The sequence below is a fragment of the Buteo buteo genome, chromosome 1 (genome assembly GCF_964188355.1).
Source record: "Buteo buteo chromosome 1, bButBut1.hap1.1, whole genome shotgun sequence".
Classification (NCBI taxonomy): Eukaryota; Metazoa; Chordata; class Aves; order Accipitriformes; family Accipitridae; genus Buteo; species Buteo buteo.
Window position 1 is genome coordinate 11649384 of NC_134171.1, and position 72089 is coordinate 11721472.

The 72089-nt window shown below is 43.1% G+C and overlaps 2 protein-coding genes across 2 annotated transcripts in view; both read right to left on the reverse strand.

The window, feature by feature from the left end:
- Positions 1–11668: 11668 nt before the first annotated feature.
- On the reverse strand, positions 11669–47627 carry CPZ (carboxypeptidase Z). Its single transcript, XM_075022441.1, has 11 exons — positions 47375–47627; positions 35266–35289; positions 33642–34016; positions 32642–32854; positions 30333–30529; positions 29217–29378; positions 22229–22387; positions 18116–18251; positions 16891–17030; positions 14112–14211; positions 11669–12335 (listed from the first exon to the last, which is right to left on the reverse strand). Exons 1-11 carry the CDS (start codon positions 47460–47462, stop codon positions 11980–11982), a joined length of 1950 nt encoding a protein of 649 aa, XP_074878542.1. The 5' UTR covers positions 47463–47627; the 3' UTR covers positions 11669–11979.
- A 19342-nt stretch (positions 47628–66969) lies between these two features.
- Positions 66970–72089, reverse strand: part of GPR78 (G protein-coupled receptor 78) — a 5410-nt gene continuing 290 nt past the window's right edge. Inside the window, exons 1-3 of the mRNA XM_075040791.1 lie at positions 71712–72089; positions 71134–71247; positions 66970–67207 (exon numbers count right to left, since the gene is read on the reverse strand). The exon at positions 71712–72089 is cut by the window's right edge and continues 290 nt beyond it. Of these exons, the coding sequence (XP_074896892.1) occupies positions 66970–67207; positions 71134–71247; positions 71712–72089 (730 nt within the window). The remainder of the gene's footprint in view (positions 67208–71133; positions 71248–71711) is intronic.

The window sequence follows — 72089 nt, forward strand, 5'->3', positions numbered from 1 at the left end:
ATATAATGTTCTGTCATTATGTCTTTTTTTATTGAAAACATATTTATAAAAAAGCATAAGAAATATCAAGTAGCTTACCTAGAATGGCTTAGTGGTCAGAAAATCATCCAGTTAGAAGAAAAACATGAGACTGAAGCACTTTTTATGGAGGGAAGAGCTAAAGATGTAGCAGCTATACTATAAACACTAGGCTATTGAAGGCTCTGCCTTCTCTAGCTGGGTTTTAAATGCAATTTGACACAGCCACTGAGTTTTTCGGATGAGCAACATGAGTGCTGACTGGACCAAGACTTTCAGGGAAGGTAGTCAGAGGAAAATCCAGTTTGTGAATCCCAGCAGAGACCAAAATAGGAGTTGTACCCCTGAGCATGCCAAGACTGATGCTTTTGAGCAAGCCAACAAATAGACATTTAAGTGAGCATTATTAACATCAGAAGCAAAGTAACCTGCATACTTTGGTACAGTGTATCGGTGTAGCTGAGCAAGGGTCCTGAGATTTTAAAATTTGGACTTGTCCAATTCCTATGCCTAAAATGAAATGGCCTTCAGGTCAGAAATGGGTTTCACATGTCCTCTACACAAATAAGACAAAAGTTTTCTTAGTGATTTCAACTGACTGCAGTGATTTATTTGCTAGAGACAGAATGGTCTGCATTCAGTTTTTTTAAGTAAGTTTCTCCTTTCTCCATTCCTTTCTTAACATTAGTGAAAAAATAGAAATTTTGTCAAAACAAACTTCTAATTTCCCAGTTACCTACTGGAGGGCAGAAGAAGCATTGCCTTGAGCATTGCATTAGCCACACAACAGTGTTGTTTTAGCTGCCATGTCTCTCTGTTTTGTTTGCTTCCTGGTAGCCCTAACCACTAAGTCTTGCTGCTGCTTTAACCTGCTCAGATCTCACCTTTAATTTCATTAGTAAATCTGTTACTGAAGGCTTGCACCTTGTGAGCTGCCTAAGTAAGTTTGGTATTTTACATTAATAAAAGCAGCAGAACTAACTAAATCACTTGTACAGTGCTAATTTTTGGCAGAAAACTCACATATTCATATTTTGGCCACATCAATGTTTCATTAAATTTAGCTGATAAAAAATTAATGAAGAAAAATGCCTTAGGTTTTGTGACCCACCTGCTTTTGAAACCTTTATCATTTGACTTAAAAGTAGGCATATTTATCGAGTCTTCAAAAATCAGAACTAACTTAAATAAAGGCAATATTACTTTTTTATTCCTAATGGCTGAAATATCTTTTTGATAGCAATACAAATAATACAAAATAATAAGTAATATATTATGTAACTTATAAGCCATTATTTTTTATATATGCATTATATAAAAATATGCTTCTGTGATGTGCGCAAGCATGTGTGTGTGTATAAATTAAGAAATGTTCCAGATGAGCATTCTAATTTTTGGACCTCTGGTTTGTGCCATTTTAATTTAATAAATATAAAATCTAACTTTTCCTTTAGAGGATTGTCCGTGTGAGTAAGAAAAAGAGTAAAACACGTTGTGGGTTAATAAAAGCTCATGGCATTACTCAAAGCCTAAGGAGGACTTGTATCATGGCCACAGGGATGAAGAGACACCTAGGGACCTGCCTCAGCACTATCCCAGCCCTGGCAGCAGGACATGATGCCATCTCAGAGCTGAGCCCTGGCAAGAGTCTGTTTTATTTCTTCAGTTGAGCACAGAAACAACCACCGTACTTTAGTCTGCTCTCCCCAAAGCGCTGGTAACATACCAGCTCAGTTTAAGCATCTCTGCTTGAGGAACGTAGCCGAGGCTGTGTTCGGAAGCACTTTGCGGCACTGGAATTGTGAACCGAATGCAGCCACATCACACAACCTTTGTCTGCCTAACTCAGGCCCTGCCTAAAGTTGCTAATGTCCAGAAAAGACTCCTTTAAAGGCAAAGGCTCCTTGGCCATGGCTTGTCCCACCTGTCTGGGAGGATTAGCTGCCAGCCTCGGGGAGCACCGCACAGAGGTGACCACTGGTCTGATCCAGACCAGCCTTTCCCTCTACTGCTCTGACTGTCTGTATTGGTTTTATGTGGCAAGGTTTTGGTAGCGGGGGGGGTTACAGGGGTGGCTTCTGTAAGAAGCTGCTGGAAGCTTCCCCTGTGTTCGAGAGAGAGCGAGCCCATACCAGTTGGCTCTGAGACGGACCCGCCGCCGGCCAAGGCCGAGCCAATCAATGATAGTGGTAACGCCTCTGTGGTAACATTTTTAAGAAGGAAAAAAAGTTGGGAGAGTGAGAAACAGCCACTGGAGAGAGGAGTGAGAACATGTAAGAGAAACAAGCCTGCGGACACCAAGGTCAGTGAAGAAGGAGGGGGAGGAGATGCTCCAGGCGCCGGAGCAGAGATTCCCCTGCAGCCCGTGGTGAAGACCCTGGTGAGGCAGGCTGTCCCCCTGCAGTCCAGGGAGGTCCACGGTGGAGCAGATCTCCACCTGCAGCCCGTGGAGGACCCCATGCTGGAGCAGGTGGGTTCCTGAAGGAGGCTGTGACCCCCTGGGAACCCTGCGCTGGAGCAGGTTCCTGGCAGGACCTGCGGATCTGCGGAGAGAGGAGCCCGTGGAGCAGGTTTTCTGGCAGGACTTGTGACCCCGTGGGGGACCCGCGCTGGAGCAGTCTGCTCCTGAAGGACTGCACACCGTGGAAAGGACCCATGCTGGAGCAGTTCGTGAAGAGCTGCAGCCCGTGGGAATGGCCCACGTTGGAGAAGTTCGTGGAGGACTGACCCCGTGGGTGGGACCCCACGCTGGAGCGGGGGAAGAGTGTGATCAGCCCTCACCCTGAGGAGGTGAAGCGGCAGAAAATAACGTGTGATGACCGTAAACCCCATCCCTGTCCCCCTTGTGCCGCTGGGGGGGCTTGGTGGAGAAAATCCGGGAGTGAAGTTGTGCCCGGGAAGAAGGGAGGGGTGGTGGGAAGGTGTTCTGAGATTTCGTTTTATTTCTCATTACCTTACTCTGGCTGATTTGTAATAAATTGAGCTAATTTTCCCTAAGCTGAGTCTGTTTTGCCCGTGACGGTAATTAGTGAATGATCTCTCCTGTCTTTATCTCGACCCGCAAGTTTTTGTTATATTTTTCTCTCCCCTGTCCAGCTGAGGATGGGGGAGTGATAGAACGGCTTTGGTGGGCACCTGGCGTTCAGCCAGGGTCAACCCATCACACTGTCTTAGTGGTGAGTATGACTTCCAGTTAGTCCAGCAAGAGTTTTCTTGTGTCTGCCATCATATCATTGCAGAAGTGTATTTTCTCTTTTTCCCCCAGGGAAATAGCTCTGCTAGCCTTTGGGCTAGTTCCTTCATTCCCCTTGGGTGGCAGCTGTGCCAGCTGAAGTCCTCACCACCCTCCTGCCCTGTTCACACCACCCTACCACCCAAAAGGTCACTATGAACCTCGGCTACTGATTCCCTCCCCCAGCTTCTTACGGTCAAAATGAGGCAGCCTGGATAACAAGTCTGTGCCGACTTGGTTCTTGTAAGAAAGGCTGATCAAAAGGGATGATAAAAACCAACCTTAACTATGTCTGGTAATCCTTACCAGTAGATGGATTTACTTCATACTAACTCCTGTGTGGTCCAGTTTCTTAATTTCTCCTTGGAGTTTGTAGTATATTTATGATTGAATTGGGTATCACTTTCTCTGGGCTGCACAGGAGATAAAGTATTCTCCAAAGGTTGAGTAGCAGTCATACCATCCAGCCCTCCAAAACACAAGCTATTGTTTTTAGAAGTCATCTTCTCCCTGGATTGTATTAATGCATAAAAATGTGTTGCCTGTATCCCTTTCTTTGTACATGTATGTGATCTAACTCTCAGAGATTTACTCCTTCTATAGGATAAAGGTAGTTTGGTTATTTAGTAGATTTATGGACTATTTTATAACTACCTTTGTGACTGACATTAAGGTTGACTGAGACATCCAAGGTATGACTTAATAATGTTCATTTGAATAGTGGGTTATATGGTTCAAATATATACTTAGCTGAAACATTATTACAGACATAAAATGCTACTTAATATCAGTGTAAGAGCTATGCTGTCTGACTTTTGGTTTAGCTATCAGTACGTTGCTTTCTGCAATATATTACTGCATACTTGCCTGTGATTTTTATCTATGAAACTTTATTTTCTGATGACAAATGTTATCTTTATTCCTGTTGAAGATGAATAAAGCAGTGAATTCTGAAGTCATTTTTTATTAATCTAACTTACATTGGTTTCACCAGTCTACTCATCGTTAATCATGTATTATTGCTATCATCTGCATTAGCTGTTACATGTGTAGCTTTAATATAAATTCTCATTTTAAAATGGATCTCTGCTATTGCACCTAAACTAATACCACTGTGCAGCTGAGGACAGCAGGCTACAGTAAGCTGTGGATGTACCTGAATGAAGAATAAGCACAGGGCTGTTTCAGCTAGCCTACTTGTCACTGATAGTCAAGCAAAAGTTAATGGAAATACATGCTAGAAGAACTGCCATTGGTTTCCATGTGGCTGAAGAAGCCAAGAAGCCATAAGACCCAATCCTCACTCTATCATCACCTCCATGCACAATTTTAAACAATCACTTAGCTTTTTCAGCAGCCAGTTTACTGAAAGGACCACCAGCAACTCATTAGGTGACATCTCAGGCCTGCTTATGCAGTTTCACAACCAAACGTTGTCCTCATCATTACAACATTGTTTTATTTAAGGCCCTGATGCTTAGAGGAATTCAAAACTCATGTTAAATACCTGCTCACAATATAGAGGGCATGTCACTCAGTGCAAAATTCATTGGGACATGCAGACACTATATGGTGGGTTAACCTTGGCTTGCTGCCAGGTGCCCACCATGCCACTCTCTTGCTCCCCCTCCTCAGCAAGGCCAGGAAAGAAAAATAAGGTTAAAAAGTTTGTGGGTCGAGATAAGGACATCAATTACTGTCATAGGCAAAACAGACTTGACTTGGGGAAGATTAATTTATTGACATTGAAAGTAGAGTAGGATAGTGAGAAGAAAAACCAAACTAGAAACGCCTTCCCCCCACTCTCCTTCTTCCCAGGCTCAGCTTTAACCCTGACTCTTTTATCTCCCCCCTTGAGCAGCACAAGGGGATGGGGAATGGGGTTGTGGTCACTCCATAACACTTCATCTCTGGTGCTCCTCCTCACACTGTTCCATTGCTCCAGCGTGGGTCCCTTCCCGGGGCTGCAGTCCTTCAGGCACACACTGCTCCAGCGTGGGTCCCCCACAGGGTCACAAATCCTGCCAGAAAACCTGCTTCAGCGTGGGCTCCTCTCTCCACAGGTCCTGCCAGGAGCCTGCTCCAGCGCGGGCTTCCCACGGGGTCACAGCCTCCTTTGGGCATCCACCTGCTCTGGCGTGGGGTCCTCCCCGGTCCGCAAGTGGAGATCTGCTCCCCCGTGGACCTCCCTGGGCTGCAGGGGGACAGCCTGCCTCACCATGGTCTTCCTCACAGGCTGCAGGGGAATCTCTGCTCCAGCGCCTGGAGCATCTCCTCCCCTCCTTCTGCACTGACCTGGGGGTCTGCAGGGCTGTTTCTCTTACATGTTCTCCCTCAACTCTCTCACAGCTGCTGCGCAATTTTTACCCTTTCTTAAATATGCTATCACGGAGGCACCACCAGCATTCTTTTATTGCAATCCATCAGGAATAGCATTAAGATTAGGGAAGAGAGCTGCAGATGAGAAGCAGGGGCAGGAGCGCTCCCCTGCAGAGCTGAACTACCCATCTTTGAAGTCAATGGCATGAAGGAGGCCCCTGAGCGTGGGGCAGCCATTGCCCTGCATGGGTAATGAGGCGCAGAGCCTGGCTTATCTGCCCGGGCTTAGCAGCAGAAGGAAACAACAGGCAAAACTAATGTGGGATGTTCGCACGATGCGATGTGGAACGGTGGTGATGGTTGCCCTGCTAGAGAGCGGGCCGTGCTGTGTGTGCCAAGCAGCAAAGCTCAAATAGCTATGGCACATCACTGGCTGTAAGTTAGGAAACACAAAGCCTTTAAAGGCAGGCAGAGATTTTGAGCCTTTACTTATTGAATTTCTGGGCCAAAAGTTACAGTTATGTTCTTAAAGTTTCTTGTAGATTTACCTCTTAAACGGTTCAAGGTGTAATTTCTAATTATTGAAACACTGCTGGTATTTTTACACATGTAGCTGTAGGATAAATGGTGGTACCCAGCACATATTGCATAGCATGTATCACATTGAATAGCCTGAGGCTGCTCAGTGATTTTTTAATGAGAAATTAACAGCTTTTGCATTATGGCAGGAAAAAACTTTCCTTAAAGCAGTAAAACAAATCAAATACTGTAATGTAAGACTTTTATCCAATTATTCAAAATAACAATTACTAATGAGGTAGAAAAGAAGAACAAGCTTGTTTTTCACACACTAAATCACAGTTCCTAAAAGGGAAAGAATAGAAATTAGAAAGAACTTCCTCAAAAATGCAACTGGGTGCAAGAGGTATAATGAAGTTTCCATCCTGCAGGAAACTGATATTTCAGAATTGTGCTTCTGTGTGAAACATGAAAAGCTAAATAACCTGACTTCATCAGAAAGGAATTTTCCACTGCCTCTTTCTTGTCAATTTCACTGAAATACTATTTTTTTAAACAAAAAAAGTCCTAAAAATGCTTAATCCCATCCAGCACAGAGCAATGCCAGTACAAATTGCATGAAAATAAAGAATACATATCTTGTTGCAGAAAGAGAAAACTGAAAGGGATGCATGTGCATTACATTACCAAGTGCACAAAAATATTTAGAATCCACTTTGAAAGAAGAAAATTAAAAACAATATCGGCATCCACTATCACTATTCTTTTGACTCTATTGTTACAAGGTGATATAACCCCTCAGAGAAATATTTAACTTCTAAGTGTCTTCTCCAATCATTTAAAATAATCCCTGATAACAAAAATTAGTTACAGATGTATATTGATGATTTGTTGTTGTTTTCGTTCTTGCCTCCTTTTGAAGTTAGGACCTCTAAACTGAAATTATAGATGTTTTTCAAAGATATATATGTAAATTTCTAAAAATATTTAAAAACAGCTACATCCCTTTCCATAATCCACTTCCACATAGATGCTGCAGTAGCAAGCACCTGCCAAAAATTCCTATATTTATAAAATCATTTATTTGCCAGTTCAGTGATATGACCACACCTTGCCAGCTGGCCTTATGCGCTATTAACATTTCTGAAGAGGATAGGAAAGTGGTGTTACGCTTCCAAGCTCTGCCCATAAAGGCAGTCTGGGTCAGTCGCTGTATTCCAGTGGGATGCTTACTGACGGTGTGCTGCAGAGGTGCTCAGCCTCTTCCCTTACACCCCCGTGGTCACACTGACACTAGTGCTGCTGTACTAGTGTGACATGGTGGGCCCCGGGAACCAGAAGGAGCTGCCAAACTAGGGGGAAACCCCCCATTCATCACAAGCTCATTTAAGCAGACCTGGAGCCAGAAACAACGTGGCCACCAAAAAGCCCCTACAGAGAAGCCCTTCTTCTGGCGTGTCCTGCGTGTGATGGGTGGCTGGAAGCAGCACACCTCCTCCCAGCGGTCTGGATGCCCCGTCAAGGAAGCCGACGTGAAGCCCTTTGGCAGCACGACTTGAGACTACACGACGTCAGAAGAGACAAGTGTCAAACAGGATCTCTCCCCCGACATGCCGTGAAGACAAAGACAACAGGGGAAGTATACTACAACCTCCCCATCCACTCCTTTTACACTGTGGTAGCTTCAAAAGACAGATCGGACACAGTGAAGAAAGACAGAGTTGAGAGTACCTCTGACAGGAGCTTTGTAAAAAGGTGTATCAGCTTCGGCTCACATTTCCATCCAAGCCACCCAAACGGCTCCGTTCCCTGTTGTCCCTCGTCTCCTGAAAGCTGAATCTTCAGTGCTTCGCTGCTGCGGGGGGGGATGCCCGCCCATCACAGAGATCCCCAAGTCTGTCTGCAGGCATCACCACAGAGTCTTGTCTCACTTTGACGGTGGCTTTCGTAACCGCTAAAGACATCTCTGGCTTGTTTTTAAACTGCAGTGCAATACTGGAGTGATGGACACAAAGAAATGGCACTGGCTTGGCAAACTCTGCTCAACAGCTGGTTCGCAGGACTTCTGAACAGACTGCAATATTGTTTTGGAGTGCTTCCCTTTAGCTGCTAAACTGACGCACGAAAAGGAGAAGAACTGTATAAACACTATGAAAAATGGTAGCAGGAAGAGCTTCTATTAATCAGTGATTTTGACACTTAAAGTTTTGTTTCAGGCAGTTAGCTTAAGACACCTTTCTCTTCTTTTCTATCTTTAGGAAAATAAAGATGCTCCTTCCTATATGTGTGTGGCCCAAGACTGGAACATCATTTTGTTACAAGAGACAAAGATGTCAACAGCTGCAAACTTTTCTGCCTTTGCCTATTATTGTTAGTTTTGATCTAAAAATTTTTCATGAATGGAACAAACAGTCCCAAATCTTTGGTATAATTCATGCACACAGCTTGCAATTTGTCTCCTGATACTTTTCGTATGTGTTCTTGACTTTTTTCTGCCATATGAGTGAAAGAGAAACTGCACGTATGACATAAGCGGACCTTTGTCTTTGCTCTTTATGCTTCTAATGTTGTTAGTTAGATTTGCATGCTTTGACTTGTTGGGAAGATTCATTGCTGGCAGAGCGATGAGGTCTGGACAGTTGGCAGGTCAGAATGTTTATTAATGTGATTGCTTTGTGCAGAAAAAGTTTGGCTCCATGGTAGAGAAGATCCCCTCTGAAACGAATGTGGAGACTAGGAAATTAATTATTAAGGAGGATGTTACAAAAACATACATCAATACTGTTCAATATGTGGTTGGAAGGTAATTGAAAAAAATTATGTAGACTCTGACTTAAAAGGAGAGGGAGTCTCATGAACACACACTATAATTCCTGACAGCACCGTCTGGCTGCTGAACCTTTCACGCTCCAGTGTAGCACTGGAAAAAGGCCAAGCCCTGTCTGTAAGGCATGGTTTAAGCACGATGGAGACTGCCAGGGAACTTCGGTTGGTTTTCACTTCTTTCCTATGTTACTTGTACTTCAGCTGTAGGAGGGTGTGTTTCACTGAAGCATTTCAATCCCTCTTCCTATTCAGAAAGTATTTAATATGCTCCTAAATTTACATTCCATTAAACTCAGCACATGAGCATGTTAGAGAGGTGCATGAGAGAGATGATCACTTTCTTCATTTCCATGTATTAATGACAGAGCTGCCTACAGCTGCTTAAATTTCACCACCACGTACAATCCTTTTAACCATATTATAGTTGTGGGGTGGGTTGTTTTGGGGTTTTGTTGTTTGTTCATTTTTTTTTTTAAAAAAACCACCTATCTGATATTTAACACACATTTCTTGATTGAAATAAATATTGAAGAAGATTTATGTAATCCAGTCCAGATACAAATTCAAGCCAATACTTTGTCTCCCAGATAAATGTAGAACTGAATCTATATTAATCTCAAATAAAAAAGAAAAGTGATACTAAATTTGGTTGTGTTGTTATTTGGCAGGTTTTGACCAATTCTTTCTTTCTTTCTTTCTTTCTTTCTTTCTTTCTTTCTTTCTTTCTTTCTTTCTTTCTTTTTCTTAACCTCAAAGCACCAATAAGGATGTCCTAAATCTAATCTAAACTCAAATGGATTTTTGAGATCCACCCAGGGAATTCTGGCAGTCTTTCAGACCTCCAAGGAACTGAAAACTGAAGATTTTATCTTACGAAAAAATGAAGTAGTTCCAGAAGACTGAGACGTACCTTTTCCCAAGAGCCTTATAGTTGTTTCAATGCACTTTAATACATCCCAACTCTATAGGCTGTTGCATGTGAACTAGCAGAAGTGCGATCTGAACTTTCTGTCTGCTGGACACCTCTTTTTGTGGATGAGGCAGAGGGACATGAGGTGGCTACTTTTGCTCTATCATACCTATTTCACTTTAGTGGTATGGTAGTATAGAATACTAGTTTTTCAAATTTTCTCAAACATAACGCATCTTTACAATCTTGCCAGAAAATCATCTTTCCCAAGTCTTGAGTGCCATCTGCTATTTCAGCTCAGGACTCCAGGAAAGAAGTGAATTTTCTGCACTGTCATTCTGTTTTGCATTTCAATGGGCTTGGATTTACTGCGATTACTTGAAAAAAATTCTAAATAGCCCTTGGAGAATCTAGGAAATACTTATAGAAAGCATTTTTCTAAGTGTGCAAGATATTATGTGCATAAAAAGGGCAGCTAATAGCCATCAGTTTGGCATATTGTTCTGATTTTCTTAGCTTTACCACTGTTTTCACAGGGTGGCGGCTTTGAAAAAAAATGACCACAGAAGACAGTAGTAATACTTATTACTGGAAATAAAGTCTGGAGGTGTATCTCTTGCTCGCTTATCTTTGGCATATTTAGGATTCAGAGTTTCTTTAACTTGGCAAGCCTGGGCAAGGAACACTTATCCATGTGCATGCAGTACATTCACTCCCATATAATTACCTTTTGTTAATGCTATGAAATTGTTTTCTTTCATTTTCATATAGTCTCCAGACCTGCAGACATTCAAGCACATGAATAACAGACTCCTAACTTAAATCAGATTACAACTAGGAATAAGGTACTTAGGCATGTGCGGCATCTGGTTGCAGAATTAAGATCATTCATCTCTGGGGTCTTGCGCAATTATTGTGTGAGATATATGCATACGGACTATTGGATTTGTGCAATGTGGGCTTCTTTACCTAAGATGAGCAAAAAAGTTTTTAGAAATCAAAGGGTAATCCAGACAGCTAACCCAGCAGCTCCTGCAGTAAGTACATCAGCTCCAAACAATCACCCTATTCACACACTCTGGCATTTAGATGAGGGAACACTGTGACTATATAGAGTTCATTAACCAGTTCAAGCCAAAAGGAAGTGTGGGCCTATGTGTTTCATCAAAATTAAGGATATTTTTCAGATCACCCTAAAAAAAATTATATCTGATGTCTGAGAGAGGACAGCATCTTGCAAGACTGCTATTCACCTAGCTTCACCCAACTTGAAAAGAAGTTTGTGATTTCTTTAGTGTCTACGAGTTTCATTAACAAGGACATTGACTCAAAACAGTACATGATGTTAACAACCTTGGTGTAATATGTCACATTTTAACCTAAATTCCACACAAATTATCTCATGTATTTTTCTACGTCACAGGACGTGTGTATTTCCAACAGTAAAAGTATTTTTCAGTATTTTGCTGAAATAGATTAAAAATCTATTTGCTTAAGAGAATAAAACCTGTTCAAATTATGTTAACATTTAAACATCATAAAGATTGGTTATTTAGACTCCCTGGAGCAGGAAAAATATGTTATTATTGACACCAACCTGCCTATGAGCATCTCATCCTGCTGAACATGTTACTTGTTCAGATGCAGATTTATTTCCAAATTCGTAATTCTTACTGATTTCTTAATGATTAGAAGAGCTAATGAACTGAACTTAATACGCTAAAATAATGTAAAAAGAGGAAAGAAAAGAGTTTTCCGAATGTTTCTGAAAGTTATTTTTAGTATATAGTCATTAATGTGTTAAGACATGTACAAAAATGCACTAAAGGAGCAGGAATATTTTCCTGCAGGTACTTAGAACCTAATAAATAATGAATGTGGTGGTTAACTACGTGGGCAGAGGTACAGAGCATTACCAAGAAAAAAAACTGCATAAAACCTGGCCTTTGAACGGGTGCGCACCATTGTTTTTAATATATAAAAACACTTGAACATACTCAGCTGCGCGTGAAGAGAAAACAAAAGTAGCGAGCGAGCTTGAATTAACGTTATATTTTCAAACGAAACAGATTTAAATATCGCCAAGAGCCGTGAGAGCGTCTGGAGTGGGGTGGAAGGGCAGCAGAGCGAGGCGAGCGGAGCGCCGTGACGCCCTTCAGTGCTGCTTGAGCAGCCACAGAGGTTTGTGCAGGTCTAGAGAGCTGAAGTAGGACCACCACCAAGGCTTCTCCCTGCCCGGCGGCGACCCACCTCGAGCCTCCGGCTGCCCGTGTTGGGCGTGAGGGTCAAAAAGTTCCAGCGGGTCGTACGGGTCGTAGGGGTCTTCCATCGAGCGGCGGAGGAGCTTGTTGGGCCAAGCCTCGACAGGTCGCAAGACAAAGTCGACTCGCCCGGCCCGTTTCATCTTGGCAGGAAGGGTGACCCTCTTCATCACCCGGCTGTATCCCGCCGCTTGGGCGCTGATGATGTATGTCCCTGGAGGCAGGAGTCGCCAGTAGTCTCCATCAGCAGCTTAGGTAAGGTAAAGGCACAGCAAAACCGAGCTTAGTTTTTAGCCTTGCATCCTTTACAGCTACATACTCGCATACGCGTGCGTGCACGAGCGTTTAGGGGGCAGGCTTTGAAGGGTTCTCAGGTGTTGATTTGGGTTTTGGAAAAAGTTCAGGTGCAAACTCTTGAATGACAAAAAGGGGCTCCACCTGCGAAAATCTGGCCTTTGGGAGCTAATGGAGTAAAATTCACATACAAAATGTCAGTAACTGCTGCGCCTGTATCACAGGGAAGGGAAGCTTTCCTTCACGCTGCTTTCCCAGGGGTACAAGGAATAACTCCAAAGAAATCAAATGAATTTAAAACTATGTGAAACTTAAGAAAGTGAAAGCAGAATCCAGGCAGCAATATATATATATATATATATAGCATGTCTAAGGAGCTAAGAAATCCCTGCTTTTATTATATTACATTCAATTACTTTGCAGACATTATAGCACATAAGACTGTGGAGTTGGAGCTGCAGCTGGTATAAATTGCCATTAGTGTAAAATGGGTGTAAATTTCCTCCAGCTGAAGGTTAGAGCCTGCAGGCAAAAGCAGGGAGTTTTAAAACCGAATATGTATTCTTCATTTTATATTTCCTTTATTTTGAATGGTAAATTTCTTAGCTCAGTTAATGTTGCTTTAATGCTATTTTCTCATGGAATTTCTCAGTCTTTTTTAACACTGAAATTAAAAGGCTTTTTAATCATATGACATTCTTAACCCCACCTAACTCAAGAACAAATATTCCTTTTTCCTTCAATGTAAACACATTTTTTATTTAATTCTTAATTCTTTAAAGGTCTACTGCCAATGGAAAGCCATTGTCTGGGAAGAAGTTTGAAAATGACCCTAATTCATGCCAGAGTCTCCCACCAGCCTCAAGAATCTGCATCATCTCCACTATTGTATCCCCTCTAATGTTAGGTTTTTTTAAAGCTGGAAAGCATCCACTACATTATAAACCATTCTGACTTGCCGAATTGATTCAACAACTATCATTAGAGCAAAATGTTACCATTCATGTCTTCTATTTTGCACTCCTATGGCCTACCCTGTTCTAACTGAAATCAATAATAAAATGAGAGCATTGATTTCAGTGGGAGCCTAAAAGCTCAGAACTTTATGACTGTGAAAATTAGCAGTTGCGTATGCCCCGATACATGTTTACCAGCTGGCGACAGGTATAAAGTGAACATAATTCAACGTTCTAGTTCATTGCATTTGATATAACTGTAGTCCAAAAATTGCATATTTTTATGCTTTTCCACATGAACAAAAAAGATTGCAGGTCCTTCAATCACTGCAGTTTTTCCAGTTGTTAAAGTCAGTGTGGATCCTACTCTAATTTCTACACCTTATGCTCACAATATTTCAACTAACTTATTCTACCAGGGCTCTGCACCTTCACGTGCTGAGTTACAGCCCTTGAGCAGGGCTATTGCCATATTCCCCCAAACATGAAACTAAGGTGGATTTCTGAATCTCATTGAAGACACATTGGATTTGATGGGCAGCAGACAGTTCCAGGCAGAAGTTTCAACGGCAAGGACTAAGTCATCCCAGAGACATGACAGACTCAACAGCCAGTTTGACATGTCTTCTCTCTTTTTATACTAGAAACAAACCCACAGCTAAGCCTTCAGTTCTCCATTAAGGTGCCATTGCTATCAAATACGACAAGATTTTTGCAGGTTAAGCTCTCAGTGCTTTCATCCTGCCCCAGGAAAAAGCTCAAACTAAAAACATTACCTGTGGTGACATCATGCTGGATGCCCCTGACTGAAATACGAGCATTTTTTATTGGGTTGCCAAACTTATCAGACACAATTCCTTTTATCCCTCGGTGAACCTGACAAAACAAAGCAAAGTTAGATGGGAGTCATTTATTACAGTACCACCTACTCATCTTCCAGAAAAACCCCGGTAGAAAGGAAAAAACTTTCAAGATGTTCAACCCATTATAGAGGCTCTTGGGCAGTAATGCCCCTTCAGCTCACATCCTCTATTTTGGGAGCTCCAAGGGGGCTGAGGGAAAGGGATAACTGAACAAGAGCTTTTTTGGGCTAGGTATGTGGCTCTGCATTGAGCGACCCTTCTCTGCACAGATCACTGGCACCTCATGGTCTGACCACAATATTTAAAGACTGTTTCTGAATGTCTGCCCTAGACCCAGAATGAAAAAGAAATGAAAAGTTAAGGCTTTAAAAAACATCTGATGCTCTATACACAATAAGAAGGCATTACTTTAGCTACTTGGGACTCATCATCGCTCTGCTGCCTACACTTCAGTACATGTCAGAATGTCATGATAGCAGTGTGTGCAATACCTTTCTTCCCTTCTCTACAAGCACAGAACCGAGCTGCTAGAGCTGATGAGAAATGTGCTTGGTGACAAACTAAAGAGCGATGTGAATTCTGTCATACAGGGAGGTGTACAAAGGGCTCACTATATTTGAAGTTCAATAAAACAAACCAAAACAGGAAAAAATCCAAGTATTTAAACAGTAAACCTCTTAAGGTTCTTTTTTTTGCAACGTCCTGAAATGAAAACTTTTTCTATGGGAAACTCTATATGACCTTTTTAAATGAAAAGTAATTTCATTTCAACTTTTTCCCTGAACTGCTATAATCAACTTGAGCTGTTCTTTACTTCACTTCCCCCCCAACTCCTTTCTCTTCCTCTCATTTTTCCCTCCCCATTATCCTTTGTCACAAAAGAAGAACTGAAAAAAGAACAAAGCATCAAAATAATGGAAAAAATATATTTGCTTTTTTGTTGGAATATAGAGATGTTTAAAAATAAACATTAAAATATCCAACTTTACAGTAACTCTTAATATGAAGCTGGAAAAAAAAGTCTAGCCTAGTGACAATAGTTTTTTATTTAAGGTGAGGCTGTGTTGTCACTGTTCTTGTTAAACAGCCGTTCTGTACTGAGTGGAGCTATTCACTGGAGAGTTTAGGAGCAATTCAGTATAAGGGCTTGAAAACTGTCCCTTAAGAACTATTATGATGAAGCACTGCAATTTGCTTTTCAGCATGGACTTGAGGATTTATCATATGGATAGTGGGTAAATCTGGTCAGAATACTCATCTCAGACCCAAATTTAATTTACAGTGTACGCGTACTCAAAGTAGTATGACCTCATCCAACTTCAATAATAATTTTGCAATTACAACATGACAGGATAAAAATGACAAAATTGAAATTTCTTTAGCAATATTGATTTGTTTTGATTTAGTAAATATACTATTTTTCATTTTGCCTCAAGTCTGTGTCACATAAGTTTGGGAGAGTGTTTTGATATCACTTTTGTCAGGGAGAAGAGATTGGTGTTTATGAAAATGAATTCTACTTCTGCGTGTTAAACCAAGTAGATTTGTACACACACCAAACAGCCTGGTATATATCAGAATAAGAAAAGTTTGAATTGGTTATGGCAGACTTAATCCTTATCGGTAGTAATTCAGTCATCCTTATCTACAAAGTTGTTTTGCTTACTGTCCTGCATTTACTCAAAAAGCTTTTCCGGCATAGACTTCTACAGTATCTCACACTATAAAAATCTTTACATCTTGAAGACTTCAGTTGCAATATATATGGATTTAACCCAGCTCCATTTGGATTCACTAAAACTCATTTTCATCAGACAGCTGTAAAATGAAATGAGTTTGGTGGTCTGTACTGTAGACTTTATTGAATGATAATACTTACCACAAGTAGCAAGAGGTTGCTTAGAAAGGCCATAAAAACACTCCTAACAAATTTAAATTACTGCGTACTCTATCAAAATAAGGCATGACAGAAAGCTAATCTACTAATGGCTGAGAGAAAGATGAGCAACTTCTGTTTCTGTATTCACTTACTTATTGTCAATGAGGTATTTGTTTTTGTTTAGCTTAAACTTATTATTAAAAATGACTTTTAAATGGCATGTTTTAATGCTCACAGACATACGGTTGTTCCTTTAGAAGATCAGGCTTCAGATATTTTTTACTTACTTTCATAAAGAAATCAAGCTGAAAAGTGTGGAAAAGGCATTTCTAGCAAGATACTTAGAACCTCCCCATTTTAGTTGAATCTAAATCTCCTGTTGCCGTGCAGTAGGGTTTGGGCCAAAACCATGGAATATGGAAAGGAAAGAGTTCCAGGAAGCTCTCTGGAAAGCAGATCTTGGTTTATTCTTCAAGAGAAAGGTTGATTCATATTTTTCTGAATATGTGGGTTTTCTCTAGCATTAAATTTTGGACACTTGATTTATAATGTTGCATAAAGTATTTACAATCCTCTTTCTCACTGTTTTCAAGGCCTTTACAGTCCTCAATCTTCATCCTTCCTGCAATATAGGCAAAGGATTATCTGTGTGTCCTGCTAGACAAACCAAGGCACCGGGACTCCTGATGGAGTGTGATGTTTGATTCGGTGCTATCTCAATAACTAACCAGGGAAACCGTAAAGAAATGAAGATTGACAAAGAATGAAAAAGAAAAACTGTAAACCCAAAGGTCTGTAAAAGCAGAGCCGTACCATTTCCATGTAATTCAGAAGGGCATCTCTGTTTTCATGCCAGATTGTAAACAGTTCCTCCTCCAAAGGAAACTTTTCGCATCCTACCTCCACGGTGACTTCAAAGCAATTTGTGTGAAGGTAATTAAAATCTGCCATACCTATAAGTTTAAAAAGAAAAAGGAGAGATCAGGAACAAGCCATGTAACCCTTAACTGGAGCTTTGCTGTTGCAGTCAGCTGAATGCGGTCCCTGTGGGTGTGGATTAATATATTGTAAAGAGTGTGCATGGCCAATATATAAAAAGTATTCAACAAATTCAGAATTCTACAACTCGCTTCAACTACAAATTAACTAATGACAATGGCGCTTCTTTCAGTAGAAAAAGCATAATTTAAAATTATTATTCACCTGACCAAGAAGTAGCAATAGCGAGATAAGCATTGGTTAATCATGGTAATTGGATAATCGGCTGTATCAGAGGTGATTGCCAAGGGTCACCAGCAAAGAGATGACCTTTTGCCATTACTATGTTCAAAACTGTTTCTGTACAAAAGACGTTGGATATAATTTTCAGAAGAATGTAAGCCGAAGATATTTAAACCTAATTCTCACTCATGCCCCAAAGCTTTCTAAATGCCTGTTTTCAACATAATTATTTGGGGATCCAGCTGAGTCCTACTTGAAAACACAATTGAAGCACTGCTGAAAATTTATGAATACTGATATTTCATGATGCCAGTACTTCAGGAATCCTGAAGAAAACTAAATACTATTATTGGGGAAATCAAATTAGCAACCTAAGCACAAATGAATGGGATGTTTGTCACAGTTGTTTTCCTTGAAAAAGAGTTTATGTAAACAGATTGAAAAAGCAGCACTTGCATAGTCTGCAAGATGGATTCAAATTCAAGCCGCTAAGGAATGAGAGCATAGCATTAAGCATGTATTTCTACATTTCAGATTTGAAAACTAGAATGATATTATATGCAATAATAAATTTGACCCTTGTATAACTTGCTAACTTTCCTCAGGTCATATCAGGGTTGAATACATCCCACGGTATCTGAATTTAAATGTTACCAACATACATTTTGCTACTTAAATCCCATACAAGTTACATTTTGCAGGGGTCTGGCCTGAAAGCAAACTGAAATGAATAAAATTATTTCTTTCAAACCCTTGTGTCTCATAAAGGTCATATAGAGGTTTTACCTCACTTGATATGATGGTAAAGTGGTTTTACCTCCAGTGAAGCTGTACCACTCAGCACCATTTATAATACCTCCGCGTTTCACAAAATTTCCGCCACAACGAAGTTCCGATCGGTCCGAGATGACTGGATGTGCATCTGCATAGGCTTTAGCCAGCATTTTAAACATCTGTAACAAAAGGGTTTGAAATACATTTTCTTTTACCAACAGTAAACGCTGTCATTGTTGCTAGTAACTATTGCTGTTGCAAGCCCAGATGATGAGCCACCCTCTGTCCTCGAGGGTGATGGAGTGTGTGAACCTCTGTGAAAGGATATTCTGCCAGGAAGTTTTCACTTGCTGCCTTCTCCAGGGTCCTTCTCTGCAATCCAATACATTTAGCCAGAGACAACATTAAATACCAGTGGATTTTGTGATACTTGGCTTCAACCTATCATCTGGGGCAGGGGTAGAGGGCATGTTTGGTTGTCCTTCAAGTCCCAGGTTTTAAAGCTGAAATTAGGTCTCTCCATTATGTTTTAGCTCTTTCTATTTTTACCCCTTCAAAAATACCTACACCAGCCTCAGCCCAACCAGATCTTCGCATTGGCTGCTGCTGTTTAAAATAGACAGTGTCAATTTGCTTTGCACTTATCACTCACAGAGGACAACCTGCCAGTTTGATCTCAATGACAGTTGCTTCTTTGCGGGGCAGAAACCAGTCCTAAAAAGCGAAGGATAGAATGTGGTGATGGAGGATGTCACCACTGATTTCCTAAGAGTGTTGATACTGAAGAAGAGCAGAGGAGTCACCACCCAGAAAGGAAAAATGACAGGTACATGTAGTGAAGACAGAAGAAACAGCAGTGATCTGTAGAAACTATTTCTTTGAATCAGGTTCCTATCATTTTTCTCCAATGTTTATTCAAACTTTGTACAGAAATCCCCCCTCTCCTTTTTGTTTATTTGAACCTCATCTACAAAAGCTATAAATTCAGATTTCAACATTGAAATGACAGCAATTATCAGATGCTACTAGATCCTAATACTCAGCATCATGAGTTTCATTGCATATTGCTTAAGATAATATGTGCAAGAACTTGGGTGGCTAAAATCCTATTTTTAGAAGTGATCCTAAACTTCATCTTTGATATTGTCATAAAGGATAAAGACCAAAATGATTAAGCACACAACTTTGATCTAATATTTACGGATGTTTCTAATAATCACAAAGCTGAGCCAATTATGGGATCAGGTAGGTAACCAAGTGTATGTGTAAAGACAATTTACCAAAATACTTCTGATGACCAGACACTGAAAATCCTGACTTAATACAAAATGCTTTTGCATGTCGTTTGAGTTTGTATGTGTCTAAGTCTCCTTCGGACAATTAAGTCTCCTTCAAAGTTCTGCTGCAAAGAAATGGGTGTTAATTAATTATGTTAAGGAGAACTTTTACTGCCAATAGTTTGGGGCCGGGCCTAATATCTTTAAGTTCTACAGGAATTTGGGTCCCAGTTCTGAAACTTCTGTGGAAGATATTTGCTAAAAGTTTAGAAAGTGCCTATGTGACTTAGGAGTATGTTCCTCACCTTTCCCAAAGACATCTGCAGACATTTTATTTCCAGTGACCAAGTCTTTCCTCTCTTGTTTCACACAAAAAGGCATAAGGTTTTTGCCTGGCCACTAGTGCAAGTGAAAGAAGATGGGTGGTAGTGAGAAGAGAAAGTGAGAAATCCAAATTCAAGTGACCTTGATTTAAAAAAAAAAAAAGTAAAGCCCTTTATTAAAAAAAGCTGAAATGTGCTCAGATACCAATACACTTATTATCACTTCGCAGCTAATGTATGACTAGTCATGGACCTCAAAAAAGCTTTGACATTTAGGAGTAATAAAGTGGAACAAAAAGGGGAAAAAACCCAGAGGAATCCTTGATGCTTCATTTGGTAAAATGTGGTTGGTTCTGTTACCCTGGCCAGCTCTTTTACCCCACCGACTGCCACAGGTTGGCTTTTTTAGGGGGACAGAAGGGAGTATTTCCATTCACCAAAGGGAATGCATTTGACTTGGTGTGCACCTTTCTGCTCCACTGAGCGCAGACATCAATGCAGCTTCTTGTGTAACACGAAACAAGAGCCTGCTAAAAACATCCATCTCCGCAAAAGCCGAAAAATGGGAAAGTTCTGGATTAGGTGGGCTGAACCAGATGCAGGATAGTGAGTGTAAGGACATGGTCCAGCTTTGAGACTCCTTGATCTCAGCAGGTACCAGCCCAGGCTGTGATGGGGGCTAAAGAGGCTTGAAATCCGCAGCGTCTTGGAGCAGGTGCCAAGAGGATCCTCGTGCTACCACACATACACCACGGGGGACACAGGGAGGTGGCAGCACCCAGATGCATTTTCAAACAGGGACTTTTTTCAACGTGGACTGAATATACGTCACAGAATTTGACTTTTAAATTTCTGGCCGTTATCTGCATTGCAGCGTTTCACCCTGGGCTGCAGCCAAGGGTGCAAACTTGCCTCATTTCTCCTTGCACTGCAAATTCGACGGGTTAGCAGTCAGAACAACGGTTATGGCCAATGGGTGGCAGGTAAAACAAGCTGCTGTATTTCAGGATGCAGGTTCCCCAGCAGCAGCAGCTGCAGATGACATTACTTAAATGCCTGTCCCTTCACAGGTACAAGTTTTTAGCTTTCTGGGCAAAATTTAAAGTGATACTGATAGTGTTGTTAACGTTCCTGTACTGACTCATTTGAAAAAGTGGTTTTAATTGAGGACATCCCTAGCCCTCCCCTGTAGGTTTTAAACTTCCAAGTTTGCAGCTAACTTCCCAGGCTTTGCAGTCACTGACTGCAGCCGTCACCGGTGTGAGGTCATCTGTCTTGCACTAGCGCACACCAGGGATGTCATTCACACTTGCCCACCTGTGTACTGCATCGGGATGGAGCACTTTGTCCGTGTGAGTGCATCGTTTCACTCGAAACACACGTGCTGTCCCTGACTGGAGATGATGGAGGGACTGCTGCTCCACAGGTGAACTGCTTGATAAGGCACACACGGCCATATTCCTCCACCATCTACACGTAAATCAAAATACCCCTAGCCCAGGTGATGGGATATAAGTGCACAGGTTTCTGATTTGCCCTAGTCCTCGCCAAGAGTTTCTTTCATTACCACCCACCAGATATTTAGATATTTCTTTTTACTGTGCAGTGCCTAGTTTATTTTACTGCTAAATCATTCTCATAATTGCATAGTCAGTAGTTATCCTACAGCTCAGAAGAAATGGATTGATAGAGAAAAAGTTTAGTAGTCATAAATATTTAAATATTTAATATGTGCTGGTGAGAACTGTCACTTTAGAAGTAGTCAGTCCAAAGATATGCTCAAAGATAACGGATGCTTCAAGTCAAAGATCAACTTCTGACTATTTTCAACTGCTGTAATATAAAGAATCACTTTTTCTTAAGAGGCCAGGGACACTTTGAGCATATGCTAGAAGGCTGAAAAACTAGCTGTTCTCCTAGCGGGCATGTCGGCAATGAATACTAGATTGAGGAAACCAAAGGGAAATAGGAAAGATGGCAAAAAATTTCACAGAAGATTTACAGTGAGTCCCAAATGGGGCACTTTCCAGGGACGAAAGGGGAAAACCATTCCCGTTCATCTGACCTGGAATAAATGTTACAAGGCTGCCACCATATGGCAGCCGGCCTTTTTTTTTTTTCCTACAGATTTCAACAGAAAATAACACTGCTGGTCAGGCTTGTTCCTTTTCTGGAAATCAGTGGTAAAAATATCACAGCCTACACCCTTTAAATAGTAAAAGCCTGGCAATTTTCCTAACCTGTGCCTTGTGAAATCATGTGTGGCCCCACAAAACATGGATAAATCTTTACAGATCAAGCCGATAGTGTAAATGATCCTATATTTTAAAGCACATTAAATAAGCATATAAATCATATTATATATATGTATATATACATGCATTATATATACAAGCGTGTGATTTATTACATATTCAATACATACTTGCATGCATACATATACACACATGTATACAATCTAAATAAATCAGTTTGTTACTTGTTAAAAGAAAAAGTTTCCGTAGTTCCACACGTGAAGACCATATCGATATGCTCACCTTGCAAAAACAATATTACCTTCTCATCAGGTGTAGGGGAAAACATTTTTTCTTCCATAGGATGCCTTGAGTAGTCGTAAGGATAGGTCACAACCAGCTCACCCCCATGGAGGCTGGCAGAGAGCACGAATGGGATAGATCTCAACCACTTCATGACTGCTTTCGTCTCAGGGGCCACCTGAAATCCAGGAGAAAAAAAAAAAAAGCTGTGAGTAGTCATGCAGCTCTGAAGGGATTTGATCCTGGGCAGGATGAAGCCCAGAAGAGAAGGTAGTGTGTCAGAAAGGAGAATGCTGAGGCTTTTTGGCTCTTCCATCCCAAAGGTTAATGGAGGAAAAGCCTCAGTTTGCTCCAGGGAACACTGTCCATTGTGGAAAAAATGAAAAAAAAAAGAAAGAGAAACTCTGACAAAAGAATAACTTTTTATTACAATGACATTTTTCGCAGCTGAAAGTGATGATAGCAGCATTTTAGGCTTGAAAAATTGTGGCATTGTACCCCTACTTGCAAGCCAAACTCCTTATTGGATTTCATCTCTGAATCAGCAGGATTTACTTTGGATGGTTAAACTGGAATATGGGGATCAATTTGTAATTCTCAGCACTTGTTGGAAACACATTGCCTCATTTGCTATCCTTTGGTCCAGGTTCATCTGCAAATAAATGAAACCTCATGTCTATAAAACACAGCGATGACTGCAGTTTACCTGCAGTGAACTGCGGCAGTTAAGTCACAAAATTTGTCTTTCGGACAGTCCCTGCTCAGTAAGGGTGGCCAAGGGAGCGGGCACTGGACTGCCAGAGCTGCCCAGGCACCCACCTCGCTCCTTCGCCCCTTCTTCTGGGGACCCGCTCCGGTGCGAGTGAATTCTTAGGGGTAAGAGTGTCATCTGGTGGCCGGTCCCTGCAAGCCCAGACACACGCCAGTGCCCTCGGAGGAGGTGAAGTTCTTTCCCTTGCAGCTTGTTGAAGTTACCAGGGGGAAAGTGGGTGAGGGCAGGGGCTGCTAATCCGGACTCTGCTTTGCACAAGTGCAGATACGCAGGTTTTTTAAAAAATTAGCAAGATCCGTTATGGTGGACTTAGTTCAGCATCTACATAGGACTGCTAACATTGCATACCACCCTTTGCTTTGATTCCGTCAGCCATTAAAAAATCATCCAGCCGGGGTCCCAGAGTGGCTAATGACCAGTAACAGTGAATCAAGTCAGCAACGTGCAGGAAAAAAACACTAAACAAACAAACAAAACCCAACCCAAACCAACCCAAAAACCTAAAGACCTATACATTAGATTTGCAATAATAGTAATTCCTGTTTTCTTTGGATCAGTCCCGATTCTGCTACTGGTAAATCACAGCTTTGGGGACGGAGTGGGTAACACAAACAGGTGTGGAGCAGAGAAAAACACTGTGAAGCAAAGCTGCCCCATGGATGTATTACAGCTCCCAGCAAGGAGGTAGAAAGCAAACAGTCTGAGGAAAAGGCCATGTCTAAATACATTTTTACCTGGAATGATTTAAGAAGACATCACCCTGCCCATTTCTGACCTAGGCAGGAGGCTACCTCCCTTCAGATGCCATAGTTATTAACTGAGTCCTCCTAGTTTTCAGGTTTCCTTAAAATGCCATTCTGTAGTTGTTGAGCTGAGCTAGTCCTTCCAGCCACTGCAGAGGTGCTATTTGAAAAGGCTGTGCCTTGTACTTGGGAAGAAATAGGAACCTGAGTGTTCCCACTGCTGTAAGGTGAATCATTAAATCAGTAATTTCTGGTTAGCGTATGGACACAAGTCAGATATTGTGCCACTTGTCCTCAGGAGAAACAGCCCAGGTCCTTTTTATCTATCTGTCAACCTAACAGTAGCCTCTGAATCTCTGTGTCACAACCCTTTCAACCTCGGTATTATAAACAGGCAACTTAAATGTAAGATGGGATGTAACAGGTAAAGTCTGACCAACCCAGAAATGCACAGAATGCACTTTGCACACCAGAAACCTAACCAAGTTTTTTTCATAACTGGGAAGATTACACACAGAGTTTCCAGGAAGGGCATGACCTGAAACACATTTTTTAAAAGGCAGGTAAAGGGCACTCTGAAAGGAAAAGACAAACACTCTGCACTTTTTGCAGTCTCACACAGCCGCTGACACAACACAGAGGTGGGAGAACAAAACAGCCCACCAGGCTTTGTGACAAGGAATCTGGCAGCGTCCGAAGGATGTTTCCTGCAACGGTCAAAGTATTTGCTTTTCTGGTCTTTGTACAGTGGATTGGTCTGATAATGACCTCCATCCCAAGGGAATTTGGGGCTGAACCAGCCACTCCCACCCGAACCCCAAAAGTGCTTTGTTCATCCTTTGAGCCCATCTCTTCTGAAGGGAAGAGCCCGGGTGGTTTGTAAGGGGCTGCGAGCAGCACTGCCTGCCCCAAGGATCCCTGTTTGGGGGTTCATGGGGTGGCTGAGGATCTGGCACCGAGCCCGCGCCCTCCAAGCCCCGCAGCACCAGCACTGCCCAGGAGGATGGATGCTGCCCCAAACTCTCAGCAGCTCCCTGCCCTGCCTGCAGCCCAGCCGGAGAGGGCATGCCTGATGTCAGAATCAGCCCTGCTTCCAAACAGCACTCTTGGGCCTCAATAAAAAGATTTTTAAGTGGCTTCTGCAACTCAGCGGGCAAGGGTGAAATGCAGAGTTTTATTTAGAGAGCTCCTAAATTCAGGCCCTCCCCCTGATTAGCCAACTCGCTCGCTAGTTACCTGCATAAACCACGAGACACTGCTGTGTCACAGAGCTAACGTCTTATTGAAGTGAAGTTGTGGAAAATCAGGAGTTTCAGTGTCACTATTTTTATCCTAATAGCATTTCAGTGACATCATGTATGGTGATTAAGGCTTTGAAATGTGTACATCCTGGTTCAGCTCCACCAGATGAGCTATCTGTGTCACTCTGGCCTTTGACTATTCATAGACTTCTCCTTTAATGTGGGTTTTGTGGGCTTTGATTTTTTTTTTTTCACCAGGGCTCTTGCTTTTTCATCAGAGGAGATCAATTTTAAAGCATCCATCTCACAAGAACAATTTGAGGCACAATTAGAAAACAGCTGAATTATTTCTGCATAAGTACAGGGAATGGCCACTACCCTTTTTAAACCTGAATCTCATTTCTGTCGATTATATGGCAATTAGTCACTGTCTCCATGGCTTTCAAAGATTTCTTTTTTCCCTTTTAGAAGCAACCAGACTCATTTTCCCAAAGACTATGCCAGCCTTCCCTGGCACATACTTCTAAATTCTGTTTGAATCAAGCCAATTTAACTGACTTCATTTCAGATGAAGCCTGCAGCCTCTCAGTCTGAGCCCTCAGACCACTTATTAAAATAATTCATAATAGTGGGGAACAAAACACACCGTACAGCAAGGGTTACGGAGAGGCAAGAGCTCTCCTGAGTCTATGGGATTGGCTGGGAGCTCACTTTCCATTTTCTGATCTTTATACAATGCCCTGCAATACTCAGATAATTGCTTTAATAAGGCAGGTAATAAACACTATTAAGTAAATGAAAGCTGAGAGGCTGGTGTTGAAACGTCCAATCTAATGCTTTTGCATGCACAAAGCCAACTACTGTAAGAGCCACGGGTTCATCTGCCTGACAAAATTGAAGCTCATTACGGGACGGCTGGTTTGGCTGTCCTGTCATACCACCGGCAGAGGAGAGGGACAAGAGGCTGTGAGACCGCTTCACGCCAGGTTTCTGAACCACGTGAAACTGCAGCCGGCAAGGAGGTTTTTGTGGTGCCATCCAGGCCACTGGCAAATTTGTTCCCACATTTGTTCTGCAAAGCATATGGATTTGCAGATGCTTCGGGTGTTGTTTAGGTCAGGACCCACTTTGAGGTCAGGAGAGCATCTAGAGGTTCCCTGAGGAATGACTCACTGGACCACCACCTTATTTCAATTTCTCCTGCAAGAGCAAGAAAAGGTTTGCAGGAGAAGGGATGTATTTATAGCCCCGGGTCTGCACCCACTGAGGCAGAGCTCAGACGGAGGGCGGTTGTGTGCCAAGGCTTCCTGGTCCCCCGTCTGTGGTGACAGACACCCCGGGGTGACCAGCACGCTGCAGCTGGGGCAGAGCTGGCCGCAGCGGTGGGGGGAACGGTGGGAGAAGTGCTAGGCTGTCTCCATCCAGCCCTCTATAAACTGTTATGATGTTACGCAGCATCTAAGAAAGCTAAATACATGGTTGTAAAAATGACTTCTGCGAGTGGCTGTCTACCACCGACCATCCCAAAGACCATCAGAGGGGCCAGGGCAGAAGCAGGACTCGGGGGGGGAGCGGGGACATTAGAGCCACAAAATCCAGAGAGTTACGGGGACTCTGGGCTGCGCAGTGTGAGGCAATCTCACAGCTTGCACCAGGCACTGGCACAAAGAGGGGTCAAAGCCATGTTTGTCCTTCCTCAGTGGTGCTTGGACCTTCAGCCCTGCGCCTCTGGATGCAGAGAGCAAGCGAGCCCATGGCTGGAGGGAGATCTCCATCCTTTCCTTCATGCCTCAAAGTCTGCGGCGTGGCCACTACGTCCAGGCCGAAAGGGCAAAAGCAGCCTTCCTGCATACCTCCATGGAAAGCCAAAGGCATTTTGAATTACTTTTTTAGGCATGCCAGGCACTCCTGTAGCCTGTCTACACATAGCTCAGGGGACTCTACAGCCCATGAAAGAGCTCCCAGGAGACTGGCACCCTCACTACTGATTCTGCAGAGACCCATGCAAAGAAAGGACTCTTGTCTGGTAAGTGAGATGTTGCAGACACGATTTGACTCATCAGCTGTATCTGTGGACAGGCTGGTGGCAGTGCTTCGCAGGAACAGAAGTAAGCGGCTGTGAGTTCGTGTTCCTAAGACAGGGAACATCTCCCTGTAAGCATCTCCCCCAGGAAAGCACATACATCGATGTGGGTCAAAAAGCCTGGCAGCTAACTGACCTGCAATTGCGTGGATTGGCCAACCTTGACAAGGTTAAGAGCAAGCCAACACTTGCTCTCAAATCAGGAACCCAGTGAGAAGCTGTTACCAAGAGAGATGGGCTCTGCAAGAGGGTCTGAAATAGCACAGTGACTCCCAGTAAGCTAGAAACACATATATATATAAGTTTGTAATGACTTGTCTTATTACATATTTTTGATGTAGCACGTTCTTCTGAGTAAACAGTACTTAATGTTACAAAAGCTTTTGCTCTATGGGAACAGGACAACAGATACTGAACTAAAATGAGCCATCTTCAAAGAATTGCTGTGAAATACAGGCATCCCCAGCTGAAGTCCCATCTTTAGAGGATGGGGAAGGGGTTTTCCTAAAAAGAGAACAGGGATGGCTCCAAGGCTCAGTCCTACGTGGGAAAGCAAACCCGCTGGGAGACCAGGTAAGACTCTGTAGTGCATCCAGCTCAGAGCTCATACCTGCAGTGCTCAGGTCCCCTCTGCAAACAATGTGGTGTCAAGCCAGGTATCTGCAAGGCTGAGCCTAATCCTGCTCCCGAGATTCTCCGTATTCATTCATACACCATTCATTTGTTGAAGAAAAGTTTCAGTTTGATATCTATACATGGTTCTCAGATGTACAGCTATGAAAACTACTATACACAAGTGCAGTGAATCAAAACTATTATCGCTCTAGACTTTTCTCCTAAAATCCCCTTTTGTTCCAGCTGTTTTCATTGGATCTTAGACTCTTCTCCACATGCTCTCAACCCTTCTTTCCCATCTGAGGCTCTGTACTCACATTTACCAGCTCACTGTTATCTGTCATTATTCAGTTAAAAGTTGGAAACTATTAAGCTTGAGACCTTATACTCATGTTGCAATCTAGAGACATGAGCTGGGATCTGTATGATAACATGCATAAAACAGAATAAACTTCTTGAGCTTAGTTATGTCAAAAGTCAATGGTCTAATACAGTGTGCATTACTGAGCTTCTCGCAGCTTTGCATCCTCATGTGTACATTATCCTGAGGAAGTGAGGTGCTTTTATCCAGATTTCACTACTGTGAAATGGGGTTTCAAAACCCTGGGGCAGCATCAGAGATGCCTTTGGGAGCTAGACCTGGCCTTATATGAGATCACCTGCAGCAGAGTAGAAAACTGACGTATGGTGTCTCAAATCTTCTGCTAATACACCAGCTGCTGAAAGAACCCTGTTCCCCACCCATCTGAGGCTTTGTGCTAGCTATAAAAAATGAATTAGAATAAAATGAGTTTAAAAGCAGCGGAAAAGTAGAGCTCCCAATATCAGAACTACTGATTTGGCTTCCTGTGTTTCTTCTTTCAAGGGGAACTAAGTTCCATTGCAAGTTGCTAGTGTTGGGGGCTGCTGGGCTGCCAGTGACAGAGGTAGGACTGAGCTTTGCATTCCTGGACGTCCCATAACATGAAGCGTAGTGGTGATGAGTGCCAGGCCCTGCAGTGCTGCCTCCATCCTGCTCCCTGGGTCTGGAGGCAGCAGCAACTCTCCCTTCCAGCACCACTGCAGCTTAACAGGCTGTTTCCATTGCTCCAGCTGGTTACAGTCATTTATAAACATCCTTTTTGTGGAAGTTGATGCCATACAACTTCACATGAAGCCTTTGTATGTTCTCCAAGACAGAAACTGCTATTGCATCGAACCTGTGCAGAGCTCAGTGTAATGAGAGCCAAATCCATTAAGACTTTAACATGCTACCACAGTTTAAATCACTAATAATGAATCATGACACCCTTGTGCCCCTCTCCTAACAGTCATTATTCTTAGTCTAAAATAGAAAAATCCAAATTATCCACAAATTTTCCCAATGATTTGTGACACCTGCCTCTTTGGCCAGACCTACACCATGAATTTTCATGCCAATTCTGAGCCTGTCCAGTTTAGACCTACTTATAAAATCTGATTGCCAGAGAATAACTTCAGACCAGGCAATCTCAGTTTCTTAATTCCTGAGTTGTTCTGTAGTATATATGATTTATAAAATCTGTAATTCATACCTTACCCCACCAGTAAGATTGTGGAATGGGGATGTGGTCAAGGCGGGCCCCACGAATCCCAGCTCTGCTGTAAGCCTCAGACGTCAAATCAGGGAAATTTCTGTTCAAGTCCAAGTTCTGAGCTGTCTGTCGTCCAATGACCCATCCATTGTAACCAGCTCCCTAATTTGTAACATAGAAGCCAAACTCAGCATTACTCCCTGTCTCAAAATAACACTTTGTGCAAATTGTTTAAAATGCCATTTTAATCGAGGGAAAGTTTTAAAAGAAGTGAACTGAAGATGTCTGTCCTGTTAAAAAACCACACATTAATCATTTTTTATCCCCACGAACACTAACGCACTAACTAGCATGCAGGAAGAATTTCACTCACCAGTGATGTGACTCATGAGAGGAACACAGCAGCTTCTTACTCAGCACAGAGCAGCATGCACAGTGGGTTAGAGGGGGAGAAAAAGAAAATACAGCTGACGCTGTGAGACAGGATCAGGGAGAATGCAATAACCCCAGACTCATAAAACAGACAGAGTTCAGCACATGAGCAAACACAGAAGAAAGGCCTTATTTTTCATGCTAATGGTGCTAGTGATAAAAGTGAGATGAAAAGAAGAAGGTCAGGTAACATAAAATAGAAGATTTGCTTTCACAGGTCTTCAGACACCAGCTGATGTCTGAAAATCGCCATCCATTATGAAAGCATGACAGTACAGAAAATATTCACATTTTATTATAACTGCTCTTTTAAAAGAGGAAGACCATCTATTCCACAGTATTAAACTACATTTGCTTATAAAATAATTTAACAGTCATTACAGTGAGTCAGTGGGCATTTTGTTCTAGAACTGATAGCAGAGAGGGCTAAATGTGTGAAAAAGTAACAGTCATGCCCACGTCATTGCATGCAGGCAGCAAAAATGACAAACATGGCTCTGATTTCCTCTTAGCTCTGTTCACATCATCTTTGGAAAGCAACCTACTGCCAAACCAGCCTGGGATTCTGGCTGCTGATTATTAACATTCCCTCCCGTATGTGACACTCTCTCCCAGTTTGTCCCTTCCCATGAGGAATTTTAGAAACATAAAGCCCTGAACATTTCCTTATAAAAAGTCTTTTACCTCTTCTGCAGCCAGTTCATACCCATCAGGGTTGAGTGAAGGTAGGAGATGAATTCTGGTATTATTAATCAAGGTCTGGATGCGAGGGTTCCCGAGAAGATACTCCGAACACAGATACTGTGCGAGGTAGATTAGCAGTTCTTTCCCCACAACTTCATTTCCATGCATATTGCCAATGTACTTAAATTCTGGCTTGACTGTGGATTATGAAGTAATGAGAGGCTTTAATTTGATTATACCTGGATGGCTTCCAAAAGCAGAGTAACCCAAATAGCTTACTGATGAGTCAGAAAGTTTTATTTACACTAATTTGATGCATATGTTCCTGTAAATAGCACACCAGTTCCAGGTGAATTTCCCTCCGTTACAAGTCAGTTCAGCGACAATTTGAATAGTGTGAAATCAAGTAAGTCCATGCTTAAGTAAGAGGCGATTGTTGCTCTGAGCTTTTGCTGGACCCATCATTAATTGTGAACAAAGAATGCTGCAAACAAAAATGTCAAGCCATGGCTGGCAAGGAACAAAATACACCCCTGGCACTCTCACTCACCTTGGGCGGCTTCAATGCCTTATATTGTCACAGATCCTAGAAACGACCTGCAGATGTGTAATATATTACCCCTCTATTTGGAACAGAAATTAGGTCGTGCATAAAAAGTGGCTTTTAGGCTAAATAGCCTTGGAATAAGACTATTAGAAACATATAACTGCACAATTACCTGCAGTTATTCTCTGTTTCCATCCTTCTTCAGAGACTAATGGAAAGTAGAAAATAGATGCATGTTGGAGACACCCTTTCCCATCTATCCTTTCATCTTTGTCTTTGATCCTGGCCAGCCTCAAGCACCAGACACTGGAGGAGAGGGCTGGCACAGAGCTATTATGCCAGCTTGCTCAGGCTGGCAAAATCTCCAACTCTAGAGCTATTTCCACCCTCTTTTATGCTATCCTGAGCAGCATGAAGCAACAGATTTAGAAGGAAATGCTAGATAACTCGTTAAACTACCATCTTTTATCATGCTGTATCACAGTTTTAATTGAAAAGCCTAATTCATAGGCTTTGTGTTTTCCTGGCAAATGGAGTATCAGCTTGAAAAGACACCTGCAATTTCTTTTCTTTAGACAAGAGAGGAAGGGTGATAGGCCAGGAAATAGTAATGTAGACCTTTGCTCTGTTAAAGATGTCTACTGGGATCCTGACCAAGTTTGAAGGCACCTCAAAACACCTCTATACCATGCAAGGCAGCGTGGCCAGGAGTAAACAAATCTAACACCAGTCTTCACCATCTTCTCTGATTCCCCTGCAGCATAACACACAGAGGACACGGTAGTTTGACCTGAGATGATAATCTCAATAAAGTATTAAGTCAGGTGTAGTTCAGCTCTGCTGCACCACTGAGGCTGCTTTGATGCTGGAGCTGGTCTGATCAGAAGCAATCTGAGACTCTTGGTATGCAGCAATGGCCAGACCAGTCCACCGGATTCAGCCAGGTACTATATTTGAGCAGGGAGCTGGTAACTGGAAAATACTACCTAATACTCCCCAAGAAAATGATCTACATTTTGAAGAATTTAGAACATTTAAAAATCTGGCCCTTACTGTCTCAGTGATGAATCTACAAAATAGAGATCAGCACTGTTCCCCTTTGCAGAAAAGTTGCGAGGACTCATATCTTAAAGGTGTTCAGGTGCTCTGATAACGTAAATTCCTGGTATCACTCACCTGTTACACTGACAGGTATTGCACTGACCTGAATCTCTGGTCAGGAGGATTGTTTTCTGTGTTGCATTGCCCTTTTTTGATGTCAATGTCCTTCTGTGTCTGAGGCCTTCTCACAAGTTGCATGTATTTTAGGATGTGAAGGACTGTGTTTAGACTAGGGACAGGCATTACTCGTAGGAAGTGTATAGGGTTTGATGGTACAGCGATAAATAAAAGGAGACGGAGGAAGTGGTAGGTGATGGAGAAGGCAGGTCAGTAACAGAAAACTATCCCAACTTCTTTGTACGCTGGGCACAAATAAATAATAGCCATATGACTGCAACCAAGTACTCCATCATACATATAGGAACAAGGAATGTCAACCACGGTCATAAATGGAGGTCAATAAAGTTAGGAAATTGCAACCAGACTGCAACTGCTATAGTGAATCATCAGCTATCACTGTAATTCAGGAAAACATAGGAGGAGAAACGTATTTGAATGAATATTTTTTACAGTTTAAGTGATATCCCATGAAAAGGACCTGTTTTCACTCAGATAATCTGGACTCCCCTCAAGCAACCTGATCAATACTGATATAACTCACGCAGTTCATGGTGTCCAGGCTTGGTTGAAAACTCAATCACAAGAAGATCCTTCCCTTCAAAACTGCGACCTATGCTGTAAGTTGTTGCAATATGGGAGCACTTAGAAGCAGTCTTCTTCAATGTGCTCACCATTTGGGAATATGAATGGTGTTTGAACTTAATAAAAGTTCCTGGCAAGTCTGAAGGCAAATCTTCTTCAACATCTACTTCTCCTGTGAAGAAAAATTGTAACACAGTGTTTAAAATCATGGTGCTCAGAGGATTGTATGAATGCCTGCACTTTTCTGCGAAATACCTTTTTCAGTAGTAGAATTATAGAAAATACAGCCGTAATCAAAACCTTAAATCTATGTAGTACATGCTACACTGTTAATTGTGGCATATTTTGTTTGCAATATAATGCATATGCACACAGACAAATATTTTGTGCAATGACAAGTTATAATTTGTCCTTTGGCATGCTTAGCACATTTTAGTCACAAAATGTACAGATTTTTCCCTTTGAATGTGGTGAATCAAACTCATTTTTTATGAGATTCATCTGTCTTCAGCTATCTGGATCTTCTTCATCCAAACAAAAATTTGTGACAATCATTAATGAGATTATTTTAATGAGCTGTTAAGCTTGTCAAGTAGTCATGAATTTATGAGTGCATTAAAGTTTCAGTTTTTACATAAAATATTTCAAATATACGGACAGCTATCATACAGGGCAGGGCTTATCTAAATGCACATTGGCAGTCTCAACATCTAGTTCTGAGCTGCTTGTCTTGATGCTCTTTGTATATGAGGGAGAGAAACAGATGCTTCTTGAGCACAGTTTAATTAAGTGTTTAAAATAGGTGGAACAAAATGAATCACACCTTACAGGTGTCTATAAAGATGACAAGCTGAGATGACAAGCAGTGAGGTTTTATGCCATAGACATGTCAAGCTGAGTGAGATGAGACCCTTCCCACCTAGACGAGTAAGATGTGTCAGCAGAGTTTCCTTCCTTACCTCGCAGCTTTGCCAGCGGGTCAAAACATCCCTCCTCTTCCCCAGCGAAAAAGCGGTCACAGTCTAAGAAGTAGGGCCAAGCCATGTCTATTGCATCAAAGGCAGGGAGGCAATTTTTTTTCAGGTTTTCACAGACATGCCTGCAGGGCTTTATAACTTTGTCTTTTTCGCACTGCGGGGCCAGCACGGAGCAGCCCAGGAGCCTCAGGTCCGGATTGCATTCTCCCTGGAGCAAGTTATGCAGCACGCTGATGAGGATGTACTCGGAGCTGTACTCAATCACTTCTCGAGACTTCTGATCCAGAAAATTAGGATACATCATTTGAGTATAGGCAACATCAGTACAAGAACTTAAGGCAATGTCCACGCATTTTGCTATGAAAAGATGAACATACGGAAAATAACTTGCTTCACTGACACTGAATAGTTCAGAGACAACATAAAAAATAATGCATTCAGTGCACTTATTTTTTTGTTCATGGATAGACTGGAGACAGTTTGCAATACTCTCGAATGAATTTGATATTTAAAACCACTTATAGAAAGATGATGGAAAGTATGCTTGGTCTGGAGATTGATTGCGAACAGTTTGATGCAAGTAAAAGTCATTCAGAATTCAAATGCTATCTGACAAATTGATGGGGCATCAGGGGCTATCTGATTGATAAGCGCTGTTCCTAAAATAAGATTTATTTTGTTAATTCAATACCTGAACAGCAATGAAAGGACAAATCCCTGGCCAGAAAACACTGGAGTACCAGCCCACATGGGAGGTCATTTAACAAACAGCTTGGAAACCACCAAAACTAATAAAGCCTGATTTCCAAAGGAAAGGCTGTCTCATACTCAATTAAATCTTCTCTGATTTAAATTAAGAATATAGTTTGAGCGTATTAAACACCAGAGAATCCATAAGAGAGAAAAAACCCCTGTTGAGGTGTGAATTTGCTGGTGTCTAACATGGGAAAAACTCAGATTCCTGAATAAAGTGTATTTGTGATATCACTTTCTCCCCTGTCCTTGCGTTTTGGTATGGATTCATGGAGAAGGTGTGAGATCATACAGATTTTTTTTTTCTTTAGTGGGGGAGGTATCAGTAAGATGTTTCTCTTCTTTGCTTGGCCCCACAAAATTTGTAAGACTTTAATATCTCTGAAACTGCAACCCCTCTGTGAAGTTTGATTGAAATTGCCCAAAGAGATCAAAAGTTATTCTGGGACTTAACTCACAGGCAAGCAGGCTGATAAATGTGCTTACATGTATATGCTTATAAACCTAATACATTTTAAGAAATCAGGTTAAGAGGTCTTAGGAAGGATAAATGTTGGTAATACCTTCAACCCACTCAGAGGTGAAAGGGCAGTAATAGAGAGATGTCTCTTCATAAAATAACTGGATATTACGGTAATGGGCCTATGTTTGAGCTGCCTTCTCTTGCTAATATCTCTGGATGATAACAAATACCATTGTCACAGCAGCAAAATCCTCCCTTGTGTGAAAGAGGTCATCTCTCTAGGAACAAGACCTACTCTAGCACCAACATCAGAAAATCTTTCAGGAAATAATGAAGAAATACTTAAAGTTTCGAGATTCTCCAGGGACAGCAACCAAAGTCACGCCATACCTTTCTGTACAGTTTGGCATTGACCTGCAAATAAAGAGGGAAAAAAAAGCATTATGGGGCAGGTATCCATGGTACCTCCCTCATGTTAGGATTTGTCCGATCTGGTAGCCCCACAGAGGCTACTGCAGCTCTATGTCCTGGGGTCCAGCCATACCAGGGACAAGCACGTATTCCCACTAGGCACATGTTACATATATACACATAGAGAAAACACAGTACAGGCAAACACAGCACCAAAAGCTTCATCCTGTTCCCCTTTCTGGCTAATCACGATAAAAGACCATTGATGGAAAAGAAGTACAGGCGGATCCCTCCAGTAGCTCAGCTTAGACACGCTGGAACCCCAGTAGCTAGGCTCAGTTTCCCCAGTAGCTGGCCCGTGGATCCACTGATGTCCCAGTTGCCTCATGCGCTGACGCACATGCTGGTCTCCCTGGTAGCTGGCCCAGACCTAGGGTCTCACTGGTAGCCAAAAGCCAGACACTGTGGTCTTCCCAATAGCTGGCTTGGACCTCCTGGTTCCTCCAGTAGCCAACTCCAAGACCTTCTGGTCTTCAGTATCCAGCCCAGGATCACAGCTGCTCAAATACCTAGCTCCCAAATCTTTTGTCCTGTCCGCTGCTAGTCCAGCTTGGTGTTTGCTAGCCATTGCACACACTGACATACACACACAAGGCACGTGCACTCAGGTCCCTCCAGCTGCTGCACCCCAGGCAAACAAGCCCCTCTGACCCGCGGTTTCACACCAGTCACTGGCACGTGAAGCCCCATACACCCCCATCCACAAACAAAAAAAAAAGAAGAGACCCTTACCCAGGCAAAGAGTTGGAAATGGAGTTTAATAAGAAGACAGGACAGACCGCAGGGTTCAGGTGGAGTCATGGCCAGACAAGCACACTGACCAGCCAGTCTTTGATCCACTTTAAAAAGGAGGACTTGACGATATAGCTGAAGTGTAGTTGTGCAAGAAATCAGGCCTGTGTTTGAAAAAGATGTTGAGCTGCCTAGCCCTGACAACTTGACGATATTTCTAGGCATGCTTAAAAACTGTAAGTTAGGTGCCTAGGAAATTTCACTAATGAAAATGTAGGTCTTTAGTAATCTGGTTTAGCCTAAAAGCCCATGTGAGTCCTTCCGTACATACCAAGATGCCTTATGGATCTTCCCCTAACAAATCTATTGGTCCCACATAATGCTGTGCAAACCTTTCTTGTAAAGCAATTAAGCCTTTGGTGGATATGAGGGGATGTATTTCTTCCCCATCCTACTTCATTCTAACTCTAGCACCAGCATTTTATAATCCTTTTAATAACATCTTAAAACTAATTATTTCCCTCCCCAACTACTCCCATGGGAAAGCTTTTCCAAAAGCTCACTCCTCTAATGGCTAGAAATTGCCTTTTAATTTCCTGCCTAAAAGTATTCGTGGCCAGTTTATATCCATGTGTTGTTGTGCCAGCATTGTCCTTTAGCTTAAATAGCTCTCTGCGCTCCCTGGTGCATGCCTCCATCGTGTGTTTGCAGAGAGCAATTAGATCCCCTTAGCTTTCTATTTACTAGGTCAAATAAATGAAGGTCTCTTGATTTTGAAGGAATGTGGTTTGATGACCCGGGAGAGGCCTCTTTTGCTCCTGTAACCAATGATTCTCTATTGTTTTTCTCCAATATTGGCAACTAAAGAAAAATATTGCTGCCAGGGTATCAGAGCTATTTTCACCAGCGTCTCATAGGAGCTAAGCCATGATGTGCAAGCTTTTTAAACACCAACAGGTCTGCTTTCCTTGTGATGTGTTGGGGATCTAGCTATGTTGCTATTTCTTCTAACTCTCACTGGGGGAACAGGCATCTAGCTTCTTGCTCAGTGAATTGAGCATTTGTCCTTGTAAGACCAAAATCATTATGTTTTCTTTTTTTCCTACTAAGGAATGTTTAAACTTCTACTCCCTGCATATTTGTTTAAATGTAATCATCTGCATATGTGTTGCTAATGAGTTGATCATTCTTTAGCCAAAACAAAATCATTATTATGAGAACAAAATTAACCCTGGAATTTTATCTTGGAGGGAGACATTTAATTGGAAATGAGTCTGGTTCTGTATTACGAATTGTCATTGATCCACATTACCTCATAAAATAAATGAGGGATCAGAACTAGCAGAAACAGCCCATCTCCAACACCAGCAAGTTCTGGTAAGCAGCAAGCTGGAAAAAATTATATCTATACAAACTCCTTTCCTGGCTTGGTTCATTATGCTAATAGCAATAAACAATACCTGGTTCATCAACAGTGCCTTCCGTTATAGGATTTCAGTTTTTCCCTTAGTTAGGCACAACTCCCTCAGTGAGTTAGTTATTAAGGTCAAGGCATTTCTAAAAAAGCTTCATTGCAGCCAGACACTGCATGTAGTTTTACATGTGGGGATAATCAAGGAATAGCATTTTGTACAATGCTAGCTGGGAGAGAGAAAGGAGCGCTCTCTCGTTAGTAAGAGCTCCAGCAATAAACCCCGCTGATAAAACTGGATGTCAGTACCTCCCTGAGTCTGGATAGTCTTACATCCTAACGCCATCACACCCACAACAACTTGTGAGGCCTTGGACACAAGTCTGGAGGCAGCCAAACGGTCCATACAGAGGGGAAAACTGGGTGTGGAGGGGACTGGCTTGAGTTCAGCCACATTCCGAGTGACACTATCTCTGGTTATCACCAGCGTCATTAGCAATGAATCCCCTTCATTACCTTGAAGGGTGGCAAAGAAACATCTGACGCTTTTTTTTCTCCTCAGCAGAAAATGACTGTATTGTAGCTATTATTTTAAACTAGAGGGTCATATGTGCTAAGTGCAGTTCTTCATGGGTCCATTTGGGGAGTATGAGTGGTCTTCCTACAACTGCTCACGTTTCCTCAAAAGTAAGAGGCATTTCCCCTCCGCTGGCTCTGTGACCAAGCTACAAATGTCCTTTTTGTTTGTCTCTCCGACATGCACTGATCAAATAATGAAACTGAGGCACACACAATCTCCCAGACCACTATTACTGCGCAGGAGTGCTATAGCCATCAGTCAGTTTGATACGTGGCACAAACCTGTTCTCAATGGTGTCTCAGTATTTTGCTTATTCAGCTGGAACAAAAAGGTACTCTGGCAACACACTGGAACAAGCAGAGGAAACCAAAAGGAAAATGCAGCAGGCAGGGTCTGGGCATGGTGCTGTTGCTTCCCCCTGCCCTGGCTCTCCGAGCAGCAGCAGTTTTGCTGCATTTAGCAGATGCCTCTTTCTGCCCAGCTGGCCAGAAGGAGAGGTGTTGGAAAGCAATGGATAGCTGATGGAAGAGACATGCAAAATTTGTGCGAAGTCATATGCTGGGTTCACAAGAGGACTGAATCATTTTGTGAGCAGAAGTAGATGTTAGCACAGGAGAGGTAAAGACAGCTCTGGTTTCAGACTGTCTGCTACCTGGCTTCTACACTTTGTTATTTTTACCATACTTATAGGCAGACGCAATCTATAAAGTAACATGGCTATTACTCATTAACAAAGACGCTGACTGAAGAGGATAGATTTATTTTTCAGATGAGGAACCCAAATCCATATGAACCTTTCCTACGGCAACTGAAGTTGTTAATCTCAGTATGTGTTAAGCAGGGGCAATTCTTCAACACAGGATAAAGCTTTTCCACTACTTTTGGCTCAGGATGTCTCTCACAAACTCAGAACTACCAAGACTCACTCATTGACGAGCAGCAAAACTGACTCCTTCCTCCTGGGTCCTAAATCTAGAACCTAAGGCTCACATTTTTGCAGCATACCATGCTGTTTTCTCTCTGTCTCACTCTGCCAGAGACTTCCAGAGACATCTATGCAGCTTCTGACGTCTCAGAGGCCAGCTCTGCCCAAACTGTAACACCTCTCCGCACCACAGCCCCGTGCAAGCTGCCATACGATCTATACATCGGCCACAGCTCTGTCTTGTAAACACCCAGGAGTGAAACAGCTTGAGCTTTCAGGTTATCAGGAGTTAATACACATAAAAGCAAGAGAGGTCTGGTTTATCCCAGACCTTGCTTTATAGCGAGTTTTAAATGTGTATGTGTGCTGATGTGGTGTTTGGACTTTTCCTGTGTTTCCTAATGCCAATGCTTGCATATGTTTTGGAGGGTGCGGCTCTGCAAGGGCCAAAGATAATTCTCCAGTATGTGTACTTATATAAATAAGTGTGGATGCACGTAGCTGGGCCAGAGCTTGCCTGTCTGGAGAGCAGGCGGCAGGAAACTCTCCGCAGCCAGCTCCCGAGCTGCAGCTGCACGCTCTGTTCCCGGAGCCCTGCACCCGCAGGTCTGGGTCTCTGCACACAGAAATGGCCAGCAAATCCCCATCCCCACCCGTCAATACCTAGTTTCGTCAAAGCTCAGGCAATGCCAGAAGAGTTCAGCCACTGCCTTTCTTTTTTTTGTAAGAGGAGTGACAAGCAGTGATATACGGAGAGTTTCTCAGGTCTCCAGATAAACTTGGCAGGCTTCAGTCGCTGCTGCTTCTGTGCTTGAAAGAGCCTAAATCTCTTCCATTTTTTGAGCAGAGGCTTCGCTGGGCTCAGAGGAAGACAGTGCCGCCTCCTCTCATAGTCTCATCCGTGGACAGGTTGGTACAGAGAGACCTTTTTCTTCCTGACCCAGAACAGCCTTTTCAATTTTTTATGTTTGTTTTTGTACTCCAGCTATTCCACCAGAGCTACAAAAGTCCTTTCAGTAGCACAGCTTCTATTTAAGATTATGGATAAAATAACTTATTGAAGAGAAAAGCCATTTCAAGCTTTCTGAGCCCTCTCTATAATATACGCTTCTGGTTTTAATTTGCAAAGGCAAGCTTGAAAATCTACAATGCAGCACATACATATTTTACTGCCAAGCTTACATTTTTTCCCCTTGATGATTCAGCACTGAAAGAAGCAAGCTGCTGTGATTAACCCTAACCCAGACAATAGAGCTCAACAGCTACTTCCAGTGCCATGGCTTGGCTGCTTGCCTTTTCAAGAGCAAAGCCAACAGGAGACTTGTGTGCTTGAGAATATGGAATAAGCACAAGGGCCAGTCTTAAATTCAAAATATCTAAATCATTCAGTGAGACTTACACAACTGCATTGTTATGACTGACAGATCGAACAAGATTAGATAATTTATCTTGCACAGACCAGCACACCCCCTGCTAGCTTTCTGGGTTTCTTACAATACTGTTTTAAACTGGAAGACATATGTATTCATTTTAGTCTGTTTATAGTCAAAACCTCTGGTTTTCCAAACAAAGCATTTCAGTTTCTGATCATATCAGTATTACTCTCCTTGCGGTTCTACATGGTTCATCGAGTCAGTCTTTGCAACGATCAACTGCCTTGTAACACTAACGAGACAAAACTTGATATCAGCGGTGATAACGCAAACACTGCTGAGCTGTACCATTTTGCAAAACATTCCAACAGCACCTGCAAATGGCAAAGCACCACCTGCCTCTGGAGTACAGCACCAGAGGACAAGAGCAGGACAAGATCCATTCCAGAATACTGTAATGGGTCAGAATCACCAGGAGGAGGGTGCAGGAGGAGTGCAGAAGTAAGGGGAAGAGTGGTAGAGGAATGAGGCAGCTGAGTAGCTTGACTAGGGCAAAAATGGTCAAGCAGAAAGCCCAGGGGGGAAGGCAGCTGCATATCTAAGGCATGGAGAAGATCCCCAGCCACAGAGAAGGAATTCCAGGAAAACCAGAAGAGAGGAGTGATTGCAAAAAGCAGCCCACGTGGTTAACTCCTTTTTCTGGATACATCAAAGCTTTTGTGAGAAGAGGACTGAATTCCTGTTACTAATCTTCCACTCCAGCAATTGCGGTAACTGCCCCAGGGGAGCAATGTGTTTGCAAATGGGCAAAAGCAGTATGCAGGAGCCTGACCTGCAAGCAGTGAGACTAGCCCCATTTTAGCCCTGCTCCCTCACATGAAGAAGCCTGAAAGCACCTGAAAGAGATTAATGCCTAATCTGCCTTCACTTTGCAGAGCAAGATCCCAGCAGGAAGACGGAAGCCAGAGTTTGTTATTAATCACCCTTCCTTCTAACCCATCCGCTGCCTGACATTCGGTTAAACACCCATTTTCATTGAACTCCTGAAGGTGTTCCCACAGCAATGACACTGCAGTCAGCTCTTCCAGAGCTGTTTCTCTCACAGGACTGGTCTGGGGCTTGCAAGAAGATGCTGTTTTCCCGTGGGTGATGGGAGTTCACGCAACCTGCAGACCACAGGTCAAAATCTGTGCAGAGGCACACCAAGACCTGCCACTTGGTAACGGCTCAAAGCCAGCCTCAGTGGTGGCCAGTAATACCCCCTTGTTTCTAATTGTCCAGATGCAGCTCAAACGAGGTTGCAGTTGTAGGAGCCTAAAAGAACTGACAAAGAGTATTTCTGTCTGCCTGTCTTTCCCCACTGCCTGTCCTGGTGCCTCTAATGTCAGGATTCCTGGCGTCGCCCCAGCTGTGCCTCTGGCCAGTGAGTGCTGCTCCAGGGGGTCCTTCCAGCTGAAAATCCTGAACAGAAGCATAATTCCCAACCCAAAAAACACTAAATGCCCTTTTTTGGACTCAGCTGAGATTGTTTCCAAGTTGTAAGGGCAAAATTATTGATTGGGAAAACAAAATGCAACAAAGACAATGGCAACAAAATGGCCCAGCAATGGCCAAATTGGCTGAAGACTTCCTGGGCTGCACGTGTGGCTGGACTGCTACTCAACATGCATTCGCTGTGCAACAAGATGATCTAGAGACATATAGAGACCATCTCTCAGTATCTGGTCAGTGAAGGAAGGAGAAATCAGCTCAGACCTGGGGGGTGCTGATGTTAAAACAACAGCTGGGGAGAAAAGATGGAATAGGTCACAAAATCTCCACAACTGTCATCTAAAGGATCAAATTTTTGTCAGGGTGACTGGAGAAGGGTGAAAACACTTAGGCTGGTAATCTGGACGTGTGATGCCTCCAGAGCTTTACTTTGTGACCACATACTCTCTGTAGATCAGTTCCCACTGTCTAAGGATGCAGTACTCTCCAAGTGCTTTGGCCAACAGCTTACCACCGAGTCAGAAGCTTACCTTTGAGTAAGTTCAACTCTGTTGAATGCCATGGGACAGAAGATCATGTCTGAAAAATTGGGGTTTGAATCTTTGGTGCTACAACCCTTCCAAAACATTTGCCAAAACGTCATTCCATCCTCTTTAAACACAGCCTATGCAGCCCCCTAGCATAACTCTGTCTTTTCATTAGTTTAGATGTATGAGAACTACTGTAATTAACATCACATCTGGTTCTTCCACAGGTAGTTAAATTTTAGCCAAATGTGGCATTTTTATGTTACAAAAGATTGACAGTTAATTCAACAGCCTTGACTTAAATCTGTGCCTTAATCTCATATTGTCTCCTAGATAAGGGTGTCCTGTTATAACCCTGTAAAACTGAAATAGTGCCAGTTAAATCAATGGAGTTACAACAGGATAAACAAAGGAATTGAAATTTCAGTTTTATTTCTGCAATGGGGATAGCAACCCTAAGTCCTTAAACTCCATTGATCTGTGACAGCTGTGTCCAGTTGGGAGGGTCACTCTGTCCAAACGAAGTTCAACAGTCATAATAGCTCTGGGTCATAAAAGCCCAGCGAAGAGACGAGGACATAACCCACCAGCCTCAAACACCATGTTCACAACATGATAGGTGACTTCTGCATGGTACCTCCATGCTCAGCCCCCCTCAAATGACGGCACCTGTGACATTTATCCAACATTTGGTCCAGCCTTGAGGAGGGGATGGCTCTCACATGGCCTGGGCAGCCCAAAGGGGTCCACGGTAGCTATCAGCCAGCCAGCATCCCCAGACAACCACTGACTGACTGTGCGGAGGGAAAGACAATGTGTAGACAATGTTAAAAGGATTCAACCATTAGTGTTACTGCGTCTTGCTAAAAGCCTAGCTGTGCCTTAGGGCGGTGGGGGGTTTGTTCAAGCTTTGACTTCTATGTGTTTACACACCCACACTTTAAAAACGTCTGAATAACCATTCTGAAGAAAACTTTGCCTTCAGATTAAAATCATGCATAAACTATTTCAGTAGTAAAAGGGTACACCTGCCTGTTATATTTTCATATATAAACTGACTTTCCCCACATAAATAGCTGTTTCTGATCCCATTTCCCATGTTAAATGTAGCTGAAGATCAGTGTTGCTAAAATAATGACTGTGTAGAAGCACTAGAGTCAGCGGCGGGAATCCAGAGCAGCTCACATGACTTGGTGATGACAACCGGGTTTACGAGAGCTGGAATTTCTGGTCTCGTGAGTGTGCATGATGTAGATGCTAGTTCTGCATTTTTTTGTTTTGACAAGTCTTGGACACATCCATCTTGGGTGCAGCAAGCAACGTTCCTGCAGCATGGGCTTTCCCCTATGTGGCGGCACAGCACCGTGGCCATGCTCCATGTCTGTGCCTGCCCGTGCCACCCGCAGCAGGATGAGGACCCAGCTGGCACCCCTGGCCCTAGGGCAGAGGAGCAGAACCCACCGCCGGGTCAGCCAGTGCAGTCACATGCATGAAAGCAGCGGTAGCTGGAGAAGCTCTGCCTGTGTGTGCACACAGACACGGGTTTCACCAGGAAACAAGCATTAGAAATGTCCACAGCTGGTGAACTAGTATGTTCAGGTCTCATGAAGCTGGGGCCGACGGGAAGCTCACGGAAGGATATGGCTTTTCCCTTTTTCCCTTTCACCTAGCAAAAAGCATGGCACACTATGGAGATGAGAGCGGCAGAGAAGAAGAGGGGAAAGGTATAGCATCTATATGTGAAGCCACTTTTTTCTGTCAGTCTGACCTTCCAGAAGGCAATCGGCCTTAATGCCACAGCTTAGAGAGGAGCCAGTGCCACAAAATCCGTGCTGGGCTCCAGCAAAAACACAGTACCTGTCCCCTGCCTCCCACCCTGGTGGGTTTTTCCCTCCCCAGCTCTCTTCCTTGTACCTCCCCACTCGTCTCCAGCGCTTAAACTCGGAGACCCTCAGGATGGGGTGACATCTGGCTCAGGACGAGGGGACCCACCAAGGTGTTTGGGAGAGGAGGATGCCCACAGGTGAGAAGCGTGGGCTAGCCCGGCACCAGCGCCCCAGCCGCTCTCCCACCTCCACAGCTTCAGACCAAAGGGCTCCTCGTCCCCACCAGTGCCACCCCACAGGCTCTGCCACCACGGACCCCAAACGCCCTTTCCACCGCTCGGACGGGGAGCGAGGGGGGGGACACCAAATCTCTCAGGCATCTCTTTGGCGTCTGAACCGCAGCAGCGTCTGTACAAGCCGAGGAGCCCACACGGTGGCACCACAGACGGCGGCCGCTGCCCGGTGCCCGGTGCCCGGTGCCCGGTGCCCGGTGCGGAGCGGCCCCGCCGGCAGCGGGACCCTGGCCGGTAAGGCCGGGGGGGTTCGCCCAGCGGCTGGGGCAGCTGCCGTGCCTCTAGCCCAGGAGTCCCCGGGAAAGCGTGTTCTGAACAGGAGCGATCGGGGAAGGTTTTAGCGCTGGGGTTTTACAGCCTTAGCCTGAGCCCTGGAAGCATCTCGGGGGTAGACCTGGCCTCCTTTGGGAGGAAAGGCACCTGCTTTGGGTGTTTCAAGGCAGGTGACTTTAGCCCGTTTCTACTTTGGTTTTAGTTTTGTCGTCAGTGATGGGAAAGCGCTGCATTTCACTAGTTGCCGCTGGAATACGTCAGTCAGCGAGAGAGACCCGTGCAACTCGGATGAAACAGGAACCTGTGCTATTAGCTCGCTGCACCGAAGACCGGCCACCTTTCAGGGGACACATGCTAAGCTGTACTTTTCTCCCCCAAACGAGAGGCTGAGAGGCCAATAAAACTCACCAGGGTCTGGAAGCGCTGCCTCGCAATGGGGCAATGGAGCATCTTATCACTGGGGGACACAGTGGCTTACTAGCTCCCCGAGGATACAGGACACAGCTGGGGAGAAGGGATCTGCCCTCTCTCAATGCCATGGCTCCCAGCTGCTGCTCAAAAAGGTCCCCACTGGGCATGGATGTGGGGCTGGATGACAGCAATCATTTCCTTATTTTTCTAAACAGAAGAGCGCAAAGTATTTTGTAAGGATCTTGGTGTTGTAAACCATGTTTCATCTTGGTTTCTTATTAAAAAAAAGCAAAATGAGTCACAGCAGAGCAAATATCACCAAGAAGGCCAGGCAGCCTGCAGAAACCAGCTCCAGCCTTGCTGGGAGCCAGACAGTGGCACTGGTTCCCACTGCCATTCTCTCCTCTACAAGCAGCTCCAGGCTGGTCTCCCACAGGGCACCGCAGGTCTGGCCGCTGACATACACCGAGATCTGCACAAGGGATCCCAAACCAGGGAGAACTCTCACTGCTACAGCTGAAGACATAACCGACTGCCCTGGATGCTGAGAGGGGATCCCTGCAAGGTCTGCTGGTGAACACGTGCAGCACTGTGGTCCCCTTTCTTTTCAGGTGGCCCGACATGACCCTATTCCCCCTTTAGAAAAGAAAGACCCTTGAGAAATAATGGCAGGTCTCTCAATATCCAAGCTGCTACTTTATTCCCTGGTCCAACATCCCTCACATTGCACACCAACATGTGGTGATGCTGACAGCTCACTTTCCCTACCATTAGCCATCCCTCTAGGGCCATATTCAGCAGTCGTGTCCCACCACATGCAAGGTGTATTTCCATTGCCTGCCTTTCCGCAAACTCTCCCCTAAAGACAGCACAGTTGCCAACACACACAAAACATTCTGCCACAGCAGAGTTACCGCTTGATGATCCATACGTTTGTGGTTGCTAGGATTAATACCCCATGGCAAAACTTTGATCGGCTAGAACTGGAGCAGAATCATACCTCACAGAGAAAGGGCATGCTGCAAACCACACAGCCTCTTCCTGTAATTGACTGTAAATAGTCTACAACACTTCTCTTTGTGCAGCTTTATCCAAAAATAAAATCCCTTTAGGCTGCGGTAGACCTCACTTTGATGTTCGTGGGAACAGCACTCTCAAATTATATGCAGTACACAGCACATGGATTGCATTGTGTAGCAGTTCAATGCCAGTGACAGTCTATGGCTTATATTTAAGCACTGAAATATAGCTGAATTTCCTTGGGTAACATTAAGGTCAGCTGCAGGTTAACTTATCCCTTCTTGTGTTCCCATAAAATAAATATTTTTCTGAATAATTTTGAGTTTGAACCCCCTGAAAACAGTTTCCTGGAATAGACATTGTCACTACACTGGAATTCACTTCTCCACTGTCCCCACATAAATGAAATTTGAATTAAGCCTGCTTGATTAAAAACACCACCTATTTTTAAAAGATACTGTTAATATTTTTTATTAGTCGACTGGTTACTGAACCAAAAGCTTTCAATTCATTTAGCAGCGTGTTCCTATCTAATCTTTATTCTAATGGGTAAATGCTTTTCCAGCCAATCAACTCATACAAATTCCATATTGCTTATAGCAAGCTAAAACACACCCTACAGCTGTCAGATCCTAATAAATCTTCTCATACTTTGGACTTGAAATAAGTGACCTAAAGCTAAATATAAGAAGAAGATTTTTTTTCTTAAGTAGAAAAGCATACAGAAGGTCAAAAGTTCATCTTCTTGCAATCTAGCTACCACATTCCTAGAAGGCAAGGCCAGAGATGGGGCAAATCCTCTGCCTTCCCCACAACAGCGAGGGGGATCCTACTGACTGGGAACTCCGTGAATTGACAGAAAGACACGACTACACATGGCCTTAAAAGACAGTGATGGGGAAACGTTACGTTCCCCGCATCACACGCTTGTTTTTCTGTTGCAGAGCTACACCACCTCCTGCCTTCCCATCCACACTTCCCAAGCACAACCCCAGTTTCATCACTGGCAGTCTGCAGGTTTCCAAAGAGCTGAGCTGATCCCCTCGTCTCTAGGGCAGAGGGACAGCTCCTGCCTCCCTCGCCTCGAAGCTGGAACCCCTTACTCTGCTCATCTCCAGGAGAAGGAAAAAGAGAAGAAGGGGGACTTTTGGGGTGGTTAGCCTTACCTAGGGTCTCCTGGCCGGTTTCACAGCGGGGTGCCGGCTCGGTGGCCTTAAGCAGCCCACCGAGGAGAAGCAGGAGCCTCAGGACCATGGTGGAGCCCCTTGCGCAGGCAGCACAGCGATGTGGCACTCGCTGCCCGATGGAGCTGCTCCTCGCTCGGAGCCTCAGCGCGGCTCTGGCTCTCCAAGCTACAGAGGAAATCAGTGCACTGCAAGGGCATGCCCACGTCTCAGTATGTGCAGTCCAGGCGTCAGATTTCAGCTAGCATTTGAGCTTGGAAAGCAAAAGGCTTTGAGACAAGAGAGGGAGGAGGAATAAGCTCCCCCTCCCCTCTGCCTCCTGACCGTCTCCCTCTTGCAGCCTGGTTTACAATTTCATAAACACTTGGAGTGGAAGGGGGTCCCTGCAGGGATGCGCCCGCCTGCTCCTCAGCCACGGGTCCGACACCTTTGGTCTTCGGACAGTTTTCCTAAGGGACAGGGGAGCTTCGTTAAAGCGCGTCTCGCTGAAGCCGAGAGCGACTGCCTGGAGAGAGCAGGGGGGGAAGAGAGAGAGAAAAGCAAACAACCGAAAGCAACGTTCCTCCCAAAGAATGGTATTTCATAACCCACTTAACTGGAAGTTTAAAAAACAACGTGACAGAGAAGGGACTCTAAGTTGCATCACCTCCAGCACAACGAGAATGAGAACCCACAAAACAGCCACCAGGATCCCCCTCTGCATGCTCCTCCTGGGCATTTTACATAAGATCCAGCTTACAGAAGCAAACTTGCAGGGATACCAGCCTTTTCTGTCTATTCTTACAAAAAAATAACTTCAAAAAATGTAGATAAGATCCCAGAACAGCAATTCAGGCTTTAACTGGATGGTAAATCTATATTAAGTTTATCTTAAATTTGGGGCTTTTTTAGCTTTTTTCTTTTTGTGGTAGTGGTGGTGTTTCTTCGCGGTTTTTTTTTTTTCCCCAGAGAAATATGCATTGTATGTTTTTATCCTTATACAGCAGGTATGGTGGAGAAGTTTGCCTTAGGTAGGATGTGAACTCTTCATTTCTTATCTACACATCAAAAAATATCCTGTATCACAGGAAAAGGAATTTTTCTTCAAAATCCAAGAGAGAGCAAAGTATCCTATCTTTCCAGGCAGTGCATGTTCCTTTGAGGACAGATACCTGCTTACACAGGAGAGCAGAGAATCTGTCCTTGCAGTTGGAGGACACTGGCTCCTGCTGATCACTATCAGAAAGATGAGTAGGGAGTTATGGTGCTATATGATAATGTAATCAAATAAACCCCCTATAGGGGGTCAGAAGCTGACAGGGCAGGAGAAAGCTGTATGCCTCTCAAAAAGCAATTGATGTCTCATCATGTATGGAAAAGGTTACACTGCTAGATGGATGGGGAAGCTCAGGGGTAAAGTACATCCTTGGCTGCTGGGCTCTGCAAGGCAGGGTGGCTTTTCTTGCCTCCAGAAATTCCTACTAGATCCAGAGACTACAGGGTCTGCCCTGGGAGTAAACAGCACCAAAGCCCATCAGGGTTCAAAGAACAAACTTCTAAGGACAAGAATATTATTTAGCTGCCTTTTTCTGCCCTGGTCACACAGCAGCATGTCTGGACTCTCAAAAAAAAAAAGATAGTACCAACACAGCTTGGAAAGTGTGGTCTCCAAGGGCAGGAGTACTTCACCTTCTGCCCAGCTTCCCGACCGCCTGCAGTCGGCTGCTCTGAATACCAAACTGCCACATTCGGACCTGATGTGCTCAGGTACAGCTGAGGGTAGGGCTGAGGCAAGGCTTGCTGTGTGCCTGGGCTGTGCATTTTGCATTAAAGGGAAAGAATGAGGCTGCCCAGATCTAGCCTAAGTGATGTGGCTAAATTCCTTACAGCAAAAAAGGCTGCAGAGATTATACCTACAACAGAAGCTGACCCCCAGTCCTTGGAAATGCTCATGTCTTTATTGTAATTTTCTGCAACCCTTAAGAGTATGGAGTGACATCTCTCCCATACATCCCAATGCTTTTTGAGGTGAGCTCTGCTGCAGAACTAATCTTTCCGTAGCTGTAATCGTGTCAGCTTTCCCCTTTTTTGTCTTTTTCTTGTTGGCATTTTTTTGTTTCTGCCTGTGATTTCTCACTCGATTTCCCATCCTTCAGCCTAGGTACTATATTCTCATGAGTGTTTCCTCCCCTCTACCACACTTCAGGCCACCAGTCCTAGTTTAGATGCCACAAACTTTAGGACCATATTTTAAAATACCAGCAAATGTAAGTCCACTTTACTAGCATCCCCCAAAACATTTTGCAAACCAATGACACCTGCTTTCACCTACTGTGGTACTCCACATTCATACTGTGCTCCATACTTTATCTCGAATACTAATGAGATAACGTCCTATCACACTGGGAATACTGACTTGGTGACATTTGGGAATTACCATTCATTATTTCCCTGAATTAAATGATTGTGGGACACATTATATTGTTTCCTGTTCTCAAGATTATTGTATCCATCTAATATTATTTGTAGATTGTCTATGCATTGATTTCCACACACCCCCCCGCCGCTGCAGTTCAGCCAGCCTTTGGACCATTACATCATATTCATCAGAATCAAATGGAGACAGTATTTTCTCTGCCTTGCATAAGGCAGTACAACCTAGTGATTAACTTGGATGAGCTCTGGAACTAAAAGAGCGTTGTGTCTCATCATCATAGCAATATGCTCAACTTAATTAGCCTTGTCAAGGGTCAGGACTTCTTGACCTCAGTGCAGGCTTTCCAGGACCAGAGCTACCATCTTTTACACACGGCTGCAACGTGGTACCCTCATTCCTGCAGGTCATCTTGGGTTTCTTTATGAAATTGTCTACAGCTGCAGAGTGGGTTTAAGGGACCACCATCTCAGATGACAGGAGCAGAGCTCTACCCACTCTTCGTGCTTCCAAGGCTATATCCTGCCCCACACCATAATTGTGCACACTGGGCTGCCTAGGAGCTCTTTAAAGCTCTTGTCTTTCCTTTTTTATTTTTCTTGACTTCCTTAAAGGGTCAAGAGAAAGTATTGGGCAGGAGGAGAGACAGAGGCATTTGGCATTTCTGTCAGAGATTACCCATACCCAAGGTTTGCACATCCAGGTTTGTTCCAAACATGAGAATGGGAAAACTGGCCTGGCTCAGAATTAGCTCATCCCCTGCAACACCTGGGGCGTGGTGTGCTGTATGGCTCCTATACACACCAACACACTGCTGAGTAAGCTCTGCACAGGTATGCACAATGAAGGGGCACTTGGTTCAGCAAGTTACCTTGTTAAGGATTATTCAGTATAACAGAATAAACAAGTAACAAGGAAAGTGATAAATTAAACCCACAGACACTCAGGAATTAATGAGCAGGTGATGAAGGAGACATTAACAGGGACTGGAACATGTTGGTCACTGACTGATGGGCCATCAAAGCAATGATTTGCACAGTCTTGAAGAGGGTCAGCCTGAACTGATAAGAAACATGAAATGTGATTACCATTAATATTATGGGATAATCAGAAGTGACTTCAGCAACCATGCAAAACTTATTATGGTCTGCTTAGGGGAAGGATCAAAGGGAAGGACCAGCGTGGTTTAGGGATGCACAAGAGTAGGAAAATCAAAGAGGAGGGGGATAAAGGGAAGAGCTGCATGCAGGCAGGCTGCTGGGCAGTATGCTCATCCAAGTCTTGTGCCTGGTCCCTGCAATCTACTCTATTGCCATATTAAATCCTCTCTTTACTTCTTTTTCTACTATGTAATGTCCCTCTCTGACCTTGGTGTGAGTGCTGAAAGATCAAAGTGCCAGCAACTGGAGAGACCAAGGTATAAGCTGCAAGGTCTAAGTGTCAGCAACTGGCAAGACCTGGATGTGTTTATATTTCCCAAGTGAATATAATCCTATGTCCGTGTGTGTGTGTGTAGTTTGCTAGTAAACTTCAGTTCGGATTAGCAGGCAAGTAGGAGAAGACTTACATCTCGAAAGACTCACGTTCTGAATCAGTGGCTGGGTAAGGGGCCCAGGGTGCAGACATGGCCTGAGAACTTGTGCTGATATTTGAGGGATCTGTGAATGTGAGCGTATATGTGAACCCAGAGAGCGGGAACACATCTGTTTTCACCAGTGAACCACAATCCTGAACAGCCAGAGAGGGGCAACAGGACCGGGCTCTCTGTGCTTACACTTACGTGAGTGCTGTTGGTAAAGGCAGGACTCTTGTGGCATTGTGCACGTGTACACGTGTGTGTGTGCGTGCCACAGCGGGGCTCATCCTCGCTGCTGGCTGAACCTGCAGTTGGGAACAGCAGCTGCTGCACCCACAGGTCTGGGATGGAGAAATCCCTGGGCATCAGAGCACAAGCAGGAAGGGGAAATCCCCAGGTTCTGGTTGCCTGGATCTGGCAGCCACAAACATCACATCCTTAACAAGCTCCACTACACCAACTAAATAAAACCCTCAATAGCTGGCATCCAAAAAGCTCCAAACTTCTTTGTTTCTCAACTTCTACAGACCTTTTACGTGCAAGCAGGATGTCTATTTGGTACCAAGATAAAAAATATGCAGCACAAGGAGGGTAGATGGGGGCCTAAGAATGACATTAAGGTAATTAGCAACAAAGGGGAATTTATCAGTTTGTCACCACCATCTATAAATGTTTCCATGGTTGCATGCCATAAGGCATGGAAAACAGAAGGTCTGGAAGGGTTATTTCATTTACTCTTATCTTAGATTGCTTGCTTTTTTTTCCTCCTTTCCAAGGGATTTGATCCTAGGCTTTACAGTGTGTCTTTCTGTGAAGCTTTGTCCGTTCCCCCGTGCACAGTTGCCGCCTCTGGGTTCCCCTGTAGACCCGCACCTTTCTGAGGGGCACAGTAGGTCAGCTACTGCTCCTCCTACCCATACAATATTTCCAGCCAGCCAGCATTTCTATCTTGCTTGGCTATTTTTCAGCCCATTATTAGTACTCTCTATATATCACTTGTTCTTCTCACGTTTGTTGTGTGTTAACACTGACTATATTAAACAGGACTACTAGCAGGAATTGCACAGGTGCATGACCAAAACCTCTAAGTATTAAAAGCAGCTAGGGAAGGTATGGGGGTTGGGAATAGAAGGATTTCCCCACCTCTGTCTTTTCATTTCTGGATTTTAGTAAATCTTGTGTGCTTTCCAGGGAGTTGACATCAAGTTCTGGGTTAGGCTTAAATATGATATATTCACCCCAATTCTAAAAGAATCTCGAACAAACAAATCCCAGAGTGATGAGCAGATGTAGCAGCATCAGCTGCGTTTAATTGTTTGCACCTGAATCACTACAATAAAGTTAAATAATTTTACTAGCTCTTATTGCTGACTACCTCTTTCCTGATCAGACCTTTCTGCTAGCCTACAGCAGCAATCCAGAAATCCTCAGACAGGACTAAATACCAAAACTGATTTATCTCTTTGGCAGGTACTCAAAGTGGGATTAAATACAGCACATTTAACTTGCTTGCATTCTCATGATTCTTACTGTTGTCAGAGAAATTTAGCAGAGCAATATATCAGACTTAGACTGGTTTTCATTACCTGGTTCTTTTTATTTTGACTCTGCTAATAGGAAGTTGAACAACAAACAGAAGCAGTGCTGCCTAGATAACTGTCTCCTGAAGGACAAACAGACAGAAAGCAGATCAAAATGCTACTTCATGGCTTCTATTTCTCTCCTGCACTCGGTACTAGTGAAGCTGGCAGAAAGGTGGATGGCAGCACATCACATCTGCTCCAGCACAGTCAGCAGGCATAGTTTTAGGACTTTACAGTAGTTTAATCCAGGAGATATTTTCATTTGGACAGCAGAAACCAATCCCCATCCTGCTTTTTTTTCCTCTTACAGTTTCTGCAGAACAGGGCAGAGAAGAGGAGCTGCTCTCAGGACAGACAGGGAGTGAATTAGCAACTTCCTGCAAAGCAATAGCAACTTTAAAAAAAAAAACAACCCTGTTCTACCTATCTTTGCAACACCTTAACCCCCTATGCCCTGATTGTGCTTCATGCAACAGCAGAGATCTAAGAAAGGCCCGCGAGGGCTTCTCTTTCAGCTTCTAGGTGCTAAGTTAAAAGAGGAAAACATTTGTTCTCTAAACAAATATTTCTAATTCAAATTAACATACACGTGCATAAGAGAAATGGCTATTTTACTGTAAAGATACACAGACTATTCTGAGCTATGCACTTGTTAAGAGGAGCACTTATTTTGGGATGTTTCTCCGTGCCTTCTGGGACCATCTACATCGTGCTTGGAGAGCTTTTAACTTTCTCAAAGAATTTTTTTCAGCAGTGCCTTTTTTCTCAACTTTCAATTTGTTCCCCTTATGACCCACAAGGTTAAACCAGCTTTAGAAACTACCACACATAAACACTGAGTGCCAGAAAGTTGATGGAGAGACTAAGAGTAGAGAAAAAAACCCCACACAAACAAGAGCTTTCCTGTTTTCCTGCTGTATTGGGTCTGGCTGAGATGGAGTTAATTCTCCCCATAGCAGCCCTCGGTAGAGCTGTGCTCTGCATTAGAAAGGTGTTGATAACACACCAGTGTTTTGGCTACTGCTGAGCAGTGCTGGCACAGCATCAAGGCTGACTTTCCAATATTTTTGCCCCCCCCGCAATGGCAGGCTGGGGCTGGGCAAGGTCTTGGAGGAGGCATAGCCAGGACAGCTGGCCTAACCTAACCAAACAGCTATTCCATACCATATGATGTCAGCTCAGCTATAAAAGCTAAGTGAAGGGAGATGGAAGGGGATGCATTTTCTTCTTCTGGAGCAACCACTACATGTACTGAAGCCCTGCTTCCCGGGAAGTGGCCGGACATCGCCTGGTGATGGGAAGTAGAGAATAACATCATTTGTTTTCCTTTGCCTTTATGCACGACCTTTGCTTTTGCTTCATTAAACTGTCCTTATCGTAACCCATAAGCCTTTCATTATATTTTCTCTCCCCTGTCCAGCTGAGGAGGGGAGTGATAGAGCAGCTTTGGTGGGCACCTGGCACCCAGCCAGGGTCAACCCACCACACCTACACAGTACCCTAAGAGTTTAACCTAGAATGGATCATGGACTGGAACTTTCTACATGTCTCAAATACTTCACAAGTTCCCTGTAGCCTCTAGAAATTATTTTTGATCATTATTGACCAAGTCCATATTTGTACCAGCTCACTAAGGGAGGAGGCATAGTGTTCTGGTAGACCTCCACAGAGAGAACCAGTCTAGCCATACTCCAAAAATTAAATTTCCTGCAATGGCTCCAAAATCGGACTTTAATTATTTTCTTTTTATTTTTGTCACTTTGGCATGTTTTGCCAACTTCTTTCCCCCAGTTTTTCCTTATACACTGGAAACAAAAACAAGCAATGAATGCGTGGGTTCTCCCCGCCCTTAATTTTAGAGTCTGTCACAGTTTAACCCCAGCCAGCACCCAAGCACCAAGCAGCCGCTCACTCCCCGCCCCCCCCCCCCCCCCGTGGGATGAAGGAAAGAATCAGAAGAAAAAAGGTAACACTTGTGGGTTGAGATAAAAACAGTTTAATAGAACAGAAAGGAAGACACTAACAATGATAATAACAATAATAAAGTGACAAAAATAATGAAAGGATTGGAATATACAAAACAAGTGATGCACGATGCAATTGCTCACCACTCACTGACCGATGCCCAGTTAGTTCCCAAATAGCAATCTCCCCCCACCCCACCAATTCCCCCCAGTTTATATACTGGGCATGACATCACGTGGTATGGAATATCCCATTGGCCAGTTGGGGTCAGCTGCCCTGGCTGTGTCCCTTCCCAACTTCTTGTGCCCCTCCAGCCGTCTTGCTGGCTGGGCATGAGAAGATGAAAAAACCTTGACTTAGTCTAAACACTACTTAGCAACAAGAGAAAACATCAGTGTGTTATCAGCATTCTTCTCATACTGAATCCAAGACATAACATTATGTCAGCTACTAGAAAGAAAATTAACTCTATCCCAGCCAAAACCAGGACAGAATCACAGGTATTTCTTTCCTCCCTGGTTAAATATAAAAAAAAAAAATAAATTACAGCTCTTGAAAAATATTTCAATCATTTAAATTCAATACAAGTTCTGCCAGTGATAATTAAATTCTGTTTTCATCTTCTGACTTGTCTCAGATTAACTAAATCAATTACCCACAAAATTAATTCCTTATACTACTTCCAGGTGATCCACTGAACTGATCCTATCTTAGAACCATAGACTGGTTTGGGTTGGAAGGGACCTTTAAAGGTCCTCTAGTCCAAACCCCCAGCAATGAGCAGGGACATCTTCCACTAGTTCAGGTTGCTCAGAGCCCTGTCCAACCTGAGCTTGCAGAGGAATGCAATTCAAGCAGGCAGCCTTACCATCCCAGAAAGATTCAGCTGAATACATGCCTTTTTTAGCATACACTTCATGTGATGTCTGTGCTTGCTTGGGCTAATCAGTAAGAAATGAAGCTACTCAGAAAGTTTCTTTTGATGACAAGAGAAAATGATGTCTAGTTAAAATTCAGCCATGATCAAAGGCACAAGTGATACAAAAAACTGGAAGGGAACCTGGCACCAGATGGTCGAATGAGACCACAAAGGGACAACAGTAATATATATGATTCAATATCCAGGAGAACATGTGCAAAACAACATGCACCGATCACTAAACCCTGCTATAAGCACGCAATATTATTTAAACTTAATCATTAAAGAGATAGCACTGACATGAGGACCTTGTTATCCTCTTAAAGGCTGCCTCTTATTACTCCCACATGTAAAGTAGCAAAGCAGGACTACTGCTAAGGGGTTACTGGTAATGCATTTTGCGGTTTTAGTTCAAGATGAGGCCCAAAGGTGACTCTGCCTGACTCCCATAAGGCAAGAAAAATAATACAAATAAGTTGGTGAATCATAGAACTGAAGATATAACGGCTACAAGGAAAAATAAGCGTGCTCAAAAAAGATCTGTGCTGAGAACTAAAGGTCTTTCTTTTCTTCTGATCACAGATGGAGTATTAAAAATTAATGTAAGCTCTACCAGAAAAGAACTTGACAGTCCTATTTTGAGACTCATTTCACTTTGTCTCTTCTCCCTGTCTCACAGAACATTAATGCCAAGGCATTGAAAAGAAGTCCGCTAGGGCTTGCTTGGCACATTTGCAGAGGTGCTGGGAAGCATTTTGAAAAAGTGACTTTGAGTGCTTTAGTTTGTAGATACCCAACAGGGGAAACACTTAAAGGACCCCGATTCCTTGAAGGCAGGTCCTTGGCTCTCTCCAAAAGAAATCAGGGCCCCAAAGGCTGACACTCGCCAGAAAACTGGGTGTTAAATGGAGACAGCAAAGACCAGTAGCCATGATATTGGCATGAGACTCTTAGGATTTCAACTTCACTTTCAGAAATAAACTTCCAAGTCAAATCAAGACCCAAGCCTCACTAAAAGCCAGGAATAAGAGTCTGTTAAACTAGTTAAAACTGGATGTTTTTAAAGGTATTTAGGCACTTTAAAATTACATATCACTGTACTGAGAGTCTATGTCCAACTAAATATCTGGGCCACGATCATTTTTAAGTGTCTTAAGATTTGTTTCCTATATCAAGGTTCCAAACCTTTAGAGTGGCATAGCCTAAATTCCCCCCAAATAGAGAGTCTTTTAACAGATAAGGAATTTTAGTTCAGTTTTTATTTTCTTCTTTCATTCAAAGAATTTACAAACCATCAGTGGAAACTACAGAGGCCAAATATAAAACAACTGCAAGGTCCATTTTTTCCAGACAGTCTTTGGAAGACATTATCTCTAGCCTGTTGTATTCAAGCGAGCTCCACTTGCCATGCTCAGATTGAAGATGTGCTGAATTGCCCATAAAGGACAAAGACGAAAGGTGCTGGATAGGGATAGCAAAGGAGGAGAGACCAGGTTGGAGGCCATCCTTGGGATCATGCAGGATCCCATGCAGCCAGCATATTCAGCAGCATGATACACAGTCCCACAGAGGCATCGCAAACAGCCTGCCTGCTCTACAGACAGCAAGCTGACCTCAGGGCTTTTCTCCCAGCTTTCTCAAAGTCTATATGGTCATAACCCATGCCAGACTTATATGCAGCATCTCAGGTCCCTAAGTTGTTTGTAAGAAAGCCATTAGCTTCTAAATGTGGATATCTATTTCAAATGTAGTTTGTAAAAATATCTGGGGGAGTGTCACTGGTTCAGGGCTGCCTCGTGTGACTTGTTCCAGGGTTAACTAAAGTCCAGCACAGCACTGCTATGTGCCACCCTTCTGTCATGTTATTGTGCATCAATGACATTAAAAGCATGAGTGTTTTCATATCAGGAAAAACATTAACCAATTGGAAGGGATTTGGAGAGAGGTAACAAGTAAGATGAGGGCTTAAGCATTGACTCATCGTGAGAAATAATTTGAGCTGCTGAACATGGTCTTTTTCTTGGCCAAATAATGACTAACTGGATATTCAGGAGTCTGAAAAAATAAGTTGTATAGGCCAAGCCAAGCCACAGTTATGAAGGGTCAAGAGAACATGAACAGGGCAGTCGGGAAAGAGTAAAAGAAAAGCTATAGGGTCTTAATTACTAGCCACAGGCTAAACTCTGGGAACAATACCAGCCATGGGCTAAACTCTGGGAACAGCTCCATCAATTAGTCAAATCCTTCTCCCTGCTTTTCAAAGAAGCCAGCATTTTGGATTAAAACCTCTGCCAGTGTAAAGTCATCTAGTGCTATTGATATCATGATGTTGCTCTGGTTAAAGATCTGATCCAGAACTGCTAAGTTTTGTACAGATATGAGAAATGCCTTATTGTCCACATATCAAACTGATCTCTATGGGAGAGGTTTCTTCAGTCTACAAGGCTTCAGGACAGCTCAAAAGCAGCTCAAAAGCTGTCAGTCATCCTAGCCACACTATTAGCTCCCTGAGCTACTGCCACAGTGAGCTCGCTATGACAACTGGGGATTTGTATTTTTCCAATTTCCCCCAACTGTTCATTTCACTGAGTTATCCCCTACTCTTTTACCATGGTTAGTGAACAAAAAAGAACCAGTGGCTCATCAAAAAGATTAACTTTACTCGTCAAAATTGTGATTAGTAGGGCCTTCCTTTAGAGAACTGCTGAAAGCAGGACACCTTTGGAGCACAGATATCCAGAGAAATTCCTGCAGGAGTCAAATTTTTCCATTTTCCTATAGTTTATTGTGCTAAACACAGCTCTCAATAGCTCTTTCTTTCTCCTTGAAGTAAACTACATTGCACCAGGAGGCAAGTCCAACATCCAGCATTCCTCTGTGAGGAAGTCAGGATGTCAAGAAAGCTTGCTAGCTCAGAGCAAGCCATTTACATACTCCACCTTATGTTGGACCTGTTTAACTTCAAGTTGCCAAGCAACAGCTACCCTCAAGACTCATCAAATCAATGCAGCAGCAGTATGGGAAATTACAAGGCAAAAGGTCCTGGGATCCATTTATGTGGGTTTTTGCAGGTTCATATCATGTACAATTGAAAGACAAAAGGTGACTGACACTCTAAGGGCTGAACCTGAGAGCATCAGCATTGGAAGTAGAGGCTATGAGCTGCCAGGGCAATAACAGACATTTAGCCATCACAGAACAAGCCCAGAGAAACCCACTATGCACCCACATTGTGAAGGCTGCATTTCCATCCGATCTTCCCACCATGAGGCTTATTGGGACAGTAGGTGGGAAGTTTTCTTGAAGCTCCAAAAATAAGAATTTTATTTTTATGAGGAATTCATGCCGAACACCTTGATTCAGCCATAAATGGATATCTGGTAATTTTATCTGAATGTGAAAATGTGACAGCAGTCATATTACTACTCTCTGTGTGCCACTGACTGCAGAAATTGGTAGGCTGTAAACCCAAGGGACAAAATAGATTCAGTAAGATTCTTGGTTTGATTCCTTTGCCCGCTTTCTTTGTCAAGCACAAAAAAGTGAGGGGCACAGCTTTCTTTCTAGTTTATTTAATTTGCATGTTACAATCCTGCTCAACTGCACAAAATTAAAAACTGAAAAGGCTGTCAGTGGAAAACTAAATTAAAAACAAAAAAAAAAACCTTACAGAAAACCAAAACCACAGGGAAAAAAGTGGGAATGCCACCACAATAGCCAGAGGGAATGCATCAAGGAAAGAAGGAGTCTGAATAGCCTGGCTTTCAGGTGGCATGAGAAACCAGAGGGCAGGTAGAGACTTTAAAAGGTGATGAAGGTGGAGGAAGCATGGGGATTGACTGAGCTTTCAGCAGTTGCAAAGGGAGCACAGGCTAGCAAAGATGCAAAGAGTAAATGCTGCTGCTCCTGTGTCTGTTCAGCTCTAAGCCCAGAGATGAAAATAACTGAATAGATGGGAATTTATGAATAATAAGAATAAACAGGATTTTTAAGAAAGAAGGAGCAAACCCTGGGTTTGAATCACTTTTCAGAACAACTGTCACAGTGCCCCTCTAGGTCTAGAAGAATGGAGCTTACAAGTGCCAAATTTGGTTGGCAGGAGTAATTGTAAATGCTCAGCGAGCCACAGGTATCTATCAGAGAGAGGACAGCAGGGGTATACACAGAGAGACAGGAGAAAGCTTAGGAAAAGACAGAGCTCAGAGGTGTAAGTGACTGTCAGAGGACTGGAGTGCAGCTTCCTCTATAGCCATACTGTCTGCATTTTTAGTCAGCTTAATAACTTTATGTCATCATTTGAAGAAAAACTTCCACCTCTTAGATTAGATTTCCACTCAGTGCTGCTAATGTGTTTTGCTAGGATATACAAGAATCCAAGGATTTTTTATTTATTTTTTTTTTTTTATTTTTTTTTTTCTTTTAATGTGATTAATTCAGTGAGTAGACTTCTTAACTGAGCTGGGCATAGATTCTTTTGGAATGATTTTTGCAAATTCAGACTTGAACTCTATGGATGAAAACCTTCAAGTAAAATCTTGGCTTACCTCCACCTGAAGTCAGTGAAGTCAGGATCTTACTCTTAACGTATTTTTCCCCTTCAGTTATGCCTCTGACCACTAAAAGATGAGTGGGATGCAATACATAGATCGGATACAAGCAACCCTCAGACAAGGAGCAGGAGCATCACCTACCCCTCTGTAATAAGGGTGCTACCCACTAAACTTCACCGTTGTGTACACGAAGTCTGTGCTCTCTCATACACAGCATCTCAAATTCTTGTTTGTACAGAGGGAGAGCAAGATCCCTTTCTACCTAGCTTCCAGCCTGGCCAAGGTGACATTGTCCAAGAAGAGAGATCCCAGCCTGAGCCCTCACACCCAGAGAAGACCATTGAAGCTCCATCTAGAAAAGCATAAAAAGGAGTGGTGGGTAAGGGGTGTCTGTCACTCCTTTTTTACATGGTGCTGGTGTGGCAAGCTCCTCAGAATGAGGAGGAACATCTTGTTCTTGTATCCTAAATAGCTTTCTCCCAGAAATTCAGCTCCACTGTCAGCTCTGAGGTATCCCCAGCCATCATGAGAAGCACATTTTTAAATGCCTGAGAAACCTTGAGCAAAAGATCAACATGACAGATTCAGGATGAAAGTGTTTGTCTTCTATTCCTAGGTGTCTTCTAAACCATGTTTCATGCAATTTGATCCTTTCTTGGCTGTATGGTCTTTCATCTGTCTGCGCCTCAGGTCTCCCAAGAAAAGCACTTCTAGTACTTCCCTGGCTTCCAGCAAGGTAGTAAGAATAAAAAGATAATGAAGTATTCAGACTACTGCGTGGGGAGCCCCAAAGAAATTTTAAATCCCTAAAGCAGGCTTCATGAGCAACAACAACAACAATAAGAGCCTGATTAGCTGAAAAGCCAGATTTCAAGCTGAAAAACAGTCTGAGCTATGCACCTATAAGGAGTGATCAGCAGTCATTTGTAAAACAAAGGTCACGTATCACCAATCAACATTTTGCTTTACCATGAATAAGGACAAATATGAAACAGAAGACCTAAAACATGTTTAAATATTCTCATGAAGATGCACACACAGATCTAATCTCCAGTCCCATGTCATGGAGCAAGGGCACCGAGCAATTTATTGGGTTTCGATAAAACATTCTGAAAATGTGCATCAGGGTTGATGGCTGCAAGCAAAGAGAACAGAGCGGTTGGATATGTAAAGACAGGAATTATGAAAATGAAAAGAAGGTGGTAATGAGTCTGCCACTTAAGGTCAGGCTTCACTGAAATACAATTAGAGTGCTAAGCCTTCAGCTGAAAAAAAAAATTCAAATTGAGAAAGTGAGTTAAGTAAAGCTACTCTAGGGTTAGGCATGAGGAGCAGCGTTCTTCCTGGAAAGCGTTTCAAGATTTCAATCCATTTGCTTTAGGAAAGGAAACCTGAAAACTTAAACATATGCTGGATAGTTTGCTCCAAATTTGCTGGATACAATCCTGTATATGCCATGTGCAAACAGCAGGATGCAGTGAAATGGATGAAACATGCAAAATAAATAATGTAGGTTATGTCACAAAGGGGATGGTTTGGGTTGGTTGGGTTTTTTTTTTGGAGCCTCTTTACTGTCCCCAGTGGGCTGCTCAGCAACTTCCACGCTTGTGATAGTGGGTGGATTGCACTCAGAAATTAAGATGCTTCAGTTACGGTTTATAACATTTCTGAAGGCATCTGGTTAAAAAAGTGCTGTGAGTGGACTGGAACGACCTCTAGTTCTCAACACTCAAAAATACCTTTAACCATACGGACCCTATAACATCTACGATACGTGCTTTGCAATATGTTTCATTTACATAGAGAATGTCTGAGAAGCCTGGCTGGGAGCAACTCATGGTTCCTACATTGCTCACTTTCAGAAAAGAGCAGAAGTGCCTAGTTTGCATCATGCACCCTCATGTCCTGGCAAGGAAAACCTGCTGCTAAAGGGAGAAGAATCGGGGGTTTGCAGAAATGGGACCAGTGATTTGGCCTGTGTCACATTCATAAGCCACATGGAAAAGCAGCTTCAGCTCAGAGAAGGAACTGGTTGCATATACTGTGCCAGGTGACATTTTGCTCTCCCAAGCTTCTGGCACTGAAAGACACTCATATATTTACAACCTTTCTTAAGGTCATCTCTGCTGTGTCTCCAGCTGAGCCATTAAATATTAATTGGACCTGCTTTCCAAAAATAAAAAGCAGAACCTCTAATTTACTTGTGTAATTAACACCTCCCACGAACCAGGTGTCCTCCTGAACCAGACCGAACAAGCCATTTCCTCTGCACAATCCTGAAATATGCTATGTGCTTTTGAGACAGACACACAGTTGCTTGTTCATTCTGCATGCACAAGTGAACATAATTATTTTGGGGAAAAAAAGCACCTTAAATACAACAGAAAATATGCCCTCCAGGTGATGTAGTCAAACCTTCCCACTCACACAGTATAGTTCTCTTCAGTTTTGTTTTTTTTTTTTTTAAGCACTTCACCTAGATGAGTTTGAACATCTTGTCACAGGTAATTTTATTCAACAAGGCTCTATGCTGCTAAATTTCTCAAAGAGCTCAAATTTTAACCCATAGTTTCAAAAAACATGATCAGTCTCTGGTCATATAAGAGCACTTGCATTGGAGAACTTTGGTTCCCACATGCTTAACCTGTAATAAGCCTAATATTGCAATTAGCTCTGAAATTTAAGTTCAGTACCAGCATTACTCATGTTAAGACAAGGTAAATATGTATTCAGTAATCACCGAGCTGCACAGATTATTTGTCAAAGTTTATTAGGTGCTAATTTACCCATATGAATAACATGCCTGCTCTTCAGTGAGACTAAGTAATTTGTAGAGTAAAAATCCACAGAACCCAAGATGCTCATTGCTCAGCTGCCATCTAAGCTCAGAGACACCTAAGTTTACAGTATCAGTCTGTGAGTTTACCTCCAATATAGGTGCTAGGCAATAAGTAATAAATAAATAAATCATCAGGCTTGGAAATACTTTGGTGGAGGTATGTTAAGGAAAAAAAAAAAGTTGAATGCCTTCTTAGTTACACGGACTAATCAAAGGTTTGTTCAAAATACAGGTTTGGAGAAGGGGAGAGGCATTTTTGCCAATTCAGTTTGCAACCAGGAGCTGAAAAAACACAGCCCAGGAGCTTTTTTGGGCCCTGCTGCTACTGTTCTAAGGAAACACTGCTTCCCTCACACACTCTTTTAATAAAACAACTTGCCATCATTTTCCCTAAGCAGCCACAGGTGGGTGACAGCTCCTTCTGCTGGGGAAGTGGTAGTGTCAGGCAGTTCCTGATGACCCCCATGGCATTTCCAATCCACAACACGCCTGCCAGGTATTTGCCAGTCTCTTGTCTCCTAGAAAAAGCCACTCCAGGCCATTGGGCAGGAAATCCAGATAAAGTTTCCTGGAGCACTACCTTCAAGTTGGCAAAAGTATGTCAATGGCAGGATGCCATTTTGGATATCACATTTCAGCTTTGTTGGAAATCTGATACAAACTAAGTCCTACTGTCAGGACTGTGTATCCAATGTTCCTTTTACCTAACATGTCAGTAAGAGGGAATCCACAACTTTGCCTCCTCTGGTGAATGCTCCCACCTTGTAAGATAGATGTTCTCACCTCCAGTATAGCACTAAATTCTTTGATCCTTTTTGCAGCATCCAAAAAAAATGGGGCAAAGTGTGTTTTCCCCCTGCCTCCTCCTGTCCCCAAATAACTCAGAGCATGGTGAATGAAGCAGCAAGCTAACAAGAGTTTTGTCTACATCGGGAAGCTGGGGCAATGAAACTGAGACCTCTCACTGAATGCTTCCTGCTCCGTTAGAAGAGTAGAGCAAGCCCGTCTCTGGTGGGGAGGGGGCGGTGAGAAGGAGAGAGAAAGAAAAATTTACCTGCAGAACTGGCTGTGCATACTGAGCAGAGGAAGATGCCTTTTGGTAATGCTAAACAAGGCAGTTAAGCTTCATTGCAAATCAAGACTGAGAGGACTACAGATCTCCTCGCCCTTCCTTAGTTTCTGGTCTACAGCATACTGTAGACCTTAGCTTCCTAATTCTCTATGGAAATTAAAACTAAAAGATGTTCTGCAACACCCAGCGCAGGCTCAAAATCTTTTTTTTTTTTTTTTTTCCATCTAGACCTGAGCACCTCCAGAAACGTTCAATGCTTTGTGAAGTTGAGTGGTATTGTAAAGTATGTGCATGACAACACCCTCAACTGGCATGAATAAGCTTCATTAATTAACTTAATAGCAAATGTAGCAGTGTAACTATGTTCTGGTTTATACCTTTAAAATGCGGCTTATAGTTTAATAGCTTTAGAAGTTTATTATTGCAATAGCTTTAATGTTTATTGTTGTTTTTTTCTCCTCTACTATTTTCTTGATACTAAGAAAAAAAATCAAAGTAAAGATTTATTTCATTTGTTTGTCTTGGAGGTGACAATTTAATACGTTTATCTATATGTAACATATTCCTTTCTTAAAGTGAGCACCATTTTGTTTAGGAAACCAAAGGTAAGCTAACAATTGTAGGTATCATTAAACTCATGTTTATTCACAGATAAATGCTGTAGTCTATCAAAACATTTTGGCACAAAACTGACTAAAAAATAACTGAAAATTTAGCATCCCTCCCACCCCCCACAGAGATATCTGGTCCTTATGTTGCAGCTGAAATGAGAGTCTGAAGCATCAAGTTTTTGTAGTGGCACGGCAGAGGAGGGAGGCATGTGGAGGCAGACAGGAAGACAGTAAAACTGGAAAGATTCCATGGACATCTTTTTTTTTTTTTTTTTTTTTCTGAAATACTGTATTTACACAAAATTGGAGAGAGTACAAATACTTTACTAAGAAGACAAAACCATTATAGTACATTCAATTTAAACACAGGCAGAACTATAGATGCAAAACATGGAGGCCTAAGGTACTTACATGGGGAAAAAAAAGCATCAGAAAGGCCTCAGAGATTAAAAGCAGGAGATAGGAGAACATTGTATTCGTTATGCAGCATCACCTTTCCTTGACTTCAATGGGATTGCAATAAGATGCTCTCCTTCCTCATTGTGGATGGTGGGAAAAACCTTCTCTATGTGCTGACTGCTCAACACTGATTTTACAAAACGGTTAAGCATGTACATAATTTTCAGCTTGGGAATAGAGCTGTTAACTTCAAAGGAAAATATATTTGTGCCTAATCACATGCTTACATGCTTAGTTTGACCAGGAATAGCCTTCTCAATGCTTAATAGGGTCAAGTCCATCGTTACATAAAAAATAAGTGTTCTTTACTTCTTCTTTCTTTTTTTTTCTTAAAATATACTTTAGAATTGCTTTAATTTTCCCCTACGTACTTGATTAGAAAATAGTAGCTCATTGAATGCCATAGAATATTTTGATTCATGTCTTATATAATCAAAGGAATATTGTTCAAAAATAATTCCCACATTTTTCCAAAGCCTGTTTAGATTTAAAAATAAATAAAAGAGAAAAATACATATAATAATAAAGCAGCTTCGTGTTTCTGGGCATTTGGCAGCAGGTCTGTTATAATATCCCTCCGACATCTCTTGGTATCAGTTAAAATCACCAGATTAATTGATCATTATAAAAGAAAAGATTGTACAATATTATTACAATCCACGAAATATAGCCAATGCATGAAATATTTTACACATTATATATCCCTTAAAAAGAATTAATATACTTTAGCCTGTTCTTGAAAAACAGATAGCTTCTGAAGTAATATATCTTAAACACAGTGGTATCTGTCACTTCTACTTTCTAACTGATTTTTTTTTTCTGAATAAAAGCTTGTTTGAATAGGACAACTAGCTCAGTGATGGAACTACAGTGCTATTTAACTAAATTCCATATATGTCTTCATTACTGTTGCTGCAATTATTGTAATCACATACCACTGAAGTGCTAAATATTAGTAACTCAGATATGTGGACTTTGGTTATGCTTGATAGAATACTGGCATATCAAATATATGTACCACTTCCTAAAGGCTATGTTACAATCATGATGCCTAGTAATAAATAATAATAACAACAATCTCAGATTCAAAGTGCTGACTCACTCGAGGCACCAATACGATAAATCAATCAATTAAAAGACTTATTTGTAATGTTCAAAACTAACAGAGCAGATCCTGGGCTGCCCAGTTACATGCGCAGCGCAGAGGACTCTGAACCTCTCCTTCCAACCTGGGGATTCCTGTGGTCCCAGAAGACACTGGAGTATCACATCTGATGTGGAACGCTCTGAGACATACCAAGTTTTCAGACATGAAACATTAAAAAATTAGGCTTCTCTAAAGCCTCCAAAGGCTCTTTTAAAACCCCTCAAGCCTACTCCATCCACTCAGGCACAAGGCTTTGCCATAGATTGTACTCGGCTGCAGACCAGGGAAGAGCCTTTCAGGAAAGTCCATGACGAAAAGCATCGCATTAATGCAGCTTTCACACCCTGGAGACACTGTCACCACTGTCGGCATGAGAGGGAGAAGGCAGCTTTCCAGCAGCAGCAAACACCTGTCTCACTCGAAGGGGAATGCTTTTCATGTTGTTAGTTTGTTCTGTGCAAGCAGTAATCGTTTTCGGTGTCGAGAGAGCTGTTGTACCCCGATGACGGATACAGGTCCCTCTTAAGTATCCTGTTGACGATGTTGATCAGAACTTTTTTGTACTGTTGACGTAAAAGTGAGTAAACAAATGGATCTGATGCAGCCTTACTGTAGGTGAGGCACTTGCTTATAATTCCCCAGTAGTAATTTATGGTAACAAAAGGAAGGAGCTCTATCAACCTGTTAAACATTAAAGAGAGACGGAAACACTTGAGTGTTATATTCACACTGAGCCCAGTGCTCAACTCGTGCTTCATGAAACATTAAAGTAACACTTATTTTCTTACAGTACACAGTCCCTGCAGGAGAAGGGCCCTGTCCTTACTTCTTGGATACAATAAAGGCTACTGGGAGACAAGAATTATTCCCTCTATGAAAAGAGACAAAAACTGTGTTTTCAACATTAATGCTCCCATGCATCAGAGATAAGAAATTGCTGCAGTTTATTGCTCACTTTCTGAATTTAGAGAGTTGTGCTGGTAAGTGGTCAAAATCTTGGTGACACAATTAACTACCCCTCTCCCATGGCAAGCTTGAGATAGACACATGTGGCTTGGGGCATCCAGGCTCACTCAACTCTAGTCTAGTGACACTTGAGACATTTGGGCATAACCCTCTTGGCATCAGGCTGCCGCTCCTGGAAGTTGTGGGTCTCCTCTGAGTCCCCTGTCATATCTGCCAAGCTATGTAGAGGTTTTGGATACTGTGAAGCATCTGAAATGATACCACAAACCTGGTCTAGATCACCAAATCCAGCCCCTCAGATACAGAAGAGTGAACCTGCATTACACTACTGCTGTGAATTGTCACATATGCAAAGAGGATTCATGTTAGACCATTGCAGTATGAAGAACAACACGGCGGTATCTCAGAGTGATTTGGGTGGCCCCTGCCATCCCATAGTATGCTTAGGAGCACAACTGCATCTACTTACCTGTGAAAGTTTCTGCATGCACTTGGCTGACCGCTAGTTTGGCCAAAGAAAACAAGGAGACAACAGTTTTATCATCATTATATGACCAGTCAGCTCTCTCCAGACCTGTGTCTCCTAGTCTGTGCTTCACGGATGATTAGTGGCCTCAGCACCTCAGCTGAGATGGGGGTATTAATCATGGTGGGAGAAACTGCAGCTAAGTTAAACCATTTTTCCACAGAAGTGAGAGCAAACCTTCAGAGTGTTCCAGCAAATGTCTGGCATAGAGCTCATCTGCAGTGGGCAAACTCTCCAGGAAGGTGGAAAGAACAGGGTGAGAAGTTTTATTATCTGTACATCTTTTGTGAAACCTTTTGCAGGAGCAAGAATATACTATTTTGCTGTATTTGTTCCAGAAGAAAAAAAAAGTACCATGAGATAAAACAGCCCTTTTCTGTACCCTAAAACATCACTGTTTGAAGATGTAAGATCAGAAGCTTTCTCAAAGCTTGAAGAACCTTCTGGCCTCCTTCCAAAGTGCAGAGCTCCCAACTTGCAGGGTGTTGACTTTTGAAGCTTTTCTGATCCCTTCTCATAGAAAAGCTGACTTACCACCACTAGGACTGAACATTGCAACAAGTGGTTGAACTCTGACAGGAAAATTTCTCATTTGTATGCATAAAAGTGAAACCATTCCTATGACAAGTGCATTTAAAAACCAGATGACTTCTGTCTGAAGCTGCTTGGAAAAAATTCCGGTGAATTCAAAACAGAGAGAACAGGAAGACACAAAATGTGAGAAATAAATAAATGTACGATAAATGACACTTGCTGCATGGTTGCTTAGGTTTATACCATCCTGTATATCGTCCTAAGACAAGAAACATACATTTGATATTTACACAATTGATGTTTTTATAAAGACCCTAAATAAAAAGAATAAGGTATCTTTCTGTCATGAAAACAGATGTATTACTATGTGTTCCCTTTAATGTATTATGGGCCCAAACATAATTGCACTGAAGCCAACAGAAGAAAAATTACACAGATTTTAATAAGATAAAAGGCCTGGCCAAATCAAGTCAGCCTTAGAAATATTCATCTGAGTGCATCTTAGTATCATTTTCTTGTTTTCAGTGCTTTTACAAAAAAGATGAAATTCATCTGTTGGCTCTTAGTGAACAGATGAATATATTGGTAATGATCATAATCTCATTCATATTTCTGAAATGAGGACCACATACTGAGCTCACAACGCAACCTGAGTCACCAGGCCAAAGAGCGAGAAAACAGGGAGGCTATCTTTCACATTGCCTCCATGGAGATTCCTTCAGTGCCACCCCCTTTAAAACCGGAATGGGGGAAGAGCGGAGAAACGGGCATAGCAGCAAGTCCTCCAACCTCACCTCCACCAACACCTCTTATCTAGTGCTGCCTGGACACTGTCTTGCCCTTGGGGCAAAGAGCCTTTGAGGATGTCCTCCCCAAATGCTTCCTATTTTTCTGTCACTGAACCAACTCAGTCCTTGTGACTGAGACAGAAGCTGCACCTTGACACACGCGTTTACATAAACCAACCCTCAGTCTTCTCTCTGGTGACACATGAGGTACCAGTTTGTCACACACAGGAAATGCACCATCTCGCATTTGCCAAATGCAAGGTCTGAAGAAGGAAGTCTCTTTTATTTTAGAAGTTTATGAGAAATATCTCCACCCTGAAAAATGTGGCAATGCTGGAATTTGCTGAGCTTGGTAATGTTCAGATGGAAAGATGGCAAAATCCACTTTGCTCAATATAATTATATCATGATTATGGCAAAAGGGAATAGAAAATGACTCAGAATGTACTGAACAGTGATCAATTAACCTTTTAACTCTGTGATGTAATGTTAATATTTGTAATAATCCTTTCAACTGCAAAAAAAAAATAATGCAGTTATCCAGGCAATCAGTCAGGAATCCCCTTCAACATAGAAATGGGAACTGAAATAAATGTCATGCTAAAGGTAAAAAACATTGTCATTTCTGTGCACTGGCCTAAACTTATCCCCCTACCCATGTAAGAAAAGGGCAATGACAATGATCATAAATGGCCTCTATATATGTGACTGTGCAAGATCAGCGTACTAAAGCTGGCCAGTTTCTGTGAGTGGTGCGGCTGTGGACCCCAGAAGCTTAGTAGCAACCTTGAGGAAGCCCTCACCAGGGTGGTTTAGCAGACTAGTGCACCTTCCTCAGCACAAGTCAGTACTCTTCAAGGGTGTCTTGAACACACTGTGAAGTGGGAAATATTTTAAAAAAATCACTTGTGAAAGATGTAGCCCATTTTAGTTTAGAGATTAAAGGCTAAATCCCGAGGTGCTGCAATTCAGTATAGTTACATTGGCTTCCAGCTCACTGATTTATGCAAGATTTAAAAATAATAACCATATGTTGTATAAAGACTATACAAGTACGGAACGAGAATGATGCATGACTACTTAAAAAGGTGCAAACCACCAGGGTGGGTGCCAATATCTCTGGCCAGTTGAGGAGCATGGTGTTTCCTACACATTTTAAAAGTCTAATTATTGGTTTTCCTGGGAGATAACTCTTACACCTCATCACAAGGCCGTGCTGCACCATTAGCAATATATTTACAGACATTAATGTTTCCAGACACAAAGCTTATCAGACAAATTATCAGCCTAGATAAATTTAAATTATGTCACCTCGGCTTCCAATAGCAGCAAACTTGGCCTTACGCCTTTAAAAAAAAAAAACCTAATCAGGAAAAGCTGTCTGCTTTCCTCTCTACTGCTCGGGTTGTGCTAATAAGGAAGGGTGGCGAGTCTTTTAAACTGCTTTCATCTCCCACTGGCATGTAATTAATTCCTGGTACTTGTCCTAAAAGCCTCTTGCTCTTGGCAGAGGTGCCCAGACCTGGCTGCAATGAGGAAAGGAGAGCCAGAGGCTGTCCAGGCTTTGCCCAGTGGGCTTGGTGTGCGGGCAGGGTCGGTGTGAGTGTGTGTGTGTGTGTGTGTGTGTGCTCTGCCCCTCAGAACCAGCTCTGGGTCTCCTGGGTCAGGTTATGACACCCCAAAATTAGCTGCAGTCTGTGGGTTGTTGTCGTCCCCCCCCTCTCCCAGGGCACCTGGGCATCAGAGGGCATACCGGTCCCGGCAAGTCCCCCACCCCAGCAGGAGATACTAACCTGGTGATAATGTAAGGACCAAAACAGATCACGAATGACCCTATAAAAATACTGATTTTCTTGGTAGCCCGCTGCCTCCTCCGTTTCTGCTCATTAAGACAGCGCTGCTTCACACTGCAAAGGGAAAAGAGCAGTCGGTGGGTGAAGGCAAGAAGCAGGGAGGCAAGATGTGAGCCCAGGGGAGAGGGGAAGGACTCGCTCTTGGCCCCAGAGCCCCTGCCCCGGGGGAGGGGAGGGCAGGGCAGCCCCCAGGGGAGGGGAGGGGAGGGCAGCCCCGGCCCCGCTGAGCCTGGGGACATCGCACTCGCCAAAGCAGCAGCTCCCTGGTAAAGGCAGCTCGGGCAAGTGGGAGCACCCGGTGAGCGGGACTAGCATTCAGACAAAGCAGGCTAGGAATGCACAAGCCACCGTCTCGTGGCACTATAAGCAGCGTCTGAAACTAGAGGCAGAAGCGTTTGCCCTGTGGCCGGGGCAGGCAGGGGTGTGGGAAAGGGAGCTGGGGAGGCAAGACACCCTCTCCGCCCCGGGCACCTACCGCAAGCACCCCGGGGCTGTGAATACGAACACGCACGCGTTACCTGGGGTGGATATCCACCAGCAAAACCAGAGTCTGCATGGTAATAATGTCTATCCGCTTGCAGTGGAATCGGGCAACTTTCAACACCTTTAAATAGGTGAAACACAAGATCACCAGCGACAGCATGAAACTGGTGGAGTGAAAGACGATGGTGAACACTGTAAACCTTCTCCGCTCCGTCTCTTCCTTCAGGTGTAAGGTGCAAGAGGCATAAACGTTGCTGTAATCTACCCACGAGTAAAACAAGGATACCAAGGGGAACGTGAGGGAGTGGAGCCACGAGTAGCCCATCAATATCACAGCGTCCTTATACCGCATCTTGCTGGTGTAGCTTAAGGGGAACACCACGGCAATCCATTTGTCGATGCTGAGCGCTGCC

What these genes read in the sequence shown, in the direction of transcription:
- CPZ (XM_075022441.1), bottom strand. Translation starts at nt 47,462, where the DNA reads ATGGTCCTGAGGCTCCTGCTTCTCCTCGGTGGGCTGCTTAAGGCCACC. An exon ending in AATCTTACTGGTGGGGTAAG is followed by an intron (nt 22,388 to 29,216) that starts GTATGAATTACA and finishes CCTGGATTTCAG; the next exon opens with GTGGCCCCTGAGACGAAAGC. An exon ending in GTGGTACAGCTTCACTGGAG is followed by an intron (nt 17,031 to 18,115) that starts GTAAAACCACTT and finishes TTAAACTTATAG; the next exon opens with GTATGGCAGATTTTAATTAC.